At 36.8% G+C, this 72,089-nt stretch overlaps 1 protein-coding gene and 2 long non-coding RNA genes across 6 annotated transcripts; all 3 read left to right on the top strand.

The window, feature by feature from the left end:
- The first annotated feature begins 33,280 nt into the window (after positions 1-33,280).
- Positions 33,281-38,009, top strand: LOC140035353 (uncharacterized). 4 transcript variants are annotated; one of them, XR_011839487.1, is made up of 6 exons: positions 33,281-33,520; positions 33,660-33,778; positions 35,002-35,079; positions 36,638-36,691; positions 36,800-36,949; positions 37,506-38,009. It is a non-coding gene; the product is annotated as an uncharacterized lncRNA (long non-coding RNA). The 4 variants fall into 4 exon arrangements; XR_011839488.1 differs by having other exon boundaries at positions 33,732-33,778; XR_011839489.1 differs by lacking the exon at positions 33,660-33,778.
- A 7,053-nt stretch (positions 38,010-45,062) lies between these two features.
- Positions 45,063-56,401, top strand: LOC113727365 (mediator of RNA polymerase II transcription subunit 15a). Its single transcript, XM_027251489.2, is given in 12 exon segments — positions 45,063-45,317; positions 46,371-46,482; positions 46,649-46,769; positions 49,009-49,494; positions 49,497-50,354; positions 50,911-50,981; positions 51,102-51,176; positions 51,571-53,001; positions 53,100-53,444; positions 54,809-55,006; positions 55,106-55,194; positions 55,830-56,401. Coding segments are annotated over 12 exon segments (4,179 nt in total). The 5' UTR covers positions 45,063-45,132; the 3' UTR covers positions 56,038-56,401.
- LOC140035354 (uncharacterized) lies at positions 47,246-48,042 on the top strand. The gene is made up of 3 exons (XR_011839490.1): positions 47,246-47,400; positions 47,742-47,814; positions 47,971-48,042. It is a non-coding gene; the product is annotated as an uncharacterized lncRNA (long non-coding RNA).
- Positions 56,402-72,089: the final 15,688 nt, after the last annotated feature.

Below are 72,089 nucleotides of genomic sequence, written 5' to 3' on the forward strand. Positions count from 1 at the left end.
ATGAACAAGCTGTCGGACGTCCGACAGCCCCAACGGCTAGCTGACTCTTCATCTGCCTTCTATCCGTTGGAAGCATAAATGAACCCCATTTTTGGTCCCCTTTAAATACAAACGATTCTGAACCAGGGAGTGACTTTTGCACACTTTATTTACAAGATCTCAAGAGATATTTTAGCTAGAAAATAGTCTCCTAAACAAGATTTGTTCTCCAAGTAGTGTGAAGTTCTTGTAAGCACTTCTATTGTGTTTGAAATTTTCAATAGTATAGCTTTGTCGAGGGTTATCTGAGTGATAGTAAAACTTCTTAATTTGACTAAGTGAGGCTTGGGGCAAGGAGGGAGTGATCCTTCCATTGTACATTGAGTTGATTATTTTTCATCAAAGAGAAGGTGCTCATCTTTGTGTTTGGTCTTCAAGTTTGAGGAAAACTTGGTAGACAATCGGTTTGATACTCCATCTTATTCTTTTTGTTTAATAAAATTCTCATTACTTATATACACTCTTATTTCTGATCAACATTGCTCTCTTCTTTAAATTAACTTGGCTGATCACTACTAGACAAGAAGGTAAATTTTTATTAAAGAAAAAGTGCATAAACTCAATAAAGTATTTTTAATCAACCTAATTCACCCCCCTCTTAGATTATTTTTGGGCCTTACAATTGGTATCAGAGCTTGGTCTCCTAGAGATTAAACTCAAGTGGCTTAGAGTAAAGATGACAACCAATCATGCCATGTTTGTTGAGGGGCAATCTGTCACTAGGCCTCCCATGTTTACTGGTTCCAATTATGTTAGTTGGAAAGAATGAATGATTATCTTTTTACAATCCATTGATATTGAGCTATGGTTTATTGTGAATGAAGGACCGCATGATGCTAACATTCTTGATACAGATACAGGTTTGTTTCGGCCAAAAACAAGAGTTGAGTTGAATGCTCAAGATAGAACCAATCTCACATTGAATGCCAAATCCATGAATGTTTTTTATAGTGCCTTAGAATCAAATGAATCAATTAGAGTAAAAGGATGTAAATCTGTCAAAGAAATGTGGGATAAGTTAAGAGAAATTCATGAGGGCAGTGACAACGTGAGAGAATAGAAAAAGTCTATCTTCATCACAAAGTATGAATCATTTAAAATAGAACCCCTTAAGGATATTGACAAAATGTATTGCAGGTTCAATGACTTGATCAAAGATCTCGAGGTGTTGGGCAAAGAGTACACCTTGAGAGAGAAAAACAGGAAAATTCTCAATGCGTTGGGCAAAGAATGGGAAAGTAAAGTGACTGCAATAGAGGAGACTAAGGATTTGAATTCTATGTCTATTGAATCTCTCATTAACTCATTAACCTCCTATGAGTTGAAGTTGAAAACTAAAGTGCAAGAGGAAGAGGACGCTAGAGCAAAGAGAAACATAGCTCTAAAGGCAACTCAAGGTGAAGATGATCCAGCTCAGTTGGATGATGAAGACTCGGATGGTGATGACAACGATCTTGCTCTTATCACAAAAAGCTTCAAGAGAATCTTGAATAAAAGGAAGTTTAGAATGGGAGGACCTAGCAATCAATTCCAGAATCAGTCTTCAAACGCAAGGAACAAAGGAAAACAAGAATTCAACAAGAAACAATTGGACAAATGCTACAAATGTGGACAGCCTGGACACTACGCAAACGAATGCTCCCTGAAGAAAAAGAAAGATGAAAAAGCTGATCGAAAACCAAGGTTCAACAACTTCCAGATTACATGGAATGAATGTAACTCCGAAGGCAAAATTGAAGAAGAAGAAGAATCAGCTCAAATGGCCTTCATGACTATTGGAGATAATGAGGTAACTTCAATACACTCTCAATCTGAAAGTGATGATGAAGATGATGATGATCTTGAATCCTTTGTTGAAAAATTGCATAATGCCTTGAAGGAATTTTATGATAAAAACAAGCAGTTAAAACAGAAAATTATTTTTCTCATTCAAGAAAATACAAGTCTTTTTCAACAAAATAAACAACTAAAGGCTGACAATGAGTGCCTTGTAAGAGCCGAATTTGATGTTCAAAATGAATTTGATAGAAAGACAAGTGTTTGTAAAATGTTAAAGGAAAGACTTGGTGATTTGAATAAAATGATGGACAATTTGGATGAGACCTTAAAAGCTAGAAAACAAGATTATCTCAAAAAGAACATGTCAACCACCTTTCTTATTGCTCATGAAAGAACATTAGCAAACAACAAAAATGCACATGGTTTCACAACATATAGAAGGAGTGGATTGAGATTTATCAAACCATTACATGTTAAAGACTCTTCCATTATGTGTAGTTTTTGTTGTCAAAAAGGGCATTTGAAAGGAGATTGTTATGCGAAAAGAAATCTGAACAAAGGAATGAGATGCATGTGGTTAGTGAGACACAATGCTAACTATTGTGGACCCAAAAGTTAAAGGGTACCAAACACTCTCTCTTTTCAGGAAAAAGGCTCAAACAAGTCCAAATGGTTCATTGACAGTGACTGTTCAAGGCATATGACCGGTGATCCTTCGTTGTTCATAAAGCTAAAATCAAAATCAAGTGGAAAGGTGACATTTGGTGATGACGTGAAAGTTAAGACAATTGGAATAGGTGATGTTGGTAAGGATGGTGAAACTTTTGTTCATAATGTGCTCTTAGTTGATAACTTAGGTTATAACTTGCTTAGTGTTAGTCAATTATGTAATAAAAATTTGAATGTGTTGTTCAAAAAGCATGAATGCATTGTGCTTGACTCTAAATATAATGTTGTGTTCAAAGGTAAGAGTTTTAACGATATTTATAGTATTGTTCTTGATAAACTTGATTCATCTAGCTTCCAATGTCTTAAAGCTTCAAATGAAGATCCTTAGTTGTGGCATAGAAAACTTTGTCATTTTAACATGGAATTACTAAAGAAAATTTCGAAAAAAGAGTTGGTTAGAGGCTTGCCAAAAATCAGTTTTGAAAATGACAAAATTTGTGATGCATGTCAATTTGGGAAGCAAACAAAAATTTCCTTTAAACCAAAGAAGTGTGTATCAACTTCTAAACCTTTGGAACTCTTGCATCTTGATTTATTTGGTCCTACTCAAATTACTAGATTGGGAGGTAAGAGATATTGTTTTGTGATTGTTAATGATTATTCTAGATATACTTGGATGATATTCCTTGCTCATAAAGATGATACCTTCAAGAATTTTACTTCATTGTTTGCTAAAGTGTTGGTTAAACATTGTTAGGATTAGAAGTGATAATGGGACGAAATTCAAGTTTTGTGATTTTTCAGAATTTTGTGATCATAATGGAATAACACATGAGTTTTCTATTACAAGGACTCCACAGCAAAATGGTGTTGTAGAAAGGAAAAATAGGACACTCCAAGAGGCTGCTAGAACTATGTTGAGTGAATGTAGTTTGCCAAAATAACTTTGGGCTGAAGCGGTAAACACCGCATGTTATGTGATGACTAGAATTCTCCTGAGATTTATTTTGAATAAAACATCTTATGAACTAATTTTTGATAAGAAACCTACGGTTGGATATTTCAAAGTTTTTGGTTGTAAATGTTTTATTTTGAATTTAAAGGAACATCTTGGTAAGTTTGAAAAAAATCTGATGAAGGAATATTTTTGGGGTATTGTGAGAACAAAAGAAGATATAGTCTTTAATTGAAGAACTCTTGTGATAGAAGAAACTATACACATAATATTTGATGAAACTAATGATGATAATTCCAAAAGTTCGTATGAGGATGATGATGTAGGTGTTCGTGAAGGAATGAAAAAGCTAACAATTGGTGATGAAGGAAACTCTAAATCGGAAGCAAAGGAAATGGAGGATGAAACTCATGAAGATCAAGAAAAAGAAGATGAAGACAAGAATGATGATTCATTCAAAGACCTTCCCAAAGCTTGAAAATTTAGCTAAAATTATTCAAGAGAGCTTATAATTGGTGATCCGTCCAAGAAGCCCTAGAGGGAATTTTTATAAATCAAGCAAAATACACCAAGGAATTGCTGAAAAGATTTGGCATGGAGGACTCAAAGCAAGTTGGAACTCCAATGTGCACTTCTACAAAACTTGACAAAGATGAAGAAGATAAACATGTGGATGAAAAGCACTATAGAGGTATGATTGGAAGCCTACTCTATTTAATCGTAAGTAGACCCGATATTATGTTTGTTGTTTGCTTGTGTGCTAGATTTCAATCATGTCCAAAAGAATCACATTTGAACGCTGTTAAAAGGATTTTTAGGTATTTGAAAGGTACATTAGACTATGGTCTTTGGTATACTAGATCTTGTGAATTTGCTCTATATGGATATTCGGATGCAGATTTTGGTGGTTGTTGTGTGGACAGAAAAAGTTCTAGTGGAACTTGTCACTTTCTTGGAAATTACTTAGTGTCTTGGTTTAGCAAAAAATAAAATGCAATCACTTTGTCTACAACCGAAGCGGAATATATTGCCGCTAGTGCATGTTGTGCTCAACTTTTATGGATGAAACATACCTTGAATGATTTTGGACTGTTATATGACTGCATGCCTATATTCTGTGATAATACTAGTGCTATCAATTTGACCAAAAATCCAATTCAGCATTTTAGGACAAAACATATAGATATAAAGCACCACTTTATTCGCGATCTTGTTCAAAGGTGAAGTTTGTGTGAATTATGTTTGTTTTAAAGATCAAATTGCTGATATTTTTACAAAAGCTTTGCCATTGGATCAATTCATTCATCTAAGATCAAAATTAAGGATAATCGAAAAATCATCTTAAAAATTTTTCAAAGCTTTCGGACGTCCGAAAGAAGATGAATGGACGTCCGATAATGTTCTTCAACTATTTTCCCAGAAAGCACCTATTCGGACGAAACTGTCGGACGCACGACTTCGTTCAGCCATCCGACAGTGCAACGGTACACTTTTTAAAGTAACTTCCCTCATCATTTGCTTCAGACCCTTCTTCTTTTCTTTTCTCTCGGACGAAAAACTATCCCTCCTTTCACTTTCAATTCATGCTATTCTGAAGCACTCATTCCAAAATTCACTCAACCAAAAACTATTCCTGATCATTGCGAGTTCATTTTCCTGATCTTTTCACCAAATCTCATCACATTTCGACAGTTCCCAAATTTCCCTCAAAACCCTATTTTCTCATAGCCATTCTGTTCAATCATCTTCAAGGCTCGTTTACCCCAAAATTCTTGTCTGATTCGCTCTCATACTACTGTGTGCATCATTAGCATCATACATCTCACGCATTTCACACAATGGTGAATCTAAGAGGAGGAAAAGTGACTGCCGGATGCAAACACACACTCAGGGATGAGGATGCTGATTCTCCTAGGGCCAAAAGATCCTCCAAACGCGTCAAAAAGGGAGCAGTAAATGCTCAAACTTCACAGCCTTCCTCCCAGCCTGTATCCGAACGAGGTACTACATCTCAACCGCCCTCCCAATCAATCACAGTCTCCCTATTCTTTGATGATGCTGCCAAAGAAAAACACTCCTGGATATCCCAAAAAGGTTTCATTTCTCAACGTACAATAAATCCCTCTGAATTTCGCAAGATAGGTTTAGAGTCCATTCTGCGTCTTTTTGAATTCCAGAAATGGTCACATATCATTTCCATGCCTAACGTTTATTACCCTGAAATGCTATATCATTTCTTTGCCAATCTTAGAAAATGCACTGACCACACTGAAATTATGTCCAGGGTAAATGGGGTAGATTTAGTGTTTGATTCTGAGATTGTGAATGCTGTTTTAAATACTGTTATTGAACCAGGATGCAAAAGCAAAATTGTCAATTTTTTTCTTATGAAGAGCATCCCACTGCTGATAATCACTTTGATAGTGCTAAGATGTTGTCTTATTTTCAAAAGAAGTTTTCTGCCCCTACTGATGCAAAACTAAATGACCTTGCTCCTGTGAATCTCATTGCTTTCTCAATCATTTCAAATTTACTTGTGCCTATTGATGGTCATAGGACAGATGCCAATAAAATGGAGATGTATCTTTTTTATTGTTTTTGAGAAAAAATTCGCATTGACTTTGGCTTTGTCATGTGCAAGTTTTTACTTCGCTTTACCACTGATTCTCGTAGAAAACTGTCTTATGGAAAATTTCTTCAGAAGATTTTTGAGTTTTACAAAGTACCCATCCTTGGTGTTTGTCCCAAAGAAACGTTTTCTTCTGCCTTTACTAAGGCTTATTTTGAGCGCAAGAATTTTGTCTTTAGAGATAATATGTGGGCTTATAAGGGGGTCACGTCTAATGAACCTAGATCTAAGACTGCACATGATCCCCTTCACACTTCATCCTCTGTTGCACTGACCTCTATTCATCATAGAAAGACTGCCACTAAGGCATCTTCTTCTTCAAATTCTGAAGTGGTTGAGCTCCTTCGAGATCTTAAACAATATGTTCTACTTCTTGAACATGGTCTCATGCTCACCATGTCATCCAAGCAACAAGCAAACTTTCTGGATAAAAAGAATCTTCTCTTTCCCCCACCTGTGGTTGAGGAAGTTCCTCATGGCAAAGAGCCATGCTCTACTGATCCAAGTTCATCAGCTCCTATTCTCTCTATGAGTTCTGCTCCCATCGACCTCACCTCTACTCCCGTGACACCTCATAATCCTTCCACATCTGACAAAGACAAGAAACCAGTTGGTGAAGATGCTGAAGATGATGAAGACATGAGGAAGAGGATCTCTCTCAGTATCTGCTTACTCGAAAGACACCTGGGCCCACTTAGTTTACCATTTAGGATCACTAACCCTATTAGGATCATTTGCATTTTGTTTAACTGTTTTCTATTTGTTGGATATTAGATGGTTGCCTCGGACTTTTTTGTTTCTTTGATTCTAGTGCCTGTAATGTTCAAAACTAGATATGTGGATGTAATGTTTGTGATGTTTTGTTATGAATGTTTAGTTCTTTTTCATGTTACTGGTTCTTGTAATGTCTCTTTACCTTTTGACTTTTGTGATAACAAAAAGGGGGAGAGATATGAAGATATGAATATGTGTGTCAGTTGCTTAACTGTTTTTGGATAATTGAATAAATCTGTGAAGTAGCCAAGTGAGGGGGAGTTTTTCAATTTTTGTTCTTCGATTGACTAAGTAAGGGGGAGCTTTTGTCAATTGAGAAAGGGAGAGCCTATTTGTAATCATCAAATTTCATTTCAAACCATTGTTTTGTCATCATCAAAAAGAAGGAAAATGTTATTCTTGATTTTGATGATCACAAAGCACTTTGAAATATTTATCTAATTCTCTTCAAATATAAGTGTTTTGCTTTTTAGAGAATCAGGTACAAAGGTGTCAAGGAAAGAAAATCAACCAAAAGGAGAAGCAAAAACAGGGCACTCATGTCGGACGTCCGAAAGGAAGCTGTCGGACGTCCGAAAGGATGAAGAACATCAAGAAGGAAACTCTGTCGGACGCTCATGAGGAAGCATCGGACGTCCGGGAGGATCGGACGCAAATTTCGGACGCACATCGATCGCATCGGACATCCAAAAAAATTCGTAAAGTTTTGATGACTCTCTGACGGCGTTCGGACATAGAAGCTGTCGGAGGATAAAATCCCATTGGACGTCCGAACGACAACTTGGCTGATTTTCGGACGATGTGTTCGGACGATGAACAAGCTGTCGGACGTCCGACAGCCCCAACGGCTAGTTGACTTTTCATCTACCTTCTATCCGTTAGAAGCATAAATGAAACCTATTTTTTGTCCCCTTTAAATACAAACGATTCTGAACCAGGGAGTGATTTTTGCACACTTTATTTACAAGATCTCAAGAGATATTTTAGCTAGAAAATAGTCTCCTAAGCAAGATTTGTTCTCCAAGTAGTGTGAAATTCTTGTAAGCACTTCTCTTGTGTTTGAAATTTTCAATAATGTAGCTTTGTTGAGGGTTATCTGAGTGATAGTAAAACTTCTTAGTTTGACTAAGTGAGGCTTGGGGCAAGGAGGAAGTGATCCCTCCATTGTACATTAAGTTGATTATTTTTCATCAAAGAGAAGGTGCTCATCTTTGTGTTTGGTCTTCAAGTTTGAGAAAAGTTTGGTAGACAATCGGTTTGATACTCCATCTTATTATTTTTGTTTAATAAAATTCTCATTACTTATATACACTCTTATTTCTAATCAACATTGCTCTCTTCTTTAAATTAACTTGGTTGATCACTACTAGACAAGAAGGTAAATTTTTATTAAAGAAAAAGTGCATAAACTCAATAAAGTATTTTTAATCAACCTAATTCACCCCCCCTCTTAGGTTGTCTTTGGACCTTACAATCATCATCTCCAAGCACCCTTCTATGTAATTGAGGTAAGTTTCTTCATCCAATTTTCATATTTTAGAAGTTGGTATTTTTCAATTTTCTGAATTTTCTAACATCTTCTCATTTCAAATTTTTGATGCATATTATGGATGTTTGTGGCCTCTACTATGCTTACTATGATTGTCTAAGCATGTTTAGCTGTTTAATTGTAGCAATTGACGGATTATTAATTGTTCAATTTTGTAAGCTGCTATATTTGAAAAAAATTTGGAAAATCTGCTTAGATGATTATTGAACCCTTGTTGATGATTAATTATTGTTTCAATTGGTTGAGTGAAGATGTTTTAGCATGTACACTGTGCTTAGTAAGTAATTTTGATAAATTTTGTGAGTTATTATGATAATTTGTGCTTAACCATGATTATGGCCAATCGTGCATAATTGTTGTTAATTCAAGTTTGTTATAATCATAAAAATTGCTAATTTCATTAATTGACACATTTTTGTTACCTATTTGGGTAAATTGGTGATCTTAGCAATTTTCGGGCAGTGGGTTTTCATCCTATCTCGAATGTCATGATTGTGTTCTTTAATATATCTTTCTTCCATTTCTTATGACATAGAGAGATGAGTGTGTGGTTATTTGTGATACCTGTGATTATATATACGATTAATTGAGGTTATTTGAGTTCTTAAGTGTAGTACAAGTGGCTAATTGCATCATTTTTCTTAGGTACTATGGCAAGGGGAAAACAAGTTGTATATTCATCCTCTAGTAGTGATGATATAGAGGTTAGTGAGGATGTTGAAATAAGTGAGGAGGAGAGGAGGAGAGGTCACCTTCTCCTCGACCGGTTAGAAGACAACAAGGGGAGGGGACTTCACGTAGTGCCGAAGCAACTATCTTTGATAGTGCCAAATTCACTAACCATAGGAATCAAGAGTGGCACGAGGAGCATGCTAATTTGGAGTTCCTGTTCGAAATGCAAGTGAGTTCGGCAATTGAAACTATTTATCATCTTTCGGAGGTGTTTAATAAACTAGATTGGGCGCCGATACTCACATTGCCGACACACTACTACCCTGACTTGGTGCACAAGTTTTACGTCAATATTGACTACAAGGCACATCACAATGGCGAGATGGTAGAGTCATGGGTGCGTGGGAGATGTATTGTATTGTCGAGGGAGCACCTAGCTGCTATCCTGGGGTATAGCAACCAAGGCCGAGCGGTTGACTTGAAGAAGGGTTTTGTTGCACCGAATAAGTAGTGGGATTCGTCTTTTGCCATGAATAGATTTGGTCTTGAGTACCAACCTTTTCGGTCCTCAAGGAAGGAGACCATGTTGCAAGCGTTTTCAAACCTCACTATCATCTCATTATCTATATGATGGCACATAATGTCATACCCAAGAAGACGAGGCATTCGAAGGTCCGCAAAAGTGACATCTACTTTCTCGACTACATGTTTCATAATTAGGACTTCTCATACGCTCGAATTCCTTTGCTGAACTTCATCATTAGTCATAGTAGGTCTATGGCGAGAAGGTGGGTGACTTCGTTCAAATTGCCATTTCCTCGTCTACTTTCCTTGGTGTTCGAGTATTTTGAGGTTAATTTGCAAGATATAAGACTGAAATTTGTTACACCTAGAATCGAATTATCGATTTTTACCCTTCGCCATCTCAGTATTGGCACGGAGAACATTCCTTGACCTGCTCGAGAAAGGCAACAAAAAGCAAGACATGGTTGAGAGGAAGCTGGACCTTCTACTGTGGCACCTCCTCCTCCACTGCCACAATCGAATTGGCAACGACTCTTAACTCGCTTGGATGATATCGAGTATTGATTGGGCCGGATGGACACTCGCCTGGAGTGGATCGAGTAAAATTGGGCATTCCTCCACCTCATGACGGTGATGAAGATGAAGATGACGACTAAAGCTGCATTTTTAGAATGGCTATTTTCTTGCTTCAGGATTTGCTTGTCATTTTGTTTTTAATCTGTTAGATATAGGATGTTTAACTTGACTTCTCATGTTTTCAAGTTTACCTTTTGGACACTATTAGTAGGTATTTGTGCTTTGGCAGCGGTTTGTGATTCATGGTTGATCTGGATCCCAGCCATTGCATGGGGGAGAACTTCTTTTTATCTTTTCTTGTTTTACCTTTCCTACAATTGAGGAAAATGTGTATTTTAAGTGTGACGAAGGAAATGTGTGGTATTTGTAGTGTTTTTGTATTTAATGTTTGGACATGTTATTAGAAATATTTCTTATGCTTAAATGTTGTCTATTTTGGGTTTACTGGCAATCAGTTTCGTCCAGTTCTAAGGGAAAACTCTGTCAAAATTTTTTTAAAATCTTGTCCAAAATTGCAAAATTGTCCCAAAAGGTTTCAAATTTTTTCAATTTTATCCAAGGGGTAACAAGTTCCACACTATTAGTAGTTCAAATTTCTTTTACTTTTGAAATAAATATATGTGATTTGAAAACTTTTGTTCTCAATTAACTTGAAAATGACTATTATGTGATTATAATTTGAACATTTATAGGGAAGTATATCTTGTAAAATGGAGAAAATTATGACTGTATTTTGCATATTTGATGTAATTTTTTCTTTTTTCTTGATTTTATAAGTTAAATGATAAATGCGGTCGCGCAATACTCTTCTCATGATTATGATTTTGAGAGACTTACTTTGAAAACAAAAAGAAGATGAAAAACGAAGAAGAAAAAGAAAGAGAATAAGAGTTGTTATACTCCAATAGTTCTTGTACTTAGTAATCGAGAGTCTTCATCGACAAATGTCGATTTTCGCGTAAAATGGTACTTGAATTAAGAGTATGTAAGGCAATTTGAGTATGTGAAGTGTTGAGTAACCGGTGATCTTCATCTAAAAATGTCAATCTTCGGGTCAAAAGGTGCTTTCACAACTTGAGTAATATTTAACTATATTATATGAATAAATCCCTCTCTAAATTGAATAAGAAAATGATCATGGGATTAGATAGCATTCTTATTGACCATATGAGTTACTTGCTTGTGACATTGGGTAAAGATGAGAAATTGAGTTGAACTATCATAATTACGGTATAATTAACTCTCCTTTACTTGATATTATGAGTACTTGAGGATTATTGAATGATTGCATAATTATTATTTACTTTGTTTGGAGGAAATGAAGTTGAATTGTACACATATATTTATTTTCAACATTTTGAATCATTGTTGGTTTGTATTTCTAATTGCTTGAGGATAAACAATGGTTCAAGTGTGGGGTATTTGACAAGAATATATTTTACATGTTTTTAAGTGTATTTTATTAGTTAATTTTGGTTTGTTTCGTCTAGTTTTATAACTAATTAACTAGGGTTTTGGTAAAAATATACATTTTGTGATTTAAATGGCAAAAATTGCATTTCTATGGATTTTAATGGTGAAAACTTCATGTTTTTGTAGGTTTAATGATTCAATCATCAAAAGGGTGTGAATTGAGAAGAGAATTAGATGATTAGTGATGATTTGATATGTTTAAAGAAGACATGAAGTGCAAAATATTCAAATGAAGAAATGCAAGTAAAGATAGCTTTGATATATCTTCGTATTTCGGCAATATCTTGACCTAAAATGATCTGATCGAGGTGATCTTTAAATCATTTTAAAGCTAAGAATAGATCTACATTTGGTATACAGACATCGAAGTCCAATTCAGTTGTATTCCTGGTCAAAAAGTCGAAACACTGAAGTTTATTTGTATGGTCGAGAGCCGAAATAGGGGATTGACCAGTCGATGGTATTTCGGTCATATCTCAGTCCATAGAACTCCAAATTAGATGATTCTTAAAGAATTGGAAAGCTAACTCAAGGGGCTACAACTTTCATGTTTTCCACAGGACCTAGTTCGGCATCCATCATCGAGAAAATAGTAGTTGAAATGAGGCCAAATTCACAAAAGTGAATACGTGACTTGAGAATACATGGGTTGTAGTTGCGTATTCTCAAGTTGCGTATTGTAGCCTGATTTCTGCAACTTGCTCAGCCACTTGCCTTGTTTTCACACTACTTTCTAGCTATAGTTGGAGAGAGAATTCCGACTGCACATGTTTCTGATGCAAAAAGAAAGAGGAAAGGAGCTTTATGTCTTGTCTAAGAACCACCATTTTGGCTCTCTTAACACTTAGGAGGTTAGAATCATTAGAGAAGAGAGTAGAACGGAGTAGAGATAATTCTGAATAGATTTTTAGCATAGAATCTTGGTGGTTAGTCTTGTTTTTGGTCTCTCTAGTTAGAACTTTTGTGAGAACAATTGAAGACTTCATTGTACAACTCTTTTGTTGAAGAAATAGAAGATCATTGGGAGCTTCTTCATTAATCTTGGCTAAGCTTTCTTTATCTATCTTTTCCTTGTGATTCAATATTTGTTCTTGCAATGAAGCCATGTTCTTTCTTGTTATATCTTATATGAGTAGCTAAATTTCTAGATATAAAGAGTAGATGAAACTTATGGCTACATGATAGGAAATGGATATGATTTACACTTGTTACACCTTGTATTAACTTGTCTATTCATGCATGTTAATCACTTGTTGTTGCTTGATCACCAATAACAAGCTCTTAGTTGTTATTATTCAATGAAAGTTGGTAATAATGATGGAACAACATGAATAGAGCTTGAGAGAATAGAGGTACACTTAAGTGGATTAAACTTGCATTTCATGAAGGAAATGAGAGTAGATCTAGTTATTCACCATGAGAATAGGGAAAACTAAACTATATCTAGACCATTTTATCATGAGAATGAGATTTGGTAATGTTGGAAATGAATTCCTAGTTAAACAAGAATTGTTACAAGAAATAAATCTATTCATTTGTGTTGTTTATGCCATAAGTGGAATCTACCTCCCTAGACTCAAGTTTTTAGTGAATTTTCTCCATTTGTTATCTTGCAAATATCTAGTTAAGATTTGTAGGTAGTAGTAAATATAGTTTCTCTTGCTTAAATTGATCATTAGTCTAAATAATAGAGTAAGTAAGGACCTAGTACTTGCATTGTGAGAACCCGTAATTTTCTTAATTTCTAGGTTTTATTCTATCAATTTAATTGCATGCTTTTCTGCATTTTCTTTATTAGGAAAATTTTCTAGATAAGTTTTATGAGTAAATATAGTTTTAAAATGATTTTTCTAGTATCAGTTAATTTTTGAGAAATTAAGAGCGTATACCGGACGTGGGACCCGCTAGTGCGGAAAGTTCGGAAAAATTCGGCCAATTAGGTTAAGTTTTGTATATTGGGTTTAATTTATCAGGTGTTAAGAGATAATTAGAGGATACCTAAATGGACTATCATTAGAGAGACAAAAGGATAGAGTTGTATTAAAAAGGGTGATAAGTGTCACCTTCCTATTCAACCTTGATTTTGACCACTATTTATCACCTTTACTAAATGACCAAAATTGATCAAAAATTCACCATTTTCTTCCTCATCTTGGCCGGCCCTCTCAAGGGGAAAAAGAAAGAAAGCCTTCAACATTTTTCTTTCAAAACTTGCTCCAATCTTACAATCTAACCGATAGAACTCCAAATTGCTCCATAAAAACCCTTTGCGAAGTAGTATTGAGGAAGTTGGTGGAGTGGTTTGAAGAGATAAGGTGCTAAGATACTTCTTTTCTTGAGTTTACAAGGTAAGTGACCAAGAGATTCTTCCTTTGTTTATGTTAGTGTTAAATTAGTGACTTGTGATAGTTAAGGTGGTGATTTTATGGAAGATTTTATGATTTTGGTTGAGATTGGTGAATTTTCATATTTATTCATGATTTTTCTGTTTTCATGTGATTAATATTGTGTGGGCATGGATGATGGTCTAGTATGGGTTAGAATGAAGCTTTGGTATGATAATTGTAATGATTAGTGGAAAATTTCTGGTTTGAAGCAAAAATTTCCAGATTAGGGTTTCCATTTTTCCCCTTTTGCCCGGTACTGTTAACCATAGTTAGAGGCTGAATTAGCCTTGGGTTAAAACATGAAAGTTGTAGAGGATAATGTTTTATAGTATCCTGCAAAATTTTAGCTCAATCGGAACAACGTATCCTGTGAAAAGATCGAAATACCCCTGCTGCCCTGTTTCTATCCGAACATGCTAATCAGCTTCTGTAATTGGTTGTTTTGACCAAGAATACTACTAATTTGGTTGTTGATGTCTTCTTAAGGATTCTAACCTTGTGTCTTAGCTTTCTAATGGCTTTGGAATCACTTGAATTGGAGTTGTATATGCTGAGATATGACTGAATGAATCAGGACTGTTACTGTAAATTTCAAATTGGAAAATTTGAGGGTTGTTTTGGTAAATTTGACCTAGTTAGGGTAAGAACTGGACTGAGTGATCTTCATGAAAGTTATAGCTCTCTGTCTTATCTTCGAAACGGTATAAATTTTACCCTAATCCGATAAGTGTAGCTCCAGTTGTGTCCGTTCCGCTAAATGACGTCAAAACTGTCTTTTGGTTTTAGGGTTTATAATTGGGGTTTTTCTAGGGTTTCTTTGTTGAGCTACCATTTGGTTGTTTTGAAGGGTATTGTGGCTCTAATTAAAGGTGTTTGATATTTTGTGATTGGGAGTTGAGGTTTGGTTGGAAAAATAAAGAAAGACAAGGGAAATGCTGTCAAAATTTTCGCGGAGCTTCTGCACAGTCTCGGGAAATTTGCTATATGTTGATATAGGAATGTCAGAATTGAGTTCTGTTTATTGCATTTTAATTGGATTCATAGGGCTATAAACCATGTAAATTTCAGGCCCTGTTTATGTTTGTACCATTTATGGTGATTTTCCAAAGTTGACTGAAATATTGCACCTGTTCTGTCTTTCACTGGATAAAACAGCAATTTGAAACTTGAATTTGACTGACTTGCGTTCTAAATCTTATGAGGATGTTTTCTGGAAAGTTATACCCCTTTGAATGTATTTTCCAACGGTATAACTTTTATTAATTTTGGACTTACAAAACTTGAGATATGATTTTTCATATAGAGTTGCGCTAAACTGGAAAATCCTGTTTTCCTAGTATCGATTTCACTTTCATTTCTCTACTCCAAATTTTGAGTTGGTCAGTCACTGTAGGTAAGGCTTTGAGGTTGTTCATGCCTGTAAGACTAATTGTTATCTTTTCACTCCGAGGTCACCTCTTTACTTTACATTAATGATTCTTTTGACTAGGCATATGGCTCGTAACCGAGTCTCACTTGCGAATTCCATACTAGGTCTTGAAGTAGAGTCTTAAGTGTTTGCCTTGATTGTTCTAGGAGGTGCCGACGATTAAAGCCACACTTGGGAAGGAAACTTTTGAAGTTATCCTTATATGAACTGGTGAGTGTACCACTCCTCTCATTTGTTGCTTAACTTGATTTCTGCACTTGCAATCTGTGATCTGAATGACTGAACTATCTGTTTATTTTGTTTGAGACGAGGGTGTGCTTTATCACACTCGTTCTCCTGTCTGTTCATATGCCAATTTTTGGTGTGAATCTGAATCTGTTATCTGTATCTGTATCTGTTATATGTATCTGTATCTGTATCTGTTTTGACGTCGTTTGGAAACTTATATCCAACGACCTTTCTGTGACCTCTGAGTTCAACACCTATGGCTAGTTACTCGAGTCAGGCCGGCAAGGGACTGATCGATTAGATAACTAACCATGGTAGTCTGTTTTGGGATCTTTGGGTATTGAGACCCTTGATTCCGGTATACTCGAGTACTACCACTTCTGTTTCTGTTTGGAGTTCGGGCCCGGTAGGGGTAAGTTTGGTGGACGGATTTTGGTATAAAGTGGCGCTCTGCTGAACAAGACTGGTTACTTTATTTGGAAGTTGACGGAGTGTCAACTATTATTTCGATCAAGCTTCGGTGAAGCAAGTGGGAATTTGGCTCCTGAGAGCTACCCGTATCCTTTCTATCTATGGTGTTTGTACATTCCTTTATTCGATTTGCATATGTGACTAATTGAATATAAAGTTCCATGCTTCTTACTTGCTATTATTTTGGTACCTCATTGAGCGTAAGCTCACCCCCTTCCCGTTATTTTTGTTTTCCTTATAGGGAATCATCTTTTGGAACTGCCATGTTTTGAGAAATGAGTCGAGCTAGTTAGAAATTCTTTTGCTCTTTTGGTATAGCTCCTCGACAACTTGGAAACCCTAAATGTATCTTAATACAATGTTTTCTTTTGGATTTGTAAACTTACTAATATGTATATTTAAAATGTTTCCTCATGTTTATGTAATATTTAGATATTCGGGAATGTACATTTTTTCATTGCAAACAAGTGTACTTGTACGTGGTTGGATCCTTCGTGGCGGCGCCCCTTCCATTTCATTTTGATTCTGGTAGTTTTATTCCGGTTTTGACGGAGGTATGACTGAGTCTTGGCGAGAACTGGGTAGGCGGTCCACCGAACCCTTTGGTTCGCCTTAGGGTAAGGTAGGGCTGTCACATGCATAGCGCTCTCTGTGGGATCTACCCGATATATACCCTAAAACTACTAGCATGACTTGTATGCTTGCAGTAAAATGGGTGTAATTCGAAATTAAACTTATACTTATAGCAAAAACCCGTCATTGAGAATAGACACTTATGATTAAATTTGTTATTGATAAGTTTAAAATTAACTTTAAATATGAAACAATTAAAAAACATGAGCTCTTCAAGTTATTACTAGGAATGACACAACCCATTGTTACTAGAAATGATAATTCGAAAAATCTATCCTTGAAGATTTTAACTATTTCACTTGACACCCTTGATGTTTCTATACCACATTTTCTTTCCCTATAGCATGAGTGTTTCTGACCTTTACTTTCTAAAAACTCTAAAGTCGAGTGCACTACAGTGTACACGAAGCAAACAAAGCCAACAACCAAAATAAGTAAAAAAACCAAGTTTCTAAACTAGAACATGAATGGTGCACCAAACTTTAGTCATTCAACTTGTCTAACATTTCTTGGTTTACTTGAGTAGGCATAGATTGACTGTTTAGAAATAACATAAGTGTATCATTTCTTTTATTCATTCATGTACATTTTTCATCTTGCTAGATACATATAATTAAGATGATATTATTATTAGGACATAAAAAAATAAACAGTTTGACAAGGTTAGTGGAATGACAGGCTATTCTTAATTATGAATAACATGAATTAATCCTTTCTGCTTATTCTACTACATTTGATTATTAGCTTTGCAGTATTTGTTTAACATATTTTTTTCACATCTTAGATTCTTGTCTAAATATCCTCTAGAAGAAGCCCAATTTGTGGGTAAGTGAAGTGTTTACATGGTATTACCAAACAAAGTTAAGAGTGGTAAAAATCATAATGCAATGTTCTTCATAGAAAGACCTTGTTGCTTGCAATGAAAAATTGCTCTTTCAAATTAGGGGTACCAAAGTTAGTGAGACACTTTCTTCATTGTATTAAATCACTCCCGTCACAAATCTTTTCATTCGTTCTATCAAAAAAAAATCCTTTCATTCATAGTAAAGATTTTGGAATTGTTTTTTTCTCTTTTTATGGTCATAATTAAATGTAATGCATTCTTCCATCCATCACTAAATCATGGAACAATAACAAAGGAGTTTAAGATAAGATTAGAGCTTATCCTATCCCACATGGAGCAATAGAAAAGGATTTTAAGATAAGATTATAGCTTATCCTATCCCAATAACAATAACACAAGATTATAAGTTTCCCTTTTTTCTTTTTCTTTTTTATTCTTGTTGTGAGAACCCGTAAAAACCCTAATATTTTCTTAGGGTTTATTTCTCCTTTAATTGCGTAATTTTGCATTTTCTGGCTTAAAAATATTTTCTGAGAGGATTTTATGAGCAATTATAGTTTTAAAATGATTTTTCTAGTATTGGAGAGTTTTTAGAAAATTAAGAATAAATAGTGGACGTGGGACCCACTAGTGCGAAAAGTTCGGAAAAATTCGGCCAATAAGGTTAAGTTTCGGATACTGTGTAAAATTTATCGGGTGTTAAGGGATAAGTAGAATGTGTGAAGTGATTGATGTGAGAGAGAAAAGAAGGATAGGAATGCATTTAATAAGGTGCCACGTGTCATTTTCCTATTGGTTGAACTTTTAAGAATTACTATTCATTGTCTTGACTTATTTGACCAAGGGATTAAATATCCAAAATTCACCAAAAAATCACCATTTTCTCTCTTGTTTGGCCGGCTCTCTCTCTCACTCTTGCAAGAAGGAAAACTTCTCCAATCTTCAAGTTTCTACTAGCAAATCATCTCAATCAAGGCCATAAACAAGATTTCACTCCATAAAAACTTTCCTTCTAGTGCTAGCAAGTTGTTTGGTGAACTTTGTTTGAAGGACTAAGGTGCTCCACATCTTCCTCTCTCTTGTTTCTTGGTAAGTGAAGCTTGAAACACCCTACTACCTTTAATGATGGTTATATGATGCTTAGAAGTGGCATGAGTGTGTGAAAATGTGATTTATTTCTTGATTTGAAGAGTTTTGGTGAAGTTTTTATTTTATTGGGATTTTTTCTGGTTTAATATGATCTTGATGTTGGGGGCTTGTATGATGAATTGTAATGGTTGGAAATGACTCTAGTGAGTGTGAATTGTGGTTAAATGCAATCAATTTTGGATTTGGTGTGAAATTTGAAAAGTTAGGGTTCTTGAACCCCAATTCTGTCCGGTTTTAGATCACTGGGTTAGAGGCCGAATGAGACTTTGCTCAAAACATGAAAGTTGTAGGTATTGATGTGTTTGAGGTGCCTGTAAAATTTCAGGGTATTTGGATGAATGTAGAATGAGTTATGACGAAATTACTGTAGCTGTTCTGCTTTGGACAGAATGCGAAAACTGCGATAGTAATTGGCTATTTTGACTGGTTTTGGTTTGGATTTTGAAGTTGGTGTCTTCTGATGAAATGTAGTTGGATGACTTAGCTAACTTATGCCTTTGGAATTTCGGCATTTGGACTTGTATGGACTGAGATATACCGATTACAGTTTTTTGTGTTTTGTGAACCTCTTTTAGGAATTCTGGGTTAGTATTTGGCATTTTCGACCTAGTTAAGCTAGGAACTGGATTGAGTGGTCTTCTACATTATTGTAGCCCTGTTCCATAGCTTCGAAACGGTGGGTCTTACACCCCCAATCGATATTTGTAGTGAGAGTTGTACCATTACCGCATTATGACGGCAAAACCGGTTTTCTTATCAAGGCTTAAGTTAAAGCCCTTTCTTAATTTCTGGTTTACTATCATGCTTATTTGTGCATACGAAACCCTATTGGGGTTGTGTTAAGCATTGCTATACGACTCGTTATCGAGTCTCATTGCATTTGTTGCGTGATTCTAGGGCGTGACGGTAGTTCACGGCGGATTGGTGACCACGGTGTATGAAACACCACTTTCTCGCTTGGTGAGTATACTACTCACTTACTTGTTATAATGTGGCTTTGTGCTATGTGTATTTGATGCCTTGAAGGCTTACTTGGTTATTGGAAATGATTGAGGTGAGGGTGTACTTGATCGCCCTCACCCCTTGTGGTTTTATTCATGGCTATTGATTGTGTTTTACTGAAATACTGCACTGGATATATGAGATACTGCATTCCATTCATGGAAACTGATTTGGTGTCGTTGGACGAGTATCCAATGGCTTTACGGCATTTATGAGCTCAACCCCGTATGGTAGTTAATTGGATCGAGCCGGCGAGGGCTTGGTCGTGAAAATTATCATGCCACGGGGACTGTACTGGGGAACCTTGTGGTAATGAGACCCTTGGTTCCGGTAAACTCGAGTATTACCAAAAGCTATTGAAATGGAGTGCGGGCCCGGTTGGGGTATGTTGGGTGGAAGGAATGGAAGTAAAGAGTTGTCTACGATTTGGTATTTTAACATTGACGGAGAGTCAATGAGGTTGGTTCAAGATTTCAAGCGTGGAAATGGGCTCTTGAGAGCCGACCGTATCCTTTTACCGTTTTGCTTCATTGCTTAATTGTGCACTTTAAATGAAAGTTCATTCTTATATGACTTTGATTGCTTATTGGGTGGTATACCACTGGGCTCTGGCTCATTCCGTGTTATTTGTTTTCCTTACAGGGATATAATTGCTTTTGAAAATGGACTGGATAGTCAATTGCCATACTGAGCTTGTAAATGTCTTTTGTATAGCTCTTGAAGTGAAACCCTAATGTATAACGGGTTCATTTCCTTTTGATAGGCAAATCGAATGTGTACTCCTTAATGAATGGTTTTGGCATGCCATTATGGTTGTAAATGTTGATTTCCATTGTATATATATGCTTGGCTATGGTTTAGATAAATTTCGGCTTCCGGTTTTTCGTTTTTTTATTTTGTGTTTTTGACTTGTTTGCGCGCGATGTTATGTTCCGAAACGTTTTAGATTGACGTAAACCGTACCGTTAGTCCTGGCGAGAGATGGGCAGGCAGTCCGCTAACCCCTTTGGTTCGCCTTAGGGGAAGGTGGGGCTGTCACAGGTGGTATCAGAGCCTAGGTTTGAGTTAGCCTGGATGTAATAGAAGTGCTCGACTTGAGGGTTTTATTGATTATGGTTTTTAAGGTTATTCATGTTGTTTATTCCTTTGCTATAGGATGGATGCCAGTGGTGACCCGAGTGACCGTCCGGCAGGAGATCGTCCTCGTAGCACGTTGCCGCCGATTAAGTATCAACTTAGGCAGAAGGGGGCCGTGGTCCGTTGGAGCCCGGCCAGCCGCGTTCGACAGTGTGGGTGTCGTAGCAATTTTGCCTACCCAAATACACTAGTTTTGTCGGTGGCAAAGGAACGCGAGGAGTTTGCTAAGGAAAATACTAAGCTTGAAGTTGTGGTTGCTGCGTTGGAAGCTGAGGTGACTCAGGCTAAGGCGACCAATGAGAAGCAAGCCTCGCGTATTAAAGAGCTAGAATATGACGTGCAAGAGATCGAGGAAAGAGTGGATGATCTATGTGATCAGTTGAGAGATGCACGCGAGCGCGAGACTAAGCGAGCTCGTAAGGTCAGGGGTCGTGCTGAGGCGATCCTTAACCTATGCGACGACGGACTCGAGGAGTCTAGTGACGAGGCCTCGTATGCTGGGGCCGAGGCTGGGGAGGAGTCTACCCCATCGCCTGGGTCTCAGACCCCGGCGACTGATTAGGCCTTGATCTTAGAGGCTTCTTTTGGCTAGTGGTGGCTCTTGTATGTATATAGGGATAGGGATAGTGCCTTAGCTAACCGTTTTGGATGTAGAGTTAGCTATGTGTAAATCTCTTTTGATAGGCCTATCCTCAGGTGGATCTTTTGTGTACGTACGTGCTTTGGCCGTACCTGACTGACTGCTTGTATATATGTGTTTGGCATGTATATATGTGTGATTGTGTTTATGCTTGGACTGTATAAATGTGTTTTTGTGCAAAACTTAAGTGTTACTTATATGCTTTGTTATTGCTTTGGTTTAGTACTTTTGCCTAGACCAAGTATACCTTATGGAAGGAACACGGAGTGGACGGGAACGTGGGCGTGGTAGGCAACCCACACCAGTTAGGGAAACGGGGGAAGCTTCTACTGGACCAAATCCTGAACCCCAGATAGACCCCAACGTTCAAATAGCTGCTGCTATGCAGCAAATGACCAACCTACTTGCACAGGTAGTGCAACAACAGGGCCAAAACCCAAACCCTAACCCCGGAAATCCTGGTAACCACGTTGAGAGCGAGGATAGAGCTCTTGAGCGTTTTCAAAAGTTTTCCCCACCAAAGTTTATTGGGGGACCCGACCCTGACGTCGCCGAGAAATGGCTGGAGAAGATGGTTGATATATTCGCGGCTTTACACTACCCGGACGAACGGCAGGTCACTTTTGCCGTGTTTCAACTCGAAGGAGCTGCCCGTTCCTGGTGGAACGTAATTAGGCAGAAATGGGAGCGAGAGCAGACACCAAGGACATGGGTGAACTTTATACGAGAGTTTAATGCCAAGTTTTTCCCTCCTCTAGTCCAGGAGAGGAAGGAAGACGAGTTTATCCGGCTCCGGCAAGGGGCTCAGACTGTGGCGGAGTATGAGAGCCAGTTTACCCGCCTGTCCAAATTTGCGCCTGAATTAATCATGACTGAGCAAAGAAGAGTGAGGCGCTTCATTCAGGGCTTGAACGTTGAGATCCAGAAGGACCTCGCGGCGGCTCAAATTACCACGTTTAGCGAGGCTATGGAAAAAGCCCAACGAGTTGAGAGTGCACGGCTTCAGGTCCGAAACTTCCAAGCTAAGAAGCATGGATTTCCTGGGAGTACGTCTGGACAAGGTGAGAAGAGCACTCCCTCCAAGTTTGGACGAGGAACTGGGGGTGGACGACAATCTGGATCAGGCAGAGGGACTCCGTTTGGGGGCGGCCAAGCTGGGCGAGGGCAAAGGGGAAACACCCAGAGTGGCTCGGCTTCGGCACCTCGTGGACCCTGTGGGCACTGCGGAAAGACAAACCACACCGAGGACAATTGCTGGAGGAAACTGGGGAAATGTCTGCGGTGTGGAAGTGCGGACCATCAGCTGGCTACATGTCCGGTCCTGAAACAAGACGGAAAGGGGAGCCAACTACCGTCGAGAACCAATACTGGATCGGCCAAGGGAGACGGATCCAAACCAAAAGTTCCGGCTAGGGTATATTCCTTAGAGCCTCACCAGATCCCAGAGTCTTCCGAGGTGGTGGAAGGTACGATCCCTATTTTCCACCGCTTTGCCAAAGTTTTAATTGATCCTGGTGCCACTCATTCGTTTGTTAACCCTGATTTCATGTGTGGCATCGATATAAAACCTACTAGTTTACCATATGACTTAGAAGTTAGTACACCTACGGGGAGTCAACGTTTGGTGACTAGTATGGTTTATAGGGATTGCGACGTATGGGTAGGTGAAAGGAGGTTTTTAGGGGACTTGATTAGTTTATCCATTAAGGGGTACGACGTGATTCTGGGAATGGACTGGTTAGCCAAATATAACGCCCAACTGGATTGTAAAACGAAAATAGTAGAATTTCGCATTCCTGGCGAGGCAACCTTAAGGTTGGATATAAGGGGTAGGTTAGCCTCATCTGCTCTCATTTCGGGCATTCGAGCTAGGAAACTGATAAGTAAAGGGGCGCAAGGATTTTTGGCCTTCTTAATTAACACCCCTACGGATAAGTTAAAAGTGGAAGACGTGGCCGTAGTGAGGGAATTTCCGGATGTGTTTCCTGATGAGTTAGTGGCCTTACCTCCGGAAAGGGAGATAGAATTCCGAATAGATCTTTTACCTGGAACCGCACCTATCTCCAAAACCCCTTACCGAATGGCGCCTGCAGAACTTAAAGAGCTTAAGTTGCAATTACAAGACCTTTTGGAGCGGGGATTCATTCACGAGAGTGAGTCTCCTTGGGGAGCTCCTGTTCTATTCGTGAAGAAAAAGGATGGAACTTTGAGGATGTGTATTGACTATAGGGGGCTGAACAACGTGACGATCAAGAATAAGTATCCACTGCCCCACATCGACGAGTTGTTTGACCAGCTGCAAGGAGCAGTGGTCTTCTCGAAGTTGGACCTCCGACAGGGATACTACCAGTTGTTGATTAGGAAGGAGGACATTCCGAAAACTGCTTTCAATTCAAGATACGGGCATTACGAGTTCGCCGTTATGCCCTTCGGACTGACTAATGCTCCCGCCGCCTTCATGGACTTAATGCATAGGGTTTTTAAACCCTACCTGGACCGATTTGTCGTGGTGTTTATTGACGACATTTTGGTCTACTCTAAGTCATGCGAGGAGCATGAGGAGCATTTGAGAGTGGTGTTGCAGACGTTGAGGGAGCATCAGCTGTACGCCAAGTTTAGCAAATGCGAGTTCTGGTTGGAGAAAGTAGCGTTTCTAGGGCACGTGATTTCCCACGAAGGTATTTCGGTGGACCCGGCGAAGGTTGAGGCCGTGACAAATTGGAAGAGGCCAGAAGCCCCCACGGAAATTCGTAGCTTTCTAGGGTTAGCTGGGTACTACCGAAGGTTCATTAAGGATTTTTCCAAACTGGCAGGACCTCTAACTGACTTGACAAAGAAGCATGGCCAGTTTATCTGGAACGGCCGATGCGAAACGAATTTTCAGGAATTAAAGAAAAGATTGACCATGGCTCCGGTACTGGTCTTGCCAAAGGGAGTGGACGGGTTTGCAGTATATGCAGACGCGTCGTGAGAAGGATTGGGATGCGTTTTGATGCAGAACCGGAATGTGATTGCTTTTGCCTCTAGGAAATTGAAGCCTCACGAGCAGAACTACCCGACTCACGATCTAGAATTAGCTGCAGTTGTGTTTGCACTGAAAAAGTGGAGGCATTACCTATATGGGGTGACCTTCGAAGTGTTTTCGGATCACAAGAGTCTTAGATATCTTTTCTCCCAGAAAGAACTGAATATGAGACAACGGCGATGGATGGAGTTCCTGGAAGATTACGACTGTACGATCAATTACCATCCGGGAAAGGCAAATGTGGTAGCCGATGCCTTGAGTCGTAAAGTGCAAGTGGCAGGGCTAATGATTAAGGAGTGGGATTTACTAGAATCCGTGTGTGAGTGGAAACCCTGTCTTGGGAGTCATAAGGTGATATTTAGCAATGTAAGGGTGACCTCCACTCTACTGGAACGTATAAAAGAGGCGCAAGGCGAGGATTTGATGGTACGGAAGTGGAGAGAGAAAATGGAAAAGGGAGAAACAACGGACTTCAATTTGAGTCCTGAGGGTCTTCTGAAGTATCGGAACCGAATTGTAGTACCAAAGGACGATTCGTTGAAAACAGAAATTCTGGAGGAAGCTCATAGGTCTAAGTATACAATCCATCCGGGTAGCAGCAAGATGTATCAAGACCTGAAGGGAACTTACTGGTGGGATAATATGAAGAGGGAAATCGCGCAGTACGTGCAGAAATGTCTCATTTGCCAGCAAGTGAAGGCGGAGCATCAAAAACCATCGGGTTTGTTACAACCCTTGGAGATACCCGAGTGGAAGTGGGAAAACATCACTATGGACTTCGTTTCAGGTTTACCAAGGATGCAAAGGGGACACGATGCCGTTTGGGTGATCGTTGATCGATTAACCAAATCGGCCCATTTCTTGCCAGTGAACATGAAGTATTCAATGGACAAGCTGGCTCGACTGTACATGGACGAGGTTGTAAGACTACACGGTGTTCCTGTGAGCATCGTTTCCGATCGGGATCCACGGTTCGTATCTCGGTTTTGGCAGAAGTTCCAAGAAACCCTGGGGACGAAACTCAATTTAAGCACTACCTATCACCCTCAGACGGATGGCCAGTCAGAACGGACGATTCAGACTCTTGAGGACATGCTACGAACCTGTATTCTGGACTTTGGAGGCAATTGGGGTCAGCACATGACCTTGGTAGAATTTGCGTACAACAATAGCTTCCATTCGTCAATTCAAATGGCTCCGTATGAAGCTCTCTACGGACGCAAGTGCCGCTCACCGATTTACTGGGACGAAGTTGGTGAAAAGAAAGCCCTAGACCCGACAACTATTCCGTGGATGGAAGAGGCTCACGAGAAGGTCAAGTTGATAAGACAACGGCTTCAAACCGCCCAGAGTCGCCAAAAGAGCTACGCGGATAACCGAAGGAAGGATTTGGAATTTGAAGTTGGAGATCAAGTATTTCTTAAGATCACACCCTTACGAAGTCTCACAACGGGCAAAGGAAAGAAACTTCAACCGCGGTACGTCGGACCCTACAAGATCCTTCAAAGGGTTGGAGCGGTCGCGTATCGATTGGAACTGCCATCCAGTCTATCTCGAATCCACGATGTCTTTCACGTCTCGATGCTAAAGAAGTATCATCCAGACCCATCTCATGTGTTGCAACCGGAGGATATCGAAGTGGATGAATCACTGGCTTATGAAGAGAAACCAGTCCAAGTACTCGATCAAAAAGTCAAAGAGCTCAGAAACAAGAAGATTCCGCTAGTGAAAGTGTTATGGAGAAACCACGGAGTGGAGGAAGCTACTTGGGAAATGGAAGAGGAAATGCGAAAGAAATACCCAAACCTTTTCGGGAATTAAGGTGAAAAATTTCGAGGACGAAATTCTTTTAAGGGGGGGAGAGTGTGAGAACCCGTAAAAACCCTAATATTTTCTTAGGGTTTATTTCCCCTTTAATTGCGTAATTTTGCATTTTCTGGCTTAAAAATATTTTCTGAGAGGATTTTATGAGCAATTATAGTTTTAAGATGATTTTTCTAGTATTGGAGAGTTTTTAGAAAATTAAGAATAAATAGTGGACGTGGGACCCACTAGTGCGAAAAGTTCGGAAAAATTCGGCCAATAAGGTTAAGTTTCGGATACTGTGTAAAATTTATCGGGTGTTAAGGGATAAGTAGAATGTGTGAAGTGATTGATGTGAGAGAGAAAAGAAGGATAGGAATGCATTTAATAAGGTGCCACGTGTCATTTTCCTATTGGTTGAACTTTTAAGAATTACTATTCATTGTCTTGACTTATTTGACCAAGGGATTAAATATCCAAAATTCACCAAAAAATCACCATTTTCTCTCTTGTTTGGCCGGCTCTCTCTCTCACTCTTGCAAGAAGGAAAACTTCTCCAATCTTCAAGTTTCTACTAGCAAATCATCTCAATCAAGGCCATAAACAAGATTTCACTCCATAAAAACTTTCCTTCTAGTGCTAGCAAGTTGTTTGGTGAACTTTGTTTGAAGGACTAAGGTGCTCCACATCTTCCTCTCTCTTGTTTCTTGGTAAGTGAAGCTTGAAACACCCTACTACCTTTAATGATGGTTATATGATGCTTAGAAGTGGCATGAGTGTGTGAAAATGTGATTTATTTCTTGATTTGAAGAGTTTTGGTGAAGTTTTTATTTTATTGGGATTTTTTCTGGTTTAATATGATCTTGATGTTGGGGGCTTGTATGATGAATTGTAATGGTTGGAAATGACTCTAGTGAGTGTGAATTGTGGTTAAATGCAATCAATTTTGGATTTGGTGTGAAATTTGAAAAGTTAGGGTTCTTGAACCCCAATTCTGTCCGGTTTTAGATCACTGGGTTAGAGGCCGAATGAGACTTTGCTCAAAACATGAAAGTTGTAGGTATTGATGTGTTTGAGGTGCCTGTAAAATTTCAGGGTATTTGGATGAATGTAGAATGAGTTATGACGAAATTACTGTAGCTGTTCTGCTTTGGACAGAATGCGAAAACTGCGATAGTAATTGGCTATTTTGACTGGTTTTGGTTTGGATTTTGAAGTTGGTGTCTTCTGATGAAATGTAGTTGGATGACTTAGCTAACTTATGCCTTTGGAATTTCGGCATTTGGACTTGTATGGACTGAGATATACCGATTACAGTTTTTTGTGTTTTGTGAACCTCTTTTAGGAATTCTGGGTTAGTATTTGGCATTTTCGACCTAGTTAAGCTAGGAACTGGATTGAGTGGTCTTCTACATTATTGTAGCCCTGTTCCATAGCTTCGAAACGGTGGGTCTTACACCCCCAACCGATATTTTTAGTGAGAGTTGTACCATTACCGTATTATGACGGCAAAACCGGTTTTCTTATCAAGGCTTAAGTTAAAGCCCTTTCTTAATTTCTGGTTTACTATCATGCTTATTTGTGCATACGAAACCCTATTGGGGTTGTGTTAAGCATTGCTATACGACTCGTTATCGAGTCTCATTGCATTTGTTGCGTGATTCTAGGGCGTGACGGTAGTTCACGGCGGATTGGTGACCACGGTGTATGAAACACCACTTTCTCGCTTGGTGAGTATACTACTCACTTACTTGTTATAATGTGGCTTTGTGCTATGTGTATTTGATGCCTTGAAGGCTTACTTGGTTATTGGAAATGATTGAGGTGAGGGTGTACTTGATCGCCCTCACCCCTTGTGGTTTTATTCATGGCTATTGATTGTGTTTTACTGAAATACTGCACTGGATATATGAGATACTGCATTCCATTCATGGAAACTGATTTGGTGTCGTTGGACGAGTATCCAATGGCTTTACTGCATTTATGAGCTCAACCCCGTATGGTAGTTAATTGGATCGAGCCGGCGAGGGCTTGGTCGTGAAAATTATCATGCCACGGGGACTGTACTGGGGAACCTTGTGGTAATGAGACCCTTGGTTCCGGTAAACTCGAGTATTACCAAAAGCTACTGAAATGGAGTGCGGGCCCGGTTGGGGTATGTTGGGTGGAAGGAATGGAAGTAAAGAGTTGTCTACGGTTTGGTATTTTAACATTGACGAAGAGTCAATGAGGTTGGTTCAAGATTTCAAGCGTGGAAATGGGCTCTTGAGAGCCGACCGTATCCTTTTACCGTTTTGCTTCATTGCTTAATTGTGCACTTTAAATGAAAGTTCATTCTTATATGACTTTGATTGCTTATTGGGTGGTATACCACTGGGCTCTGGCTCATTCCGTGTTATTTGTTTTCCTTACAGGGATATAATTGCTTTTGAAAATGGACTGGATAGTCAATTGCCATACTGAGCTTGTAAATGTCTTTTGTATAGCTCTTGAAGTGAAACCCTAATGTATAACGGGTTCATTTCCTTTTGATAGGCAAATCGAATGTGTACTCCTTAATGAATGGTTTTGGCATGCCATTATGGTTGTAAATGTTGATTTCCATTGTATATATATGCTTGGCTATGGTTTAGATAAATTTCGGCTTCCGGTTTTTCGTTTTTTTATTTTGTGTTTTTGACTTGTTTGCGCGCGATGTTATGTTCCGGAACGTTTTAGATTGACGTAAACCGTACCGTTAGTCCTGGCGAGAGCTGGGCAGGCAGTCCGCTAACCCCTTTGGTTCGCCTTAGGGGAAGGTGGGGCTGTCACACTTGTATTTTGTTACTTTATCCTCTCACTTTACCATCTTGGGATAAAGATAGTTCTAAATTGTTCCGTGCTTCTTTCAAACATTCTGAAAATAGATTTCAGTCATATAAAGGCAATTTATTGGGACGAGATTTAAACTGAACACTAAGATGAAGATGTCAAGAAATTCATCACAAAAATCAAGCACATTTTTAGCAATATATCCTCAAGTACTTACTCCGATTCAGTTGTACAACATCCCTAGTACCATTTTATTACTAGGCAAGGACAATTCCTATATAACTACATAATTCTGTTATCTATTTAGCATCAACTACATTCCAAATTAACAGAATATTTTTCAAGATTTCTCCATCAGAAATGATGTCAATTATGACAAAATATTACGGCTTGATTTCAAAATCACATAGCTATTGGATATGAGTGCCATTCAGCCAACTTGGATAAATACTACAAGAATTTTTTATGTTGACAATATGAGGGAAATACCACAAATGACATCACTTCTGACAAAATCTTACGACTTGGTTTCAACACGAAAAAAAAAAGGATGGAAAATTAAGTACATCGAATTAATCACATAACTATTGGAGATGAGTGCCATTCAGCCAACTTGGATAAATACTACAAGAATTTCTTACGTTGACAACATTATAAATAAGAGGCACTAGACTAATAGAAGCAGAAAAATTTTGTCATGGATTATAAAGTGATTGTAGTATTCTTTGGCACTTTAATCACTTGTTTCATTCTGGATTGGGTAGAATGTAGCATCATAGGCACAAAGGAGAGACAGAACCAGACAACTGCATGTCGTGACAGCAAAGGTATTTTTATCAATAACTTACACCAATGGCGACTGAATACATCTCACTAGTTGCAACCCATTTGCTCTAGCACTTAATTCATTGTTTAGCTAGTTTTTCTCACCAATTTATCTGTTTCAAAAATTAAGTGAACTTAAAATTTTGCCTGATTGGGTGTTTAGTAGCCAAATTTGAGCTATCAAATTTTATGTAAATTGTCAATTTACTATCCCTTTCTTTATCTTTTGTCCTATAGAATTGATTGTCCAATTTATTCTTTTACAGACTATATATGGTGAAATATATGATTGCGTTGACATAGACAAACAGCCAGCTCTACAACACCCTGCTTTAGTCGAACATCAAATTGAGGTACAACAATTTAGTAATGTTGTATTTAGATATAACAATTTAAATTATATTTATAAAGGTTGAATCCCAACAAATGTTTAAGATAAATAAGAAATATATCGATAATTAATGGTTCTCCGTTAAGTGTTTCAGCAATTATTTTCCTTTTTAGTTGATTTTTACATATGTATGTATAATCTTTCTACAGATTAGTCCGGGAAAGAAGTATGTTGATGCATTGAAGGGCGGTTCATTCAAGTATAAAGATAATGTTGGAAATGTTTGGTTGGAGAAAGGATGCCCCAGTGGAACTGTGCCTATCCCACGAACAAGTAGAAAGCATTTGAGAAAAGTCAAATATCTCGACTCAAATGCTCTAAATTATTCCCAGAAATATAATGGTGGTTTGGAAGTAAGAATGATATATTTGCATGCATGATATCTTTATTTCTAAATTTGTTTGCATCACATTAGTTTGATGATCCAAGTTAGATTTTATTTTATAGCTTTATGGATCGGAATTGTTATAAACTTATTATATGTATATGCATATCATTGTATACATAGATATTTCTTCTGCAAAACTATTTAATTGGAGTGTATTTAACATATTATTTTACTCCCAAAAAGTTTAATTAAATTATTTTAAAACAATTTGTATGCAAAAATTTTGTTTGTAGATAGTAGCTTTTAAAAATCTATGTTTTCTAGAAAAAGGACCAAATTTTTTTATAAGGTACAAAAGTGCTCTAGAAGTCCTTTGATTTTTGAAAGGTTTTATTAGTTTTGAAAATCATCATTGTGTAACATCCCCTACATTAAAAAAATTAAGAAAATTAAAAAGAGATAGTTTTGAGTTCTCAAATCTACAAAGCCATTTGTTTATTTGTTGAAATCATGATACAAATAAAAAATAATGATATTGCCCCACTTAGATGTTTTAAGTTAGAAATTGCATTAATGGGTCCCTGTTTTGCTATAAGTTCATCTCTATATGTGTAGTAAAATTGATAATCTAATATACATCTCCTCCATTTAACTTTTGTTTTTTTGATTTAATATATTAGTCCAAATTGGCATGTAGTTAATTTTGTGAACTATTTATACTAAGTTTTTGGTAAAGATAGCTATTGTACTATGTTATAATTTATTTGTATTGTAGAATAAATTTTGTATACATTAATAATGTATACATTCTTTCACTGTTAGATATGTGACATCTCATTTGAATTAAAATTTTACTGTATAAACATTCTTGTCCAAAATTATAGTATATAGTCCATAAGTGACTAGCTGGTGTTTGATAGAAACTACTAAACCAGTAATACATAAAGGATAATAGATTTAAATTTCTCTCTAACAAAATTTGAAAGTATAAAACATTTCCTCAAAAAAATTGTCACCTTGTGGGAAAATCTTAATTTTGTCAATCTTGGACTCCTGGTGCATCCAAAGATGCTCTCACCTATATATATGTGGGAATACTCTTTTATACATGCCTATGTAGCAATTTTTGCTACACACACACATAATACATGTATACATGGTAGAAGGTGTTGTTACAGGCCAAATAAATTTCATATTTTTCTTTTACACATGTGACATGCATCCAAACTTATATATCCTTATGCAAAAGACTATATGTTATGTCTATGATATACTTAAAATTTCATAAACATGTTTGTTAAAAAGAAACACTAAAATTTTTGCAGTTTGCTGGTGAAAATTTGAGGAATGGTGGGGATGGATACTACGGAGCAAGTGCTAATATTGCAATACATAATCCATCGGTTAAATCTGGCTCTCATCAATATAGTGCTGCTTCAATAATAATAATAAATGGAGATACTTCAGTCGAAGCCGGATGGATTGTAAGTTTCTACCATGAAAATAGAAATATTTCGTGAATGAATCATTCGGAAATTTCATATGATACCAATTGACATTATCTTTTGATTTTAAAAATAAAATTAGTTCATTTTGCTTGCTCTTTATTGTGTAATATGGTTGAATGAGCCGTATAGGATATGTTGGATGCATGAAGTATCTATTGATCATTTTATTTTCGAAGATTGTAGGAATCTAACACATTACTTAAGGTATTGACGATTAAAATAACAAGATCAAGGAAAGGTTAACAATACATAACTTTTCATTGACTTCGTATTTTCAACTTAGGGATGAAAAGAACGTTAAAATAAAAATAAAAAAAAAAAGTTCTACTATGAAAAAACTATTTCCAATTTGTCAAAAGAAATGGAATGAAGTTACTCATTTTCATTATTCAACAATCTTATCTACAAAAAATTAACTTTGAGGAATGACTTCTAATATATTCCATTTGTTTCTTAGACAACTAAATAAGTTAAGATTGAAGACATTAACTGTGAGGACCCATAATTTTATTATTTCAAAATATTGTTAAATTGGTCATTTTAAAAATATTTCGTACTCGAGTTACCCAAAAAAAAATACTAAAGTACATGAATTTCTCGAAAATAAATTTTACCGATTAGTTCTTTACGCGCATATTATTTTAATGCCCAAATTTATTCAAGATGATTTGCTTATCGTGATTTTTATTGTTATATTTATATACTTGGATTATCATATTTTAGAGTTTTAGAATCGAATAAGTTGAATTTCCAAGTTCAAACGAGAAAACCCTTAAGTTTGACCTTTATACGCGCGCGTGCCGAAAAGGCCCCGACAGGCACCTTAATTTGATTAATTGGAGATTTTAAGAACATGATACCAGACTACTAGTAATGTACTATTAATGTACTAGGGAAATTACCTCAGAGGTTTAGTGCACAAAAGTTGCAAACGAGCGCGAAAATTGGACACGCGAAGACTCTAAACGGACCTAGCATGAGTTGACACTTAGACTTAACCATTAAGTCACCAATTCTCTCCACTTTCATTACAACATCTGATTGCACTCTCTCTCCTCTCTTCACTCTCTCTGTTTGGCCAAAAATAGGAAGAAAAGGGGAAGAAAAATCTAGCCAAAATCCTTACAAAATTACTTCAATCCACTTCCAAATTTCATCATCCATTAGAGGGCTTTGATCCTAGCTTGGAAGAGGGGGCTGTTCATCGGTTTTCTTGGAGGAATTTCGGTCAAAATTTCTGCCCTAAAGCTGTCCAACTAAGTTCTTGAGGTAACTCATTCACCCACACTTCAATCTTGCAAAATTATAGCTCAAATGGAGCAAAGGTAGCATGGGTTTGCAACCTATGGTAGAATTTGGGTTGATTGGTTGAGTAATTATATTCTTGCAATTTCATGACATGCTCGAGGGTTTGAGGATGCTTATTGGTGGCTGATGTGATGAATTAACATGTTGTGGTTGCTGATATTGTGCTATATAGAATGATTGATGGAATGAAGTTGGAAGAAAGTTAGAAATTTGGAGAAGGTACTGTCTGAAATTTCTGACTTGCTGACCGACTTCCTTGTTTGCCGCTGCCCTGTAATTTTGAAAATTTTCTGGTGCTAATTGAGCTTCCAAATTGGTGTAGATATGTTGTGCTATGTGTATTGTGGTTGTCCACCAAAAATCAACCCAAATGGTTGGTTAAATTTTGAGTTACAAGTAGAGAAGCAAAACTGGAACAAGCTCCAGAATTTTCTGACCAGCAACATTTGTGTAGCTATAACGTTTTGCTCGTTGATCGAAATTGAGTGCCGTTTGCGGCATTTGAAAGTAGACTCTTAGAGCTTTAAAATGGTACCAAGCTCATTTTCTAGTTCATCCCGAGTGATTCGTGGCGAGTTTTGAAAGTTGGCTGCCTGTTTATTACTGTTCATCCGAGACTGTCCAGAAAATCCATTTTGTTGCTTGATTTTGAGCCGCTTATGTCTGGATTTTGGAAATGATTTCTTCTACATAAATATATCCTTGTGAACCTAGTTTCTAACACCACCAACCGTTTTCAATTTCACTGAGAATCGAGTGAGATACGGCCTAATTAGCGAAGTGCATTAAATCTGGAAAATTTCTAGAAAGGCCAACAGTCCAGGAATTTTAGCGAACTTCAACTTTTTATTTCTTGAGCTAGGAACATCGGAATTGAGTTCCTTTTTTTTTATTTGAAACCTGGATTGGAAATTTACATGCATATCAAATTTCAAAGGTTGGTTTTGATTCTATGATTTTGGCAAAAATTTCAAAGTTATTGGAAAAAACTTGGACTGTTTTGACCTATCTTCAATGAATAGTAAACTTTCTTGGAGAAATTGACTTGTTTCTGATTTGATTCTTGGAAAGCGACCTTCTACAAAGTTGTTATACTTTGAATGAAGTTTTTGACAGTGTAAAATTTTCCATTTTTAGACTTTCCGAACTTCCGGACTGATATTTTCAAGAATGACTCGAAAAGTGAAAATTTCCAATTTGGACCTAAATGTTCTTTTAAGGGCCTAGGTTACATTTTTACAACTCTTAGAGCATTTCAAACCTATTTTCATGGTGAACTTGAGTTCACCTATCACTTGAGACCTCATTTGAAAGTCGATTCCTTATGAACTGAAATACTTTGGAAACTGGAATATTGGAGTCAAAATTGACTGTTTCTTTTCTTTACACGAATACTGTTTGGCCTAGAATTTGAGATACAATGCATTATTGCATACTTTCAGGATATCAAGAGGACTTCGAGGGAACTCCCGGCGAAGCGTCTTAGAGCTAATTTCTCAAACTTTGACTTTTGATACTTGGTGAGTATCAAGTGCATGTGAAGTGTTTAAATGAAATGATTCTTGTACTTGCTAGTTAATGAGGCTAGGGCGTACTTTATCGCCCTTGTCCTCTCTTTCACGAAATTGCTTGCTTGATAAGTGATACATGTTACATGTGAATGCAAATGAAAGTGTTTTTCGTGAGCATTGAGCGGCAAAATGTATCATGCCCTTTTAGGGTAGGAGGTACCGCTCATCCCGTCTCAATGCTATGACCAAATCTTGTCGATTAGAGTTTCGTCTCATTGATCTAAAAGTGAATGGAGGGGGACGTCCCAACCCATTGGCTAGCTTTGTAACTCGAGCCGGCAAGGGCTTGGTCGAGAAACTTGGTGAACCTTAGGAAGTGTTATAGCTTGATCGAAATAAGGGGTCTTGCTAGGTATACTTGTTAAGTGATACCACCTACATGCTTGTTTGGTTACGGATCCAAGAGGGTGTCATGGTGGCTGGAGGTAGTAAGTGGAGTTCTACATGGATAACTGTGAAAGTTGACGAAGGTTCAACTACCTGAGCTTGGATCGAGCGTGAATTAGCTCCTGAGAGCTCCCGTATCCTTTTATTGTGATTAAATTCCCTACTTGCTTAATGTTTCGCAGTTACTTGTTACTCGAGTTATTGCTTTATATTGTGTCTTTGCTCGCATGCTTGCATGTCTTTCCCTTGGCCTCACTGAGCATTAGCTCACCCCAATTTGTTTTCCTTAACAAGAATCTGGATCGAAGATGTTTGAAGAGATCGACGTGTTTTTTGATATTTTAGAACTTTGAAAATGAAATTTAAGGGCTGGTTATGGACTTGTATTTTGGAAATCTGAATGTATATATATTGGATTCTTGTGTTGTAAGTTTGAATATATCGAACGAAACGAATTTTATTTAATTTGCCCTTTTAGCCATTAATTGCTCGTTAATTTAAGTATAAATGGACCTGAGTTTCCATTTCCAAGGCTTAATTAGTGACCCCCAAAAATAATTTTTCCCCATAGGGCTCGAGGCCAAAGAAAGCGCTTGTATTGAGTTATTAGTGCCTGAAGGGATATCTAATATATAATTTGAATTCGATTCACCTGATAAGTATTTGATGTAATTATTTGAGAACTGAGGACTTTTGTCTTATTCGAGGAATGATACCCTTACTTGAGATTTGTAATGTATCTTATCTCGTTCTAAGTTTGAAAATTGTTATTTCGTTTATTCTTGAGGTTGTACCCTATGTTATTGGATGTGAGTGATGTATTTTATTTGAGAACTGTAGTGAGTCCCGGTGAGAGTTGGGCAGGCGGTCCGCCGAGCCCTTTGATTCGCCTTAGGGGGAGGTGGGGCTGTCACGTTAACCTTTATCAAACTTTCCTTTGCTTAGCTAAGTATCTTTTCTTTCTTTTTCGACTATTATTCCTTAACTTGTATAAAAATAAAAATCCTTAAATGGGCCTAATTGTTAAAAGCTTCATGAATTCAAGATCATTGAATTCTAGCCATTTTTTGTTTCATTTTTTACAGTTGAGTTGCTTGTTAAAGTTATGCTTCCTATTTAGGTACATGAGGACCTTTATCATGATCTAAATACAAGACTATACACATATTGGACAGTAAGTTATTTTAAAAATATCTATTATTAAAGTTTCCTTTTAGTCATTATAGATAAATTATTAATTCGAAATCATGATTTTTGATTTGTTAATCTTGCCTTTGCACAGAATGATAACCACAAATCGACAGGTTGTTTTAACATCGATTGCCCAGGATTTGTGATAGTTAGTGATGAATATCCCTTGAATTATGTTTTTAACGAAGTCTCCGATCCAAAGTTTGGGAAGATGATTGATTGGAAATTTACAATTGAGCAGGTATTACAAACTACAACTTTCTTTTTGTGACCTCACGCTTGAATAGAGAACAATCTCTATATCTCCTCTTTATGTCTTTATATAGAAAAATTGTCTGAAGAAGAAAAAAAGAGATAGCATGTTTGCAAGTAAATGTGTACAAAGAGGAAAGTAAATGCCTCTAATATTCTAGCTAATATTGAATTTTTTGGTGCTTAATGATGATTCTTGTCAAGTAAGTAATGAATAATTTCACACATTTATATATGTATATAAAATGTGTGTGTGTGTGTGTATGAAAATTGCATATAACTCTATATTTATGTTTTGCCTTGTCTTGGTAAGTGCAGTCTTTGTTCCTATATCTTTCTTTCCTTTGATTCTTTTATTTTCTGATTATCTAAAAGAATAAAGAAACTTCAATTTTATGCTTGGAAATAATTCTTGATCTTCTTCAGGAAACTAGCTAGACATCCTTCCTAGTTTAATATATTCTTTTACATGCTATATATCTAAAACTATAAACAACCTTCATTTTATGCTTGGGAACTTACTCTTGATTTTTTCATGGACCTAGCGAGACGTAAGCGGACGTTGGTGGTTTTCTTTTAATGACACCATACTTGGATATTGGCCACAATCCTTGTTTGCAAATTTTGGATCTGCAGACTCTGTCCGTTTTGGAGGTCAAATTTACAGTCCTCCTCCTACCAATAAGAGTCCTCCAATGGGCAGTGGAAAATTTTATGGAGATAATCCTTACAGAACAGCATATATGAAAGAAGTTACTGTTGATTTTAAAGACAATATGTATGGAGCTCCACCGAAAGACCTTGTTGAAGCAGTTATTACCCGTTGTTATTATGCAGGGTGGGAATCATATTCCTCTAATCCTTCAGAGGGATATAGCTTTCTGTATGGGGAAACGGGTGGAGAGGATGATTATACTTGTATAGGATTGTAGATGGATTATTTACTACCTACAACCTTTACATTTCCCTATATTTCTGTTTAATCGAAAATCTCATGAAACAATTGAAAAATAAATTATATGAGTATATAAAATCGCTATTGGTTCTAATTAGAATCTTTAAGTTCACAGTCTTTAAAGGGATGTCGATGTTATAGGAACATTTCTAAGTAGCAGCAAGATTGATGTGAAGCCCTTGATAACCCACAGGTTTAGCTTCTCTAAACCTTCTCTAGGTCAAAGAAGACTTTGCAATTAGTGCTCATGGTGGCAGCACTATTAAGATTATCTTCAAGTTTTAACCTTTGATAGAGATATATAAAAGTGTAATTAGGTAAAATCAATAAATAGGGAAATTTAGTAGTAGTATGGTATGCATTAGTGTTAATGAACTTGTACCTCGATGTGTTCAAACGTTCATTTATGAGCCTTAATAAAAAAAAAAAAAAGGAAGTTCATAGTGTCACGTCCCTAGCCCGCACGTGCCAGACATGAGACAGTCGATGTATCCTCATGATTAGAGAACACAAAGCAACCATAACATACACGTAGTACTAGTCCATGTAATTAACTACTTAAGTGTGGTACATAACCAAAGTAAGGAAATATCAAAACATCCACTTAGGGTCTACATACCCAATTAGCTAATGGAATGAGATCTTAAAAAGAACTAATCTAATACATATCCAATACTACATAACACAAACTCCTAATGCTATAGTCCATTTCCTTGACTACAAGTAACTAGTAGAAGTTATCTTCCGACTCCTCAATACATACCATCTCGTATTCTTCAAGGTCTGCAAAAAAAACGATAAGAAAGTGGGTTGAGCGACACTTCACTCATTCGGAAATGTTTACTCCTTTGCCGGATCATGTAGCTATTATACTTATATAATACCATACTTTAATAATACCAGTCACACCATATCACATGTATAGTTAATAGCAAAACAATTGCAAAGTCAATTAAGATACATGAACATATCATATCAAGTTGAGTGGTATCAAAATCATATAATGTAACATGAACATATCTATTGCATATCCCGATATCAATGAACATTCTAAACATATCAATTCATTTCCAAAAGTAGCTCATAAACAGGTTCGTTTAATATTTAGCTTCTGAATACTCAACCTAGAGATTGAACTGCTTCTAGGAGCATGGTAGATTAAGGATTTCCCTTGATCTTTACTTAATCTACCCATACAATGACTATTTGCAACTGATCAAGTATTTTCTTGATCTTCACTTGATCGTTACAATAACAGGACTATAGCCCTTACCACCTATTTCATGAACATGTAGAGCTTTTGGTACCTTAAAATCATTTCAAATGTCACATGCATAATTCCTTTAAATTCATAAAAATATTCCACTCTTTTATTTAATATAGCATAGCCAAAAACAAATTTCAAATAGGCATACGTGGTCCAATTTTCATATATCAAAATAAAACATTTACTTAAGAAAAATTCATATATAATATTTTGAAAATACAGAGAGGTAAGCACTATCTACCTCGGACTGCTCGAGCGAATTATCCCTAACTCTTCTTAGTTTTGCTTTGGATCTATAGTAGATACATGTTCACTCTAGTTAGTTTGCAATCCTGATTTATATGGCACGTTTCCTTATTTTAAGTACCCTATAGATCATGTCTAGAAAATCTATAAGAAATAACTAAAAGTTTCATAAAACAGAAAATTTTCTAAAATAGAAAGTTACTTAAAATAGAAAGTTTCTTGACTTAGAAAATTTTCCTGTTATAAAAGGTGGATATTAATTAATTTCCATGAAATAAAGTTGGTTAATTAATTTTCTTTTCTACTTATATAGACAATGGGCCCAAACAAAATTGGGCCTAATCTGGGTTTGGGCTAGGCCCAATAATTAGGCCAGACTCAAAGTTAGGCTTTCTTTGATTTGAACTTGGGCCTAATTTGGGCTTTCAAAAAGTGTTCTTAGCTTACTTAAATTGAAATAGGTTAACATAGTTAATTTGGACTTAATAAATATATTTTGGGTTTGACTAAATAATTTGCGGCCTTAGTGAAAATATATATATACGTATATATATATACATATTTAAAGCAAATAAGTTGTATTGGGCCTCTATAACTTAATTATAATAAAATATTTACATTTGATAATGGCCACATTTGTGATATTTTTGAATGTGTTTCACATTATTTTTTGGTCAATTTGTAAGGTTATATGGTATAAGTTGTCCATTTTTTGTCATTAATTTGTACCTTGAGTTCATAGATGAATTTGTTGTGATTTTGTCATTTTAGTTGCAAAATCTCTTTGTTTTTGTGGGTAAAATAATCAAACTCAATTAGAAGTGAAATGGTGATCTAAAGCGACGATTAGAAACTTGAGAACTCACAACAATATCTAAAAGAGATGGTGCAAATCAAGGATAAAAAAAAAAAGTCTCTCAATGGATTCTCTATGGTTTCTGCTAGGGATTATGGGCAGAATTTTGTTTCTCACATGCTCTGCCCAATCCCTGGGAGAATCCTTCAAGGGATTCCTGGCAGCTTCAAGTTGCCAACTTGCATGATTTTTGTTTCTTTCTCCATCTTTGACAAGACAAAAAGGGACAACTTGTACGAACATTCTTTTTTGGGGAGGGGTTCTAGGAGCTTCTCTTTTTGACATTTTGGCTCCAATAATGTAAGACCAAGAATATATACTGCCTAGTTCATCTAGTTTGAGAGTTTAAGTTCAAATTAGCTTGAGATAAGAGAGAGAGTTTGGAAGACAAGAAGAATAACCAAAAGGTTGTGTCTTGCCTTTCGAGACAAGACACAAGCCCTTAACAAATGTAACTCTCTTTATTTTCTCTTATTTTAGTATAGGTTAGTGTAGTATAATCTAGCTGCGTAGTATAGGTTAGTGTAGTATAATCTGGCCCCCAACTTTCAAATAATTGTACTATGGCCCAAAAACTTCTGTAATAAATCAATTTTGCCCCTTTTAAATTCTAATTCTCTTTTGCATATTTTAAATAGATCGTTGGACAAATTAATTCTGGATTTTGGGATGAAATTAGACCTTAACAATTTTTTAGTTGGCTTATCAATTTTTTGGGTTTTGGTAAAATAGAAGAGAATTGGATTTGGTTATTTTGTTTGATTTTTTGAAAGTGGGTTATTGTTATTTCTGATTGGTTTTGTCTTGGGTTAGGAGGTTAAAGCCCATGTTTTTTTCGGTTGGGTTTGTTTGAGCAAAACTATAGGCTGGCCTGTGTATTTTGCCTTGGACTTTCGATTGGGCTTAGGAAGTTTTGGCCCAAAGAAATAAGAAAAATGACCAGTGACCTGATTTGTCAAGAAACTAGAAAATGTTTTTTCAAATTAGTCCCTAAAATTTTGCATAATTTTATTAAGGCTCTAAATACTTTAGTTTTCTTTCAATTAGGTCCCTAATTTAATTATATTTTAGTCCCTAAACTTTATTTTTCTTTAATTTTGACCCCTAATCTTTGTAATAATTATAATTTAACCTCAAAAACTTTTTTATTTTTGTAATTAGGTCCCTAATAGTTTTGATTTCTTAAATATAAGTTACTTTTCTTCTTTAATTGTTAATTATACTTTATTTAAGTGCTTTAACTGGTAGATTTTATGATTATTTTCATTTCTTTATAATTAAATTGATGTCTTGATTATTTTATTGATTTTTGGAGTATAAATAGAGCAAATTTCACTCCATTTAGCCACAACTTCAAAGAAGCTAACATCTTTTATTATTTTAATTTCTTTTATGTTCTCCAATGTGTTTTTTATATGTAATTGCATGTTTTGAGGGCTTTTTGTTTTAATTATTTATTTTAAGTTTCATTTATTTTATTTAATTTTGATGATTATTTGAGAGGCATTTAAATGTCAAATTGTAATAGATAGATGCTCAAAGCATGTATTTAGCTAGACTATATAATAGATAGGTTTTAATTTTGTTAAAAATGTAATTAGTTAGATAAATGTAATAGTTAGGTTATTATTTTTTTTAATTCCTCCCTTAGATTGTAGTTAGGGCCTTAAATGTAATACTTAAGTTTTTATTTGCATTTGTTTGTTTGTGTGCTTGCATGCTTATGTACTTACGTGTTTATTCGCTTTCATTAGCGTTTTGCATCTAGAAATTATGCTTATGTGTTATGTGTTCTATGTGCATTATGTGCTTACTTGCTTTAATTATGCTTTTGTAGGATTTATTTAGTTATAATAAATGCATGACGTCACCACACTAGTCCAACGCTAGTTGTGGTCTTTCTTTACGATTTCTCACTAGTCCAATACTAGTGAAATCTTGTAGAAATGGGTTAGTCCAATGCTAGACCATTTAGACCGTTTTCGCGCTAGATTCACATTCTTTGCATGACATTCATTGCATTTCATACATGTTTTTCATTTTTAAGATCTTTTTCTCATCTTACATGATATTTCCTCTATATATTATCTCCCTTATCCCTATGTGCATGAAACATGACATTTAGACTTGCATTCTATTTAGGAAAATAGAAATATGTTAGTCCATTTGCTTGATTAAATTATGAGAGTCACCTTTCAAATATGGGAAATGAATGAGTGTGGCTTCTTAACCTTAGCACGCTCTCATCCCCCCTCTATAAGAAGGAAAAATTGAGTCACAAATATTAGTTCCCCGTATCTGTTATGTTGCATTCATCTTTTTTAGATCACGTATATTTATATATTATAATTCTTCTTTTTCTTCGAGTCTTATCTTTGCATATTCGTGACCTCTTCTAAGAATAATTTTGGGCATCACAATTAATGTGATTTGCACCAATTAAACTTTGAAGAGATATTTTAACCCTCTCGATATTCATTAGGTCTGGATTTGCATCCATATAGAAATGCTCTAATGTGATAAGTTTTATAGATTAGATTCAGAAAATTTTCGACTAAATCTCGCAACTAACCTTGCCTAGATTGAAAGGGTGCCTAAGGTTGAAGTCGCCTAAAAAGGGTTTTATCTATTTTTTTTTATGAAAAATACATTTTTAGGTGACTTGGTATACCTAAACTCGATATTAAGTGGCGACTTCTATTTTTTCCTAAAAATCCTTTTTAGACTATTATTTTGGTCCCAAATCGTTGCACTTTTTAAGTCCCATTTTAGGCCCTTTTTTCTTTATTTATTGTCTAAAAATCAAAAACTCAAAATTTCAATTCACTCATCTTTTAATCCATTTTTTCAACTCTATACTATTTAATTTTTTTTCAAAAATGGGGCGCGACACTTCTACTAGAAATGCTGCCATAAATATTCAGGTCAATGTACAGACAGGTACAATTACCTCTAAAAAAAAGGTATGGGCACTTTTGTTATGAAATCCAATCTAGTGCTGCTACATATATATTCAGTAAGGTACAAGCTCTTCTATTTTGATCCATTGCAGAGAGGAAGGCCTTCACATGCCACTTCGACAAATGTTGCAATAGGTTCTTGCAAAAGAGTTGCACCAGAACTTACTCGACCAACTAATCATTTGTCAACAGCTCCTATTCAAACCCCTGGTAAGTCTCAAGTTGCTACATCTGTTCTCAAGCTGCTATATCTGTTAGCATGAATGCAGCTACAACTCTTAACTCTACCAATATTAGGACCAGCAACAATTTTAGCTTGCATTTCTAATTACTACTGTTATGCTTATATTTCTCTTCTTTTGTACTTAGTGGTGCTTGTGAATTATAGCTCATTAATATGCTGCCTCCTCATGCTTTTTATATGGTGTTATGTGAAACTAATGACTAAACAATGGTTTTACAATCCTCACCCTCTGCCTGAATTGCTTCAAGGCAGATGGTGTTTTGGATAGTCTTGGATTGCATTTCTATTTATTTAATGTATGGTTATGAAATCTGAAATGATATTACTCTTGGATTGCAGTTTTGGTTTTGCACCTTATTACTGTTATGGTTTCATAAATGACTATTTTAGTTCTTAGCTTGTTTCATTTAATGGATCTGTAATGTTGCAACTTGAGCATATGACAAATAATTTAGTTTCTGCATTGCTCATGAACCTGTTCAATTCACTCTTTTCCACCTTAATTTTTGTAACAAATCACTCTTTTCCACTTTAAATATTGCTGCTTAAAGTGAAAATGGCTTCCTTTTTAATATTGGTCCATAATATGTTGAAGATAAAAGACAAACCCTATCCAAAGTCAAGGTACTACCGTGGTGTTCCAGATCCAAAGATTAGGATATATGATGTTGGCATGAAAAAGAAGGGAGTTGATGAGTTCCCACTCTATCTCCACTTGGTTAGTTGAGAAAAGAAGGGAGAATGTCTCTAGTGAAGCACTTGAGGCTGCTCTGTTGCTCTTTACATGAAGTTTTGTTTGTTTTTGGTCTTGTCACATTTTTTTTGCCTGAATTTCAGGGGTTTTACCAAGTTCAGCAGCACAGACTATGTCAAATGGAAGCAAGAGAATCGTATTGTTCCAAATGGTGTTAATACCAAAGTTTGTTGCTGCTATATTTGTTTGATTTGGAGCTATCTTTGCTTGTATTGCAATTATTTGATTATACTCTTGGCTTTTGGTTGTAAGGCTAGTGCTAACTTGGTTTTGTTCAAATCTTGCAACTTCTTGTTGCCACAGACCATTGGCTAACCTTCAACTTGGAAGAGTGTTTTTGCAAGCAACTTCTTAGTTTACTTCATTAACATTTTGTCTCTAGTATTGTTGGATGATGTACACCTATTGGATAGCATAACTCAGATAGTTCATAATAATTCTTCAACATTGCAAAAAATAGCGGTAGTTGTTGCTACAGCTTTGTGCAAATAAATGGTCAGTGACTCTTTTTCCTTATTTCACTAACATCCCCTCACTTTTTTAAATTTATTTCTAGTTTTTATTAGTTTTCATTATTTCAATAATATAACTTGTACACTTATCTCAGGGGCATTTGTGGGAACAAATTCCCTCTCTTCCTTAAAAACACTTTTTTGTGTTCATTTTTGACATTATGGACTGATTTTGTTACAAAATCCTAAACCTCAAGGGAGGTCAATGTAATTGTGAAAACCTCAGGGGAGGTCAATGAAATTGTCAGAAACCTCCCCCGAGGCGAGGTTTCTGAAATTATCCCTAGATTTAATGCTCACGGGTAAATTTCTGAATTGTTTTATTGGGTTTCAAGCTTTTCGATTTATTTCTGTCGACCAATTGTGTTTGATTCGGCAATGGATAGCAGCAGTTGGAGGGCGCCGCAAGGCCAGATGGCTCAGGGTCCTCCTCAAGGTGGTCAAGCAGGCGGCGGTGGAGAAGTATCGGCTGTCCCAAATGCACCTCCGCCGGCTACTATTGACAGCGGCGATTGGAGGACTCAACTCCAAGCTGATTCTCGTCAAAGAATCGTAAATAAGATGTAACCCTCGTTTTCTTTTTGCTTTGTCTCTTTACTTTGGATTATATATGTATGCAATTTTTTTAAAATTTTTTTAGATTGATATCTGGTTTGGAAACTGGTAAAAACATTTTTTTTTTCTGGACTTTCTTGAAGGCCCTTACCTGGGTTAAAACTGTGATTTTTCTTATTTAATGTAATACTAGAAAAATGTATTATTTGTTTAGTTGGTGTTGATAATTATTTTTCCAGTATGAATAATTCATTTTCATTGGGTGTGGGAGACTAATATGATTGAGATTCTGGATGATTTTATGGTATTATTGGGAATGGAGTTGAGGAAGAATTGGAAGCTTCTTGGAGCTTCCAATGCTTCATGGGCTCTGTCTTATTCCAGAGGAGTGTATTTTAATACAATATGTCGTTTGGATAATGTGTTGTATGTGTGGAATTCTTATATTTGTTGCACTACTACATCTTTCACCGAGAATTTGTAGCTTTGAACTTATCTTTGCCAGAATTTTCCTCTTCTGATATTTTAAATGCATGGATTCCGTTGAAGGACTCCTTGGTGAGATTAGAAAGTACCGAGTTGAGAGAGTTAATATGTTGAAGAATGAAATCCTCGTGTCTTTGTGTTTCAAGTTATATACTTGGAGTTGAAAAAAGTTTCAAGAATGAAATCCTCGTGTCTTTGTGTTTCAAGACTAAGTTCTCTTCTGCCTTTCCTCCTTCACTTCTTCCACTTCTTGTCACACTTCCTCTTTTAATTCATGTGCTACTTTTACAGTTCTTTTATGGCTTTCCTGATTAACACAATTTGTTTGGGAAGCCATGATGTGGAAAACTGAAATTTAGAAGACTCTGCATTTAGTATAGTTTCTAAACTCTTGTAGGTTTACTTGCTATTGGTTTTCCTTTATTGACTTTAAGATGCTTGTTTTCCTAAGTTGATTTTGTGTGGTAGTATGCAACTGTGGAGCTGGTTTATGATTTTGTTTCCTGTTGTTGATGTACTTCTGTAAGGTTGTAAGCAGCTTTTAGTTGAATGTTCAGATGTGCTCACATGTGCAGAATGGAGACTTTGAAGAGGCATCTGCCATTCTCTGGACAAGAGGGACTGCAAGAACTTAAGAAAATTGCTGTGAGGTTTGAGGAAAAGATTTATACTGCAGCAACTAGCCAGGTAGCCATGCAATTCTGCGGCATGTCATGGTCTTAACGTATCACTTGCATCCTCTTTCCATTGATCCTGCGCGGAATTTTGCTGTTGGTCCATTTTATTAAGTCAGTCTTGTTTCTCATTATTTGGTTGTTAATTTTTTCTTCTGGACATGATTTATTTTTTGCAGTCAGATTATTTGAGAAAGATATCTTTGAAGATGCTGACAATGGAAACTAAGTCCCAAAATCCCATGGCTAATCCTCTACAAGCTAATGCTGCCACTGCAAGCAAAAATCCTCCAGACCAAGGTATTTGGATGGCATATTCACTTTCTTGGATTGTGATATTGATCCCCTCAACTTTTTCATCTGTCATCTTTCTTTTTTGAATGTAATAGGAGTTGGTGCTGCTAATGTTCTCTAATATTTGCCTGTGCTGATGCCTTGTTACTTTTCTCTTTATGGCTAATTAGTAGTTTTGATGACCTATGATGTTTTTGTGCCATACTTAGATGAATTAATTATGAACCTTTGGATCCAGTGGCTTTGTTGTTTCTACGAAGTTTAAAAGATGTTGTCTTCAGTGGTCAGGCATGGATATTTGTGAGGAACTAACGGAACTATATGAATAGGTATCTAACCTGTATTAACAAAACCCAACGTGCCATGCGGTCCAAGAGCATCTATGTTTTGGTCTGACAAAAGGTTGCTAGCTTGACTAGCCATATAAAATTGTCATGTGGTCTATCAAAACAACAGTTAATGATTTCCAGAATTTCTCTCAGGCTTTAATCAGCTCACTTTGGAAAATAGGAAGACTTTTTTAGAGTTACGTTACATGGACTTGGGTGGTGTCTGGGTGCAGTTGCATGTTGAAGTGTCAGATTTCCGTATTTGAAAGTTACAGGATCCGGGGATATTTGCCCAATTTTGGGTACAGGTGTGTGGTTGCATCTCTTATACTCGTGTACATAAGATATTTAAACACAAATCATTCTAAAATATCCAAAACTTGTTTAAAGCATATGCTAAGAAAAGATCAATTAGATGTGCAATTAAAAACAAAAGCTGGGTTACAATGTATTTAAGTAGGAGGGGATGAATTCTTATTGAGAAGGGAAAAATTGCAGAAACCTTAAGTTATTCATTAATTAAAGTTGAAATAGTGGGGCAAAGTAGATATTGTTGTCAAACCGTATCTCTATCTTAGTCATTCTGTGCTGCCGTCACATCAAAACAGAGTGCCTCTTTTCAATTTATCATAGCCTCTCTTACTCTCAGATGCCACGATTTCACATCTTCCTCCAACGAAAGAAGCAGCCCTTATGTCTGAAGTGAAACTACACCATGGGATGTGAGTATTTTTCTTTTGAAACTTGAGTGGCTTTGGCTTTCCCCTCTTTTCTCCTCCCTCCACAGAACGACCCTTCTTCCTCTTCCATTCTCTTCCCATCTCATGAGACTTCTTGCCCATCTCTCCTCCTTGGCCATCAACATCGCATCACAACAGTTGACATACCCAAAAGCTTTTGACTGTGTCAGGTGCATATCCCGTCCTGCCTGGGGTGAATGAAGATTCCAGGTAACTAACACATAAGTATCTTAATTAGGAGTCTCTAGCCAAGCGTGTTTGGCAGGAATTTTGGTTTCATGCGTTCAGTTGTTCCTTTTTTTGGTTTTGATAGGCATTTTGGTAAGTTAGCTCTTTTTCCGTAGGATTTTATATTTTGTGTTTAGTACTTCAGCTGTTCAGCATCTTGTCTTAGAGTCAGATTGGGAAATCTTGTAAGATTTGACTCTAATTAATTGTATGATTGAAGGATATTATCCCATATGAGAAATAAGAGTTAAATCTAGTCAACATATTACGGACTTAACTTCATATAAGCTCATCTGCTCTTTAGTGTCTTTTGAAGTTTATGAGATGCAATCTAGCTTTCTTATGATGCCAAATAGTTAGCAGTGTTACCTGGAGTTTCGTTATCAATATCTTCTTTTATCCAGAATACTGTTTTATTTGATGTCCACACAATCAATGTTTAATTGCTGTTTTTGCACATCCTGATCTTCAGAGAGTATTTCCAAAAATCCAGTGGCATACTAATCTCTCTCTCATATGATCTTATTGTCTTAATTGGATCTAAATGGGTGATTCAAATCCACTCACTTTACACCCATTAATTAAGCTTGCTTGGATTTGTCAGTATCTTTCTAGGCCTAAGGTTTCTCTTGCTGGCCACGTCTAAATGGTTGACTACTGTGAGTTGTAAACTGAGACTGCATCGAAGAAGTTGATGGAACATTTAGTTGCAGAAGATATATGTACTTTTTGTTTTAAAAGGTTAAGAAGGATTGGAGTAGGTTATCACCTGATTGCTTTGGACTTTTGTGTTACTGCTTTTGGATTAGTTTTGGTACCATTTGTTGTTGTGCTTTGCTGGTTTTGACATTTGAGATAAACGTCTTTTTCCTTTGTGGTTCTATCCTTTCGATGATGTCTAATGAATGAGTTCTCTCCTTCTCCATGTGCATCTGTTCATCTTGATAGCTGTCCATGGCATGCAATCCCAAATTCAGAACCAGCAACATCCCATGCCAGTGGTGAGCAGCCAATCACAATCCCGACAACAGCTGTTACCGCAAAACATGCAGACTAATATGACATCAACTGGAGTCCAGAATTCTGCTATTTTGGCTTCTACACTTCCAACTGCTGGTAATTTGCAGCAGGCTCCCATGCCTAATATTGGTCAGAACTCCAATTTGCAGAACATGCAGAGTGTTCCCAGTGTTTCTCAGAACCCAGTAGGGAGTTCCATGGGACAGGTGATGCCTTCAAATGTTTTCACTAATTCTCAAAGACAGATGCAGGCTAGACAACAACAGGTTGTTCCCTTGCAGCAACAACAGCAGACACAGAATCCACAGCATTATCTTTATCAACAACAGCTGCAGCATCAGTACATGAAACAAAAGTTACAACAAGGAGGAGCAATGGCACAGCCCCTTATGCAATCTCATATCCAGCAGCAGCAAAGCACCTTTTGCAACCAACTCAAATTCAAACCTCCCAGCAAGCTGTTATGCAGCCATCTGTAATGCAGTCAGCTCCTCTATCTGGCCTCCAGCAGAATCAACAGTCTTCTATGCAACAAGTGACTCAACCAGTAATTCAGCAGCAGTCTCAAGCAGTTTTGAGGCAGCAGCAGCAGCAACAGCAACAACAGCAGCAACAGTCACAACAGGCTTCCATGTTGCATCAGCAGCAAACCTCCATGGCTCAACAGCCATTACTGCCTGCAGCACAGCAGCCGCAGCAACAGCAGCAGCAGCTGATTGGGCAGCAGCCTGGTGCTACAAATATTCAACACAACCAGCTGATTGGCCAACAGAATAGCATGCCTGATATGCAGCAACAGCAACAAAGGCTGATAGGCCAGCAGAACAATATACAGCAGCAGCAGCTAATAGGTCAACAGAACAGCCTTTCGAGTATGCATCAACAACAGTTGGCCCCTCAAAGTAGCGTTTCTGGGCTCCATCAGCAGTCAATGCGAGGGACTCAACCTGGTAACTCTGCCATGCCGACAAGTCAGCATTCTGTCGTCATGTTACAGCAATCTAAGGTTGCGGTACAGCAACAAATGCAGCAGAATGCAACAGCATTGCTACCAAGCCAAAATCAACAGCCACAGCAACCGCAGCAGCAGATGGTATCACAGATTCAAGCACAACCAGGGGGCCTACAACATATGCAGCAGCAGTCAAATGCGTTGCAAAGAGATATGCAGCAAAAGATTCAACCTACAGGTTCTTTGCTTCAACAGCAGAATGTTGTAGAACAGCAGAAGCAGTTATTTCAGCCACAAAGAGCCCATCCTGAGGCATCATCAAGTTTGTGCTCTTTCTTTTTTGAATATTTCCCATGGAGTTTTTGATTATTTCTTTTTCAATGTTATTTGATCTGTTCTTATGTTGTGCATTTCTCTATGAACTTTTGCGCACTTTTCTCAGGATAGGATTTCGTACTTTTCCAGAATTTATGTATTGATCTTTAAACATCCTAATGTAGGTTGTCATTCTGATAACATGCACTGAAGTTAGCTTGTTCTCCCATCATGATAAGATTTTGTGAATTTTTATTCTTGTAGTTTTATTTGAAACTTCAACTTCTGCTTGGTTATTAATTCTTAGACATCTTTAAGGTTATAGTGCCTTAATTTTCACTAATTTGTTAAATGTTGGCCAATGCGTTTTTATGTTCTACATTTTTAGGCAAAATTATGTTTCATCTTTTGCAAATTATGTTTGTTTATGCAATTTCTTGCTTGCCATGGCAATGCTCCTATTTTTTACTGCTATTCGTGCTAATCTCATCTTTTATCTCACAAGTAATTATTGCCTTTGATACCAATAACATATATGATATCCTATTTGAAACTTTATGTAGCTTCGTTAGATTCAACAGCTCAGACGGGGAATGCAAGTGGTGGAGATTGGCAGGAGGAGGTTTATCAAAAGGTATTGATATATGATCTTTTCATTTTCAATTAGGAGATGTAATGGTATAGAATGATTTTTTAGCTTCAGTATGTAGATTCCATCTGCAACCATGTTCTCATTTGCAAAATTTACTTGCAGATTAAATCCATGAAGGACATGTATTTCCTGGAATTAAATGACATGTACATGAAAATTGCTGGAAAGCTGCAACAGGTATGTGTAATTTATGTGTGATCGTTGTTCTATCAAAGCATTGCAGAGTGGTACTTTGCAATCTGCATCCACTTTTCAGGTCTTTAAGTATCAATCTACTAATGTGTTAACCAGGAAGAAACAGTCAACTTGTCCTCTTATCAAGTGCAGTGAGCCAAGAAAAACTTTTCGTTTGTTCCCGAGTCCATTTGTCAGTCATCTGCTTGTTGATCAAGTATAGACAATGGGCTTGTGCATGCTAGAGCTTGTTATTGTCCATACCAATATGTTTTAGTTCCAGAAATGGGAGAAAATTTGTGGGAGAAACAAAGGAACAAAATATCTTCTTTTTCTGTTAGAAAGGTTCATTCTTTTGTTCCCGATTCTTATTAATGAAAGCCTTGTCCTTTTGTAGCATGATTCTCTTCCTCAACAACCGAGAAATGAGCAGATTGAAAAGCTCAAATTCTTTAAGCTCATGCTGGAACGCCTAATAGGATTCTTGCGATGTACCAAGAATGACATTCAGATCAGTCACAAGGAGAAGTTGGCTTCCATTGAAAAACAGATAATCAATATTCTTTCTACAAATCGGCCCCGGAGGCCCGTTTCTTTGCAACAAGTGCAACTTGCCCAACAGCAAATGTCCAACATGCAGCACTCTCAGCCTCAGACTCAAATTCCTCAAATGCAGCCCCAGGAAAATCAAATGAACCAACAGATGCAGCCAATGAATGTACAGAGTTCCATAACACCAATGCAGCCAAATAGCTTGACCAGCCTGCAACAGAACACATTGTCCTCTGTGCCACCAGTTTCGAATTTGCAACAGAATATGATGAGTACCCTACAGCCTGCTTCGACTTTGGACCCAGGACAAAGTAATACTCACCCGTTGCAGCAGGTAGCTATAAGCTCTTTACAGCAGAATACTGCCAGTGGTCCTCAAACAATGAACATAAATTCTTTATCATCGCAAAGTGGCATGACTGCGCTGCAATCAAACCTCATTAATGCTCTACAGCCTAATTCGACTATGATTCATAACCAGCAGCTAAAACAACAGGAGCAGCAAATGTTGCATACCCAGCAATTGAAACAACAATTGCATCCCCGTCAGCTGCAGCAGCAGCTTTTGCAAAGACAACAGCTAATGCAACAACAGCAGCAGCAACAACAGCAACAGCAGCTGCAGCAGCAACCACAACAGCAGCAGCAACAGCACCAACAAATGAAGCCACAGCAGCAGCCTTCACAGCTGCCTGGACACCAAATGTCACCACTACACCAGGTAACTGATTCAAGTGACTTGAAGGTGAGACCGCAGATAAGTGTTAAAACAGGTGTTTTCCAGCAACACCATACCAACAGCCAGCGAGCGGCGTATCATCACCAACAGTTGAAGTCGGGAAGCCCATTTCCTATTTCTTCACCACAAGTCCTTCAGGCAGCATCACCTCAGGTTCCCCCGCATGCTTCCCCTCAAATTGATCAGCAGAGTATGCAGACGTCTATAGCAAAAACTGGAACTCCATTGCAGGCTGCAAATTCACCCTTTGTGGTCCCATCTCCTTCGACTCCCTTGGCTCCATCACCTATGCCTAGCGAGTCAGAAAAACTAAATTCTGGCATTTCATCCCTCTCAAATGCTGGAAATATTGGACCCTCGCATGCAACTACTGTGTCTGCAGCTGCCCAATCACTAGCAATTGGCACTCCTGGGATATCAGCTTCGCCATTGCTTGCGGAATTTACGAGTTTGGATGGAGCTCATGTCAACACATCAACTGCAATGCCCTGCAAGCCACATACTGTAGAGAAGCCACATGAACGGTTGATTAAAGCGGTTAGTTTCTATTATAATTTTACATGAACCGAGTTCTTTGTTTAACATGTTTCTGCACCTTCTCAGTTAGAAACAAGATCTATATTTGTCATTTTCAGGTACAATCAATTTCAAATAAAGCATTGGTTGCCTCCGTTGATGATATAAGCTCAGTTGTCAGTATGGTTGATAGGATAGCTGGATCTGCACCAGGCAATGGATCAAGAGCTGCTGTTGGTGAGGATTTGGTCGCAATGACAAAATGTCGCTTGCAAGCAAGAAACTTTTTCACACAAGATGGACCGACTGGAACAAAGAAAATGAGGCGCTCTACGAGTGCAATGCCTTCCAATGTTGTTTCATCTGTTGGTAGTGTGAATGACAGTATGAGGCACTTAAACAGTTCTGATGCCTTTGAATTGGAATCCACAGCTACATCAAGTATCAGAAGGCCAAGGAATGAGGTTTTTCCATTTCCTTGTCCATCATTATTGATCTAAAACAATTGAGCCAATGCATATTTTGTATATGTGGAAGTTACTACCTCCATGTTTGCTTAGGATTGCAAGCTATATGCTTTTCTTATCTTACTCCATGGTAGATTAACTAATGGTGAAGGGAAGCTAACCGTCTCATTCCATCTAAAATTTGATGATGTTAGAAGAGATGTTAGCACATCTAGTTTTAGAATCTTACATGCTTCCTTTGGTCAGGATCTGATATGTTTGCTTTCCCAAAATGCAATAGACAATGTGATGTAGAACTGCAACCCAGGATTCACTGTATCTACATTGAAGTTGTCCGGAGCACCTTGTGGCTCTGAAGGAGATATGCTTTGCTATTTGCGTCCCTCCCATTTTTGGAATTAAAACCTGTGGGAATTGTTTGAACATATTAATGGTCTCTTTACGTGGCATAATTCTCTTGCAAGTTGGCAATTCAATATTTTTAAGTTTTCAATCTCCTGAATCACTTCTTTGTATTATTGATTTTCAAAATCAGGTTTTGGCTCTTCTCCTCCTCTTTTATTCTTCTGCTGCTTTCCTCTCATATATTCTTGTTCTCTGCCATGGGCCAAGGCAATGAGGATACGATTCCAGGCTGCTGGTTTGTGGCATCTTTGATTCTTTGTTGTGGCCTCTTGGTTTTATTTGCTTTAGTTGATCATAGCATTACTATGTAATGCTCTGCTTTGGTGCTTTATAAACTGGTAAGCCTGGAATAAAACATACTAGTGTTCAAGGCACACACTAATGTTTGTGCAACCAGTAGGAAGAATATTATTAAAATTTTTGGGTATATTTGTTGAAATCATTTTCACGAGAGTTGGTTTTATAATTTTGATGATATAATAGTAGAAAATTCACCAAAATAGTGTTTAAATGGATAGTTATTTGGCAACCATAATTAGGAGTTGCTAATAAAAATTAGGGTTTATAAATAAGTGGAAATTAAAATAAGAAGAAATACATGGTACTTTGTAAGAGGAGATATGGTAGCGGTTTAGGAAGAAGATAAGGTGACGCAAAATTGTTTACACTAGACTAGAAGTCCCCTCCCCCTATATAGCATAGATTTCTGTTCTGAACAGGAAAGTTTATTGTTTTTAAACAAATACCAATCAACATGAAGTCTGAAAATCATCACGCTGATTTTCTGTTATCCATTCATCTGAAACTAGCATAGCTTATTAGATGTGTCTGGCATCCAAGCCAGTTGTGGATGTTTTTGTGTGTTTAGTGTAGATGGCTCTGCAGATGCTTATCATTGGACTTTTGTGGATTTGATGCACTTATTTACTGATCGAACAATTTGTGACTGGTTGAAGGCCAACCATGCCCTTGTGGAAGAGATACATGAGATAAATCGATGCCTCATAGATACTGTGGTTGATATCAGCGATGAAGATGTTGATCCAATTGCAGTAGCTGCAGCTGATGGTGGTGAAGGGACCATTGTCAAGTGCTCTTTCAGTGCTGTAGCTCTTAGCCCAAACCTGAAATCACAGTATGCTTCAGCACGGATGGTAAGATTCTTATGCTTTTTAGCTAGAATACTAGTGTGCCACTCATTTCTGTTAGTAGCATCAGGCCTTAGTTTATTTGTCTCTTCAATGTTGTTTCAGTCTCCAATTCAGCCTCTGCGATTGCTCATTCCAACTAATTATCCTGATTCCTCTCCTATACTCTTGGACAAGTATCCTGTTGAAGTTAGGTAAGTAACATAAAATGTGGATCCTATTCAATTCTGTGTTTTGATCTGTAAATAGACATTTATGGATACCTTTATCTTGATATATATTTATAGCCAAACTGCACTAGCCATCATCTGTGGTGGCAAGGATTGGAAGGATAATATAAGAAACATGAAGTAGGCCCTAGAGACCCTGCCATGTGTTTGGATATATGGGTGGATGTGGGGTTCTGTAGATAGAATAGGCTCAGAGGGAGGAAAAGGGAGATGGGATTTTTTTCGGGGTGGGGGGGGGGGGGAGACACAGGTCCAATGGCTGTTGAACCTCTCTGCACCTTTTGACATGGAATGCCCAATTTAAAAGCAGTCATTCTGCTGATGGATGTGTACAATTGATGGGATGATAGGATAACATGCTGTTAAATATGAATTGAGATAGTTAATCAGGTTTTTGATTATCTATAGCTGTGGCATAAGGTGTGACACCGAAAGGTTTTTCTTTGTTCTTTTTTGTGATTTGAAGGTTCTTGAAGCGAAAACATCTTTCTTTTTGTAATACCGCTGACCACTCATTTCTTTTCCCTTATTTTTTGTACTTCTTGTAGCATCAATTAGATCTCTTCACTGAGATTGTATCAAATAAATCTTATGTGCAGTAAAGAGTATGAAGATCTTTCTATTAAAGCCAGGTCTAAGTTCAGTATATCACTGAGAAGTCTTTCACAGCCTATGTCACTTTCGGAGATGGCAAGGACGTGGGACATTTGTGCTCGTGCAGTTATTTCAGAATTTGCACAACAAAGTGGTGGAGGAACTTTCAGCTCAAAATATGGGACTTGGGAGAACTGTGTGAGTGCAGTTTAGTGATCAGCGGTATTTCAAGTGGAACTACAGGAATTAGAATGATGATTTGGACAATCGTACTTTCAGCTGTTTCTTTTCAATGAAGTTTGCATTGATCATGATTGTTTATTGCTTCTCAATGAAGGTTGTAGAACCCAATGGCAGTAGAGATACAAAACCATCTAGTATACAATTGGGAAGGTAAAACTTTGTACTGCATGTGAGTATTCTGAGTGTCAGTTGAGTAATTATTCTAAATAGTGCTAAATGCTGAATTTATTGCGAAGTGTGTCACAATTTCATTGTTTTGTACTGATTTCTGAAAACAAATTTCTAGGTTGTGTGGCAATGGTTAAGATAAATGAATGTAGTATTTATTTATTTATTTTTTGGTGGCTTTGGATTGAGGAATGCTGAATATATTGCGAAGAGCGTCACATTTTCATTGTTTTGTACTGATTTCTGAAAGACGATTTTCTAGCTTGTGCCGCAATGGATAAGATAAATGAATGTAGGCCGCTTTTTTTTTTTTTTCTTTCTTTTTTTGTTTTATTTTCGTGGCTTTGGATTGGGACGTGTTACTAACCAATTCTATCCACATGGTTCCTTGTTTCATTCTTGCTTACCTATTTAATAAAGGCAAATAAATAAAAAGGAAAGTGACCAGTGCAGCTTGAGGGATATATAAATGGTTAGAAAGAGTATTATAACAGAAATATATGCTTTGTTATTAACCGCGATTTAGTAACCATGGAATCATACAAAAGAAAGGTTGGAATATTGAACATGCTCACAATGACAAGAAGGCTCTATCACCTACAAAACAGAAGTTTTTTAATTGGATGGGAGTCTTTATATGATTATATTTCTAGTGACTTCTGATGACCTATGTACATGGTGAATTGATGCACAGAGAGATATATTTAGGATTATGGCCACGTTGGTGCTGGTTTAACCAAATTAGTTTTGCTTACAGTGTCAACTATTTTTTCTTTTTATGGTGAAGAAAAAAGTTCTATATTTGTAGTATTGTGTTTTCCTATGTTGAATATTACGAGAGAATGCAAGTAAGAGATTTTGGTTTGAGTGCTCCCATTTACACTAAAAAAAAAAATGTTGTAAGAGATTTTGGTTTGAGTGCTCCCATTTACACTAAAAAAAAAAATGTTGAATTAACTTACAACAATGAGATTCAATGCACCTAGTAAAAAGTTTAAGAGTCCATTAAACTATTGACTTTGTAAAGTTTTGATCATTTAACAAAAGTTTGAAGTAGGCCACCACGTTAAAGTGCACTACCACGTTAAAGTGCACTACTGGTCAATAAACATTTTGAAAATCTTAGTTAACCCACTATACTAATTCTCATGCCAAATTACCTACCAAAAATTTTAAAATTATTCAACGAGGTCATTTTCATTTTCCCTAGTTCGAAGTAAAGGAATTTAAGACACATGAACGGCAAACCATATTGCAAGGTCATTTTCGCCACTTAGTAGACAAAAGCCTAATATAGTGGGCAAAATAATTATTTAGAAACTTTTTTAGAGACGTTGGCGCTCTGTTTTAGAAAATGTTGTTGACACTAAAGAAGAATAAACGAATAAAGAAATTTCTTAGAAACAAGTTAATACCAAGGATCATTGCATTCATAAATATATTGAGAAAATAATAAAATAATTTAGCCAGAGAATATATATATATATATATATATATATATATATATATATATATATATATATATATATATATATATATAATTCAACCTTTAGGAGATATTTATGGAGATTTGGAAAAGAAAATAAAAAGTATTTTTTAAACAACACAAAATTTCTTAGAAAAGAAATCTAATATTTTCTTTTCTAACAAGTTGCTCATTATAATTCTTTACCCTTACATAAGGACAATATTTTGTAAACGTTTTGTTAATTTTCTTCTTGAAATTTTACATTTTTTTAATACAAATGTGGTCATTTTCTTACTAAAATACTTCTATTATTCTCTCTAAGGATTTAGATTTTCATGACAACTTCTATTAGAATTCTTTTTGCTTGGAAAATTATTTTTTGATTTTTTTGTAATTTAAGTAAAAATATTTACTTAAAATCTACTTCTCCATCTATAATTGCATAAATCAAACACTAGTATAAGGGGTATTCGGGTATTGATCCCATGAAAAAAGGCAATAAATTACTTAGACATTTTAAATTATCTTATTATTCAAACTATAAATTGTCACAAGAATGCAGGAAATTAAGAAAACTACTCAAAGATAGAAAAAAATATACAAATATTAGTTACAAAATTTACAAATATCAGTTATGACAACAATTGCTAGCAATTAAGGAGTCTTAGGGTAACTAGTAATTGAAGTTTCCTCAATTGTCCTTTCCATAATCTTATTTTGATTAACTAGTAGTTTACTCTTATGAGAAACTATGGTAGATGTGAGGATTTGCAAATTTACTTATTTTAATTTCCTATTACTAGCTTATTTAAATATTTAATTACCCGTTTACTCCGAATATTTTATTTCAACCTTTTTAGACCTGATTACATGGAACTATGACTTACTTATATTTTTAAAATGACTCGTTTCAAAATTTAAATTTTTAAAAGCTCGTTAAGTGGGAATAGTGAATACGCGTTTGAAGTCAATAATTGATTCGAGAACACAATAAGCTCGGATAATGGGAGACTTGCACATTAGTCTTGAAATAGGCATTTTTATGTTTAAGTGTTCAATTATTAGTTAGTGATACTATCGTTATAAGAATTTCTTGGAATTTTCACTTTATCGCGCACAAATCGAAAGTACGCATTTTCGCGTGCGCGATTAATTGAGGGGTTTAAGACCTTTATTTCGGGACTATTAAGAATGAATAATAATAATATGAATGAAAGTGCATTAAGGTTTAGTGCACTAGTGAAATAAACTTGAAAGAAATCGAGCACGAAACGCACGCACACATGCATTATTTTAGTGGACAACCTTGAGCAATTTTGGGCCACAAGTTTTAAGCTTACTTTAGAAGGTAACAACATCAGAATTCCCTCCCTCACATACACTCAAACAGCCGAGCAACACAAAGGAAGAACAAGACCAGAATTTTCTCCACTCTCTCTCCTTAATTCCTTGTTCAAATCATCTCCAAATTTTACACACAACACTCAAATCACTTGGTGATCAAGATAAGCTACGAAAGGAGCTGCCTCTCACAGTTTTTCTTCAGCTTAAAGTGACCGAAATTTCTGTCTTGACCATCTAAGAAAGTAAGTGATGATCAACCTCTTAATTCTTGATTTATGGAAGTTATATTACACTCATGAGCTCTTGGATTCTCATGGGTAACTTTAAATTGTTAGAAATTTGGTGAGTGGGCTCTATGAAATCCCACAATGACTTTGATGATCTGATTTGATGAGATTGGATGTTAATTGTGTTGATTAAGAGTTAATTTAGTAGAGTTAAGTGATAAAAGTGAAAAGGAAATCAAATGAGGGGTCGCATGTTAAGGTGCTGATTCTGCCCTACCATTGCCGTGCACTTTGGTGTACTTTCTTGAGGTCCAATTGACTTGTTTTTGATGCAAATGGGTAATATAGGTTGTGTTTAAAGTTTCTTCAAAAATTTACGTGATTTGGATGAGTGCATGTTGAGATTTAGAAAATTTGCCAAAACTGGAATTGTGTCCCATATTACTCTGGCAGTGATTTTGTTTCAGATATAATTCTTTGCTCCGATGTCGAAATCAAGTGCCGTTTGTGGCATTAGAAACTAGACATTTTCAGTTTTCCAATGGTGTAAAATACATGCCCTGATTCCACTCGACCGAATCATACCATTCATGTGAACCTGCCTGTCCTGTTTCACGTCTGTACTGGAAGCCCTGTTATGAGCTGCAACTTAATGCTCAAATATGAGCTAGTTGTGGTCAGATTTTTAAAACAATTTCTTCTAATAAATTGTAGCCATATGAATGTAGTTTTCAACGCCACCAACTATGCTCAATTTTAAGTTGATTTGAGTGATTTGTAGCCAAAATTCGAAACTGATTTAGTGATGAAAAACCCTCTTTTGGCTAGTTGAATGCCTAAATTTTGATTGGGACTTGTTATTTCGAAATTCTTGGTGATTAACCACCTACCAAATGTATCTTGGACGTTTCTTAGACAATATCTACACAAATGAACCATATTTGAGAGGTTTTTGTTGACCAAACGTTTTGGAAAAAGAAAACGGAACCACAAGACAGCTTCGCCTTGGAAACTCGTGGGACTTTAATGGTTTTTGTTAACCAACTTCCCGAATGAATTTTTGCATGAAAATTTACAGAGGAATAACCCCTAGATGTTAGTGTAATACTGCTAACTTTGGCGTCATTCCAAGTTTATTTAGATGCTCAACTAAAGTACCAAAGCTCAAGCTTTAAACCTGGAAAACCCCTGTTTGAGGAGGAAATTTCAGTGACTTTGAGCCACTATATCTTGGTGCTCAAAACTCCAATTCTTGTTCCGCTTGCTGTGTTGAAAACTTTGATTGTAACTCTAATTGAATTTCAAATTTAAGAGGCTATTTTACATTGAGTGAATTTTGCTGAATTTTCAAATTTTGCCGAAAATCAACGCAAATCTGTCTTGACATTCCAGAGCAGCCACTTTGAGCCAAATTTTGAATACCTTCCATCTGGAATCATGGAAAGGTGTCTTCTAGGAACTTTTAGTACTTTGGAATTAGTTTCCAATGGTACAAATTTTTCCAATTTTGGACTTGTAAAGAGTGAGATATGATATTTCAAATTACATGTAACAAATCTGAAAATTCATAACTTAAAAGAAATGGAGTTTTTCAAACTCTCTATTTTCCTTTGATATCACTTGATCATTTTACACTTGATTTCAAAGATGGAAATCAGATTTCGCTTGTGTTTTAAAACCCCACTTTTGAGCCTTGATTTACGAGCAATTAAGGCTCATTTTCGTGAAATTTTCTTAGATTGTACAAGTATGCAATCTTCCTTAATAATTGGGGTTTAGAAGTGATAGTCTATTATTAAATGCTCAGGCACTCAAGAAGATCTCTAAGAGGATCTCACGGGAGACGCCTAGACCATCGTTTGTACTTGCTACTTGAATCACTCAGTGAGTGTCAAGTGTGTGAAAATGTGTTAATTGCTTTTGATAATTGAATATTTTGGAAATGCCGAGTCGAGTGTGTACTTTATCGCACTCGTTCTCATTTAAGTGAAGTGTACTTGAATTTCGTGACACGAAGTGCTTGAATTGCTTAAAGTGACTCGTTAAGTGAATTTAAGTGAAATGTTTAAATGACTATTTATGTTATGACTGCATAAGTCGTTTGGAGTGAACCTCCTCGACTCTTACGTGTTAAGTGGGGGACGCCCAACTCTCTCACTGACTAACCTTGGACTCGAGCCAGCATGGGCTTGGTCGGGCTCCTTGGTGAACCATGAGATTTTATATAAGCTTGACCTATTGAGAGGTCTTGCTTGGCATACTCGTGGAGTATCGCCTTATAAATGTTGTGTAGACCGGTGTGGTATGCAAGGTGAAAGAGGATCGTGTAAGTGAAAATTCTACGGACTAAACCTACCCGATTGACAGAGTGTCAACTCGTGGAGGTTCGTGATCGTGCAAGTGGAAAAATAGCTCCTGAGAGTTCCTATATTCTTGAATTGTTTCTGTTTATCTTTCTCACTTGAATTGTCATTCATTGAAATATTATCGCTCTACATGCTAAATTGATATTGTTATTTGAACAACGTGCCTGCATGTGTGTTCTTGGCCTCACGAGCGTTTTGCTCACCCTGTAGATTTGTTTTCCTTAACAGGAAAGGATCTGAAGTGAACCTCGGAGAAACCCCTTTTGAATGTACTTTTGTATTAGGGTTTCCAATATACTTGGCTAGACTTTTGATTATTGTATATTTTGGGATTTGATGTAAACTTTGAGAACTTGATATAAGGATTGGATACTTGATGTATTTTGGAACTCGTGATATAAGTTTGAATGTTATTTAAGGGAGTGACCTCCCTTTCTTAGTTATATCGTCGTGATGGCTGATATTTTATTAAGCTTGAACGAGAATTGTCGTGAGTCCTGGCGAGAGTTGGGCAGGCGTACCGCGGATATCCTTTGGTTCGCCTTAGGGAGAAGTGGGAGCGTTACAGTTGGTATCAGAGCGCTAGGTTAGAGATCTATAAGGGTAACATATTATAAACTCTACCTTTAAGATTTGATAGATGATGACTAAGTCATACCTTAAGTGATATTTGGGCGAACTAGTGACTAAGTTAGGCATACCCTAAGTGACATCCGAGCAAGGTAGTGATTGAGTTTCTAACCCGAAAGGTGTGATTATTTTGCAGAGATGGAAAATGGAAATGGAGCCCCAGCAGCTAACGGCAATGGCCATGCAAATGGTCACGTAGAGCCTCCTAAGCCCATTTACTACCGAGCTCTGAGTGGAGGAGCTCGCGTGCGATATCCACCTTATGATAGGTATCCTTGTTGCCCATGTAGGGTGACATTTGCCTTCCCGAACCACATTGTGCTAGCCTTGGACGATGAGCGTCGTCAATTGGTGAACACCAACCTAGACTTACAGGCGGAGGTTGACGAATTTAGACAGATGGTAGGTGCTCAGGGTGAAAGGATCGCTGAGCTTGAGGAGGTGTTGGAGGGCGAGATGACTACTGCTGCGGTTACTCGTAAGGAGCTCCAGAGGACTAGGGCTTGACTTACTAGGTTAAGTAAGGAGGTCCGTGATCGGGCTTCCGGGATCCTGGCTGATGCCACTAAGATGATAGAGGGAGTGGCGGATATAGTCCAGAGCCCAGTCCAGGAGGAAGACCCTGAAGAGGATCCGGAGGAGGATCCTGAGGAGGAGATTCCGCCTGGTAGTCCTACTGTGGACCAGGTCTAGACTGATTGACTCTTTTGACCCTTTTGACCGGTATAGCTAGGATTAGTAGGGGCTAAGTGCTGAGGCCATTGTATTTTGCATGATTGTGTGGCCTACTTTTGAGGCACTTGCTTTTACTTGCACGTGCTTTGTGGGACTTGATAAGGGGAAAGTGGGAAAAAGCGCAGACCCCTTGGATTTGGGAAAACTTTACTCGAGAGTTTAATGAGAAATTCCTTCCGCCCTTGATTCAAGAGAAAATGGAGGATGCATTCATAAAGTTGAGGCAAAGAACTTCTAGTATGGCCGAATATGAAGGAAAATTTACTAAACTTTCTAAGTATGCTCCAGAATTAGTGACTAATGAACGGAGGAGGATAAGGCGCTTTATATAGGGACTTAATGTGGAGATTCAAGAGGGGTTAGCAGCAGCCCAAATCTCTATATTTACTGAAGTCTTAGAAAAAGCGCAGAGAGAGTCGAAAGTGCAAGTCTGCAGGTTAGAGACTTTCACGCCAAGAAAAGGGGCACTCCTAGAAACCCTCCTAGACAGGCAAATAAAGGTGCCCCACCTTTTAAAAAGAAAAAAGGAACGGGAAGAGTAGAGACAACCAGTACACCAAAAGGGATTCAATCAAGAGGAGGCCACAATGGACGAGGTCAATTGAGAGGAACACCTCCAAGTGGTCAAGCTATGGCTCCTCAAGTTGTTTGTGATTATTGTGGCAAGCTCAACCATACGGAAAATGAGTGCTAGAGGAAAATGGGAAGGTGCTTGTATTGTGGTAGTATCGAGCACCAGATATCGAAATGCCCAACCATACCAAAAGAAGGAGATAGTACTCAAATGCCTGAAAAGTCAGCCTCTAAGCAATCTAGTTCTGGGGGAAGTCAATCTAAAGCACCGGCTAGGGTTTATGCATTAGACTATCAACAGATTTCCAATTCCACTAAGGTCATGGGAGGTATGATTCTTGTTTTCATTGCTTAGCTAAGGTTCTAAGTGACCCTGATACGACACACTCTTTTTCGGACCCTAGATTTATGAGTGAGGTACACGTGAGGCCAATTAAGTTACCTTATGATTTGAAAGTTAACACACCTATTGGGGAAAATCAAAGCTTGATCGCTAATTGGATGGATAGAAATTATGAGATATGAGTTGAAGAGTGTAAGTTATTGATTGATCCGATAAGCCTAACTATTAAGAGGTATGATATTATCTTAGGTGTGAATTTCGAGAACGAAATTCTTTTTAAGGAGGAAAGGAGGTGAGGACCCGAAAATTTTCTTAATTTTATCTTATTTTACTGGCTTATTTAAATATTTATTCACCCGTTTTATTCGAATAATTTATTTCAACCAATTTAAATCCATTTACATGGAATAATGTCTTACTTATATTTTTAAAACGTCCCGTTAGTAAATTTAATTTTTGAAGGCTCGTTTAGTAAGAAATAGCGAATACACGTTTTTCGAGATAATATTTGATCCGAGAGTGCAATGATCTTGAATATTTGAGGACTCATGTTTTACTCTTTAAGTAGTTATTTTTATAATTATTTACCCTAGTATTAGTTAATTATATTATCATTACAAGAATTTCTTTTAAATTTCGCTTTATTGTGCGAATCGGAAGTTCGCGTATTTCGAGTCGGAACGGTTGAACGGGGATTTAAGAAATTTATTCTAAACTACTAAGAGTGAATAATTATATTGTTAAGGGAATTACATTGGAGGTTTAGTGCACAAGTGTAACAAATAAGAGAGAAAACGGTGGTACGGCACTTGCGCGCGTGACACTATTCCTAGTTGACTTTTGCACAAATTTTAACCACAAATCACTTAAGCTTCCAAGAGAAGCTTCATTCATGAAACACTCTCTCTCACCTCACCTCCATAGCCAGCCAAACCCTCAAGGGAAGAAGGAAGAAAGCTCACCAATTTTCACTCCAATTCTTGCTGCCTTTCACCTCAAATTTTTCATACAATTCACATATCACTTGGAGAGCAACTCTAGCTTGGTGAGTGGCTTCATCTTGCTGTTTTCTTGAAGCTTTTGTGGTGATAAATTTCTGGTTTTTCAAGAGTTCAAGAGGCATCCATTATCTCCTCCAGTCTTTTCATTTTTCTTCAAAGTTGGAGCTTTAATTGTAAGGGTTTGAACCCTACACATGGATTAGGCTAGCGGACTTGAGGAGTTTAATTTCTTGTTTTAAATGTTAGACTAGCGGTCTTGTGGTGACCTCTAGGTAGCGGGCTTGAGGTGTAAATGCTTGATTGTGGTTGTTATGTGTTTAGATGAACTGATTATGGATAGAAAATGAAGGAAAGATGAAGGAAAATTATGCAGCCTGTTATTGCCTTGCCTATATTTCGAATTTTTGATGATCAAATGACTGTGAAACTGATGTATATATGTTGTATATGGTGTGTAGAAAGTTTCTACCAAAAATCATTTGAATTAGTTGAGCAAAACTTGAAATTTCAAAATTTGAAGAAAACTGAAAAATGTGTTCTGGCAGTCTGAACAGTACCACTTTGATTGAACATAACTCTTTGTACAAAAGTCAAAATCAAGTGCCGTTTACAGAATTTGAAACTAGATGTTTGTAGCTTTCCAATGGTATAAAATTTGCTTTGTAGTTCGAAATGAGTGAGCCGTAGTGATTCGGCAAAGTTTGATGTCCTGTTCTGATGGTCTATCCGAGAGAAAGGTAGAACCTGCATTTTGTGGATTTTATCTCACTTATGAATTGATTTTGAAAATGATTTGTTCTAATGAAATGTAGCCTTATGATTCTAGTTTCTAACGCCACCAACCATTCTCAATTCCAAGTTGAATTGAGTGAAATATGGTTCAATTTCCAAACTGCAGCAAAGCTAGAAAACCCTTCCTTTTGCTGGCCGATTGGTTTAGTTGTTTGTGAAATGTTTTATTTTGAAATTTTGATGTCAACCAACTATCAATTGCTTATGAAATGTTTCTTGGACCTTGGTTTCACAAATGAACAAAAATGAGACAGATTTCATGGTGCAAAGTGTTTGAAAAAGGAAAAGAAACAAGAAGACAGATTTGCTTTAAGAATTTCCTAAACTTTGGTAGTTTTGTTAACTATCTTTCCGTATGAGTTTTTATGTAAAATTTGACAGCGGAGTAGTCCTCATATGAAGGTTCAATTGTACCAAATTTGGTATTATTCTAAGACCATTTTGATACCCAAATGATGTCCCAAAATTTACTTTCAAATCTGGAAAATTCACTGTTTAGTAGTGAAAATTTACCAACTTTGAACTGCTATATCTTGATGCTCAAAACTCCAAATTTAGTTCCGCTTGTTCTGTTTGAAACTCTGTTTGGAGCTCTTGTTGTGTTACAAATTTCAGAGGCTAGTTCACTTTTTGTGAATTTTGCCGAATTTCCAAAGTTTGCCAAAAAAACATAACCAAAACTGTCTTGTATGCTCAAGTCAGCCATTTTGGGCTGAAATTTGAATGTATTTCATTTAGAATATTAGAAAAGTATCTTCTAGGAACTTTTAGTGCTCTGAAACGGTAAAACTTTTTCCAATTTTGGACCTACTGAGTGCAAGTTCCAATTTTCTAAATTTGACGCGCAAAACTGAAATTTTTTGACTTGTTGGGAAATGAGTTTTTGGAAACTCTTCCCTATTCTTTGATATTGATTGACGATTTTAAACTTGATTTCATGAAGAAAATCAGTTTTTCTTGTGTTATTAAATACCACTTTTGATCCTCGATTTTCGAATAATTAAGACTCTCTTTCATGACATTTTCTTAGTATTGTAACAGTGTACAATCCTCCTTGTTAGCAAGGGGTTTGTAAGTAATAGTGTGTGATAGTCAATAATTATTTGCTCAAGCGCTCAAGGGGACCTTCAAGAGTATCCCGAAGTGGAAACCTAAAAGCTTGTTTGCGCACTTACTCCCTTATTTTGATTGGTGAGTGTCAAGTGCATGAATTTGTTGCTAAGTGCTTAACTTGCTTCTTATCCGTTATGTGAATTTTAAATTTTAGAAACGAGTGTGTACTTTACCGCACTTGTTCTCTTTCAAATGAAATTATATTCGAATTTTTGTTATGTGAATCCATATTCGCCTTGTGCGAAGTGATGTGGATGTGATTCGTATATGTGATTTATATTTGTGATTCGAATCTTGAATCGTCGATTGGAGCACTGCCCATCGACTTATATTCGTATTAGAATTTGGGGGATGCCCAAACTCGTTGGCTAGCTTTGCGAATCGAGCCAGCAGAGGCTTGGTCGATAAGTTTAGCAAACCATGAGATATTCGTAAAGTATGATCTATTGGAGAGATCTTGCTTGGCATACTCATGTAGTATTGCCATGATATACTAAAATAATATCAAAACTCTGATGAGCAGGCCTGGTAAGGAAGTGTAAAGATGACAGGATTCGAAGAAAGTGGTGAATCTACAGGATTTGATACTATGTGGTTGACGGAGTGTCAACATGAAATTTGATCAAGACCTTGACTCGACTACGTGAAATTTAGCTCTTGAGAGCTACAGTATTCTTGAATTATTTATGCTTACTTTTCCTACTTGAAATGTGAATTACTAGAACTTTACAGCTTCACTTACTGTATAATTGTTGTGATTACTTGGACTACGTGCTTGCATGTGTGTTTCTTAGCCTCACGAGCATTCGCTCACCCCGTTAGATTTGTTTTCCTTAACAGGAGATGGAATGAAAGGAATTATGGAGAAGTCTACTTAGTGGACGTTTGATTACAATTTTGAATGTATTTGTCTATCCAACTTTTGGAGGTTGTATATATTGGGAATGAGATGTACTTTTGGCATCTTGTAATGTAAGACTTGAATGTTTATTAAGGAAGTGAACTTTCTTTATATTTTCGACTTTTAGTATCGATAGTTATCCTTAAATTTGAATTGAATTTGTATCGAGTCCTGACGAGAATTGGGCAGGCGTTCCGCCGATACCCTTTGGTTCACCTTAGGGAGAAGTGGGGGCGTCACATTTAAAATAAATGAAATAAATTATTCGAAATAAACAGATAAATAAATAATTAAATAAACTAGTAAAATAAAATAAAAGTAAGTAAAATAAAAATTCGGGTCCTCACACCAGTACTACAGAACACTAGAAACATCAAAAAGAGAAAATACAAAAGATACATCCTAATATGAAGTGCAAATGCCTTATGAGTGCCTAAATGGTGACCTTGGATGATCCAAGCCTTTTTATTGCAAGACGAAATTGAGTAGGATCCAATTTATCTTCAGTTTCTTCATCATCTTTATCACTAGGTTCAGTGGCTGGAGCCTTGCCTTTATCTGAAATCGAGGGATCATGAGAAGTAGGCTGAGAGCTTGTGGCGTGGACTTCAGCAGTGAGAGGGGTGGACTCAATTTGTGGTTATTTCTCTTGTGGAACAGGAGTGGACTCAGTGCGTGGCTCCTTTTGATGCACATATTCATCCTCTTGTGGGATAGGAGGCACAAGTGGATTTCTTTTGTCCAAAAAGGTGGCTTGTTGCTCAGAAGTCATGGTTATCATTAGACCATTTTTAAGGAGAAGGACATGTTATTTGAGATTCTCAAGTAAAGAGATGACTTTATGATTGGATGAGGTAGACTGAGTGAATGATTTTCGAGAATGGATAGAAAAGGGTGAAACATACTGAGACTGATCTCTAGAAGGTTTAGGAGTAATAGGAGTTTCATGACGACTTTTGGTTCTAGACTCCAAAACAGCTTCCTTATTGCACCAATGACCATCAAAGAACCCGATACTTTTTCTTTCAAAATAAGTTTTGAAAAAAATAGAGGATGCATTCTTTTTTGGAGACACTTCAGTGAAAGGTATTTTGAAATGAGCAAAAATTGGAGTTAAAAACTTTCCGTAGGAGAGTTTCCTACGGCTATCAATGCTGAGTTTGAACAAAAATTTGCATATTACAAAGCCAAAATCAATTCTGACTTTCTCAACAAAGCAATAAAACAAGTAAAGCTCTATTTTGTTGGCATCAGTCCTATGACCATCGGTAGGAACCAACATTGTAAAGATGATCAGATTTTACGGACTAAGATCTTCCAATTTTACCTCAACAGGTGTGTTAAAATATTTTTGAAAGTAGGTCATCAGTTTTTCAATGTGAAAATAGTGATAAGCAGTTGGAAATTCTTCATAAGAGAAAAATATTGCAATTTTACTCTTACAGCCATCTTCAATTTTTGTTTTTAACGCAAGATTAACAACTTCAAGGGTGAGTGCAATGTCTACTGAATTGACACGGGAGATAAGTTCAGTGTGGGAAGTACCCTTTCTGAAATTAGTAAAAAACTGATAAAGCATGTCAGGGTAATATATATTGGGTATGGACAGAATGTGGGACCATTTTTGGAATTCAAAAAGCTTAAGGACTGGTTCTAGATCAAACTTACGGAATTCAGAGGGAACAATGGTTCTTTGAGTGATGAAGCCCTTCTGTGAAATCCATTCAAACCTCTCTCTAGCATCATCATCGATGAACTTGGGCAATGTGGTTGGCTGTTCCTTAGTTCGATCAGTACGTTTCTCTCTGGCAGTACGTTGTCTTTTTCCACTGTGTTTCTCAGTCCCTCGAGGTGATTTTTTGGTGGAAGGCTCCACAGGTTCTTCATCCTTGAGTCTAGTGGTGCGTCCGGTGCCAGCAGGGCCACCTCTCAATCATACCATGATGAAATGCAGGATGATTTTGTTGCAGAATGTAATAAAAGTGTGAATGAGATGGACTAAATTTGCAATTTAGACTAGAATGAATGCTCGAATCTGTCGAAGATGGGTGAGTTTTTGAAATTAGAGTTTCTGAAGAAATTGATCAGCTGAATTGTTGGCAGTTAGAGAGGAGTTTAAATGCCGATCAGTTTACAAAGGGGTAGTGACAGTATTGGTGAAGCCAATTTCTTGGAATTTGTTCTGAGAAGAGGCGAATTTTGAATTTTGAAAACGAGGGAAGGGGAAAGGGTGCGTCCGAAACAATGGTTCTTTTGAATTAAATGAAGGAGAATGCTTCTTTATAACACACCTCTTTTGAGTGTCGGACATTCGAATGAAGAGAAGCATCCAACATTACCGTCCAATACAAAATTTTTTTGGAAAAAAGGCTTAGAGCACTGTCGGAAGTCCGTTCATCTGAGTATCGAACGTTCGATAAATTTTGACCAGAGAATTTTTAGAGATTCTTTTCCAAAACGCCCAACTTTGTTCTAAAAAATACAAATTGATCCAGTGATAAGGCTTTTGTAAGAATTTCAGCAATTTAATCTTTTGAACAAATATATTGTACACAAATTTCACCTTTTTGGACTAGATCACGAATGAAATGATGTTTTATAACTATATGCTTTGTCCTAAAATGTTGAATGGGATTTTTTTTTATCAAATTTATGGCACTTGTATTATCACAATACATAGGCACACAGTTATACACTAATTCAAAATCATTCAAGATACTTTTCATCCATAACAATTGAGCACAACATGCACCGACGGCAACATATTCCGCTTCGGCCGTAGACAAGGAGCTAGCATTTTGTTTCTTACTAAACCATGACACTAACCAATTACCAAGAAAGCGATGTGTACCACTAGGGCTTTTTCTATCTATCTTACATCCACCAAAATCAGCTTCCGAAAAATCACATAAGCCAAATTCATGACACTTTGGATACCAAAAACCATAGTTCAAGGTACCCTTCAAATATCTAAAGATTCTTTTCATAGTAATCAAGTGAGATTCTTTTTGACAAGATTGGAAATGAGCAAACAAGCAAATAGCAAACATAATATCAGGTCTACTTGCTGTAAGGCCCAAAGACAACCTAAGAGGGGGGGTGAATTAGGTTGATTAAAATCTTAATCAAATTTATGCACTTTTTCTTTAATAAAAATTTACCTTCTTTTCTAGTAATGATCAACCAAGTAGATTAGAAGAAGAGAGCAATGTTGATTAGAAAAACAAGTATAGATAAGCAATGAGAATTTTATTAAACAAAAAGAATAAGATAGAATATCAAACCGATTGTCTACCAAGCTTTCCTCAAACTTGAAGACCAATCACTAGGTTGAGCAACTTCTCTTTGATGAAAGATGATCAACTAGATGTACAATGGAGGGAGCACTTCCTCCTTGCCCTAAGCCCCACTTAGTCAAGTTAAGAAGTTTTACAATCACTCAGATAACCCTCAACAAAGCTACACTAATGAAACTTTCAACCACAAGAGAAATGCTCACAAGAAATTCACACCACTTGGAGAACAAATCTAGTTTTGGAGACTATTTTATAGCTAAAATATCTTTTGAGATCTTGTAAACAAAGTGTGCAAAAGTCTTCTTCAGGTTTAGAATTGATTGTATTTAAAAGGAACCAAAAATGAGCTTCATTAATGCTTCCAACGGAGAGAAGGCAGATGAAGAGTCAACTAGCCGTTGGGGCTGTCGGACGTCCGACAGATTAGTCATCGTCCGATCCCATCGTCCGAAAATCAGCCAAGTTATTGTTCGGACATCCGATGGTGTATCATCGTCCGACAGAAATGCGTCCGATCGTCGTCAGGGAGTTATCAAACCTTTGTGGAATTTTTCGGACGTCCGACACGATCAATGAGTCCTCCATGCCAAATCTTTTCAGTAATTCCTTGGTGTATTTTGCTTGATTTATAAAAATTCCCTCTAGGGCTTGATGTATTTGAAGTCCAAGGAAAAAATTTAATTTTCCCATCATACTCATTTCAAATTCACTTTGCATAACGGTGGAAAAATTCTTGCATAGATACTCATTAGTAGCACCAAAAATAATATCATCTACATATATTTGCACAATAAGAAAATCATTTAACACTTGCTTAGTAAAAAGTGTGGTGTCCACAATACCTCTTTTGAAACCATTTTCAATCAAGAAACCACTCAATCTTTCATACCAAGCTCTTGGAGCTTGTTTTAGTCCATATAATGCTTTTGAGAATTTAAACACATGACTTGGAAATTTTGTATTTTCAAAATCGGGGGGTTGATCCACATATATTTCTTGATCAATAAAACCATTTAAGAAGGCACTTTTAATATCCATTTGAAACAATTTGAAACCTTTGAAGCA

The sequence above is a fragment of the Coffea arabica genome, chromosome 2c (assembly GCF_036785885.1).
Source record: "Coffea arabica cultivar ET-39 chromosome 2c, Coffea Arabica ET-39 HiFi, whole genome shotgun sequence".
In the NCBI taxonomy this organism is placed as follows: Eukaryota; Viridiplantae; Streptophyta; class Magnoliopsida; order Gentianales; family Rubiaceae; genus Coffea; species Coffea arabica.